General features: G+C 41.3%; 1 protein-coding gene across 1 annotated transcript; it reads right to left on the bottom strand.

Annotated features, from left to right (window-relative positions):
- Positions 1-21,453: 21,453 nt before the first annotated feature.
- Nr4a3 (nuclear receptor subfamily 4 group A member 3) lies at positions 21,454-52,392 on the bottom strand. The gene is made up of 7 exons (XM_026379223.2): positions 52,330-52,392; positions 50,096-51,060; positions 46,312-46,441; positions 45,657-45,829; positions 35,868-36,067; positions 33,554-33,732; positions 21,454-21,932 (listed from the first exon to the last, which is right to left on the bottom strand). Exons 2-7 carry the CDS (start codon positions 51,056-51,058, stop codon positions 21,685-21,687), a joined length of 1,893 nt encoding a protein of 630 aa, XP_026235008.1. The 5' UTR covers positions 51,059-51,060; positions 52,330-52,392; the 3' UTR covers positions 21,454-21,684.
- Positions 52,393-72,089: the final 19,697 nt, after the last annotated feature.

The raw sequence follows: 72,089 nt of genomic DNA, 5'->3' as shown, positions 1-72,089 counted from the left end.
AAGCTTGCAAACAGCAAGTTTGGGTCACCCAGCAAGTACAGGGAAACCCAGAGAAGTTTCCAAGCACTCAGCTTGCTTATATAAAAAAAAGTGGAATGAAGAATTTTGCACAGCTTACATGTTCAACTCTTGGATGCATTTAAGAAAACAACACGAGCCTAGTTCCTTCTCTGTCTCTGGGCCAGCTCAAAACAACCACACACAGGGCCTCACTGACCTGGAAGGGTGAGTCATTATTGTGTTTCTTACCTGTTCTTGCTTTATTTACCTCTCTCCTCTGACCCCTTTGGCTACCTGACTTTGATTCTGCTCCCAGACCTTTGGAATTGGTGTTTGAACTTAGTCTCTATTCCTCTAGATCCTAGGTTTTCCTAACACATTCTGTTTAGGTATTTGCTGCTGGCTGTCTATGACCTGGGCTACCCTTGTTCTTGCTCTTCTGAACCTCACTTCCAGAACCATTCATTTGGCTAGCTGACTTTTCTTTTTGCAAGAGTGTGTGACAGTGTAGGGCAGGGTGGAGGTGAGGTAGGGAAAGGACAAGTGTATACAGGATTTAGAAAATCACTTACTGAGAAAGAGAGAGAGACTGAACATAATAACAACATTTACAAGGGGAGTGAGGAAATCGTGTGTTTGTTCCTCCTTATTGACCATCCTGAAATTTGAAGTAAATTCTTAATTAGGTGTTTACTTCTCTGCCAAGAAATTTATCTCAGCCTTCAGATTTTGCTGCCACCTGGTGCTACAATGTTCCAGGAAGGGATGACTAAATAGTTTGACAAATTCTAGAAAGTCTAATCCTAGATTCAGAAACCACACAAATTAAGATGATGGATGTTCATTGTAATAAATAAATGAACATTTAAAAAATAACTCAAACTAACATAATAAGTAATGAATGTGATATACCTATTATAACAAATTTATGGGATGTGGTGATGATAAATCATGATGCAGTTCAGCAGTACCACCCATCTCACAGTCGTATGGCCCATACTGGCTCCTTTTTGAGGTTTTACTCCCAAATATGTCCGAATACTTGATGTTAATACCACATAAATAATTTCTCTTAGTTAATGACTCCCCTAATTGAAAAAAGTTTGCTGCCTATTGCTCTAAATTCATATTGGTTAATTTTGGCCAAGGTTTACCTAGATTTCACAGACACGTTTATTTTCCTTTGGTGGCCTTGGCTGCTCTGCCATTTCTCCCCATTCTCTGTTCTGTCTGCATTGTTTTCTCAGTTGCTCCTTCAATCAGGACCTGCTTCCATTGCTTCTCATCTTTCCAAAATGATGTTTGGTCCCTATTCTTCCACTCTCTGTGCTGGAAGAAATTCTTCTTTCCAGGTAATTATCTATCATCCAGCCTATTTTATTCAATCTAACTTTTAAAGAAATTCTGGGCTATTGGACTTCCAATTGGGCAATACTTTACTCTTTTAGCTTTGGCTTCTCAACTGCTGAGGAACATAAAAAGAATCCCCAAGGTCCAGGCAAGACAGAAGTTTAGTAGTATCATTCATCTGAGGCAAATTACATTTTCCACAGATGACCAAAAGAATTACTCTCATTCCACATGCTCTTTTTACAATGTGATGTTGGCTGTCTTTCCATAGAAAACTGCAATCTATGTTCTCTTCTCTAGAATCCGGGTGGGCTTGTGATCTTGGAAGAAGTGATCCCTTGTGACTTCTAAGGTTAGGTGATACAAAGTGATAAAGTTTCTGCTTGGCTCTCATGGGGTGTTCTTTTGGAACCCAGCCACCAAGCAGTACGGAAAACCAAACTAGCTCACACAGAGACACCACATGGAGAGGTCATTTGTGCTTTTTCCAGCTGACAGAGAGCCCAACTGTGGCCCAGACTCAACCGGCATTGACCACAAACAGCTCCAGATGGTTTCAACTGCAGCCATCAAGTCACCCCTGGCCCTCAGGCCTTGGCAGCCTGGGACCCAGGCATCAGAGAGCAGAAGCAGACCATCCCTGCTACACTCCAGTTCCTAATCCCAGAGGAACAATGAGTACAATAAAATTGTTCTGTACTAAGTTTTTTTTAAAATATATTTTTAGTTGTAGTTGGACACAATATCTTTTATTTATTGTTATGTGGTGCTAAGGATTGAACCCAGCACCTCGCACGTGCTAGGCGAGTGCTCTACCGATGAGCCACAACCCCAGCCCATCTGGGCCAAGTTTTAAAGAGTGGTTCAATGGGCAGTAATGGCTTTGGGAACCACAGCTGATACAGTGTATTCCTCAGAAACTGAGAGCATGCTCGAGATGCTGCAGATTCCAACTCCCCTCTACTCAAGCAAGCTTCTTACTCTGAAGCATCTTCCTTCATCACAGTTGAACAGCTTTCCTCTCTTTTGGTTTTTGAGGGTCTTATTTCTGGATCCACCATTAATCTCAGAGATGGTTTCTCCATTTCTCTCAGGAGATCTGTGACTTCATTGAAAGTATTTTTGTCTCACTCTTTTCTGGCCTCCTTTTTTTTCACCCTTCCACTATTCATCCTTGGCTTTTCATTCTAACATCTGTTTCTGGAAGGTTCACAACTTGGGATGATTGGCACTGGGAATTTCCATTCTTCCAAAGAGACTCCAACCTATGCACAGGAGTGTGGCCTTACCTTCTGGTTCCAAGAAAATAATTATACCATGGATGACCCAATGTTAATATTTTCTAGATTATTCTGCCTTGATATCAAGATAATAACATATCTAAAATTTATCCGAGATCACTACATGTCAATCATTGTGCTAACCTCTCTCCACACCGTTTTCAATTCTTTCAATAACCTTAGTCTTACCCGTTTTGAAATGAGAAAAGTGAAAAACAGATATGATAGATTATTTACCTAAGGCAACACAGCCTATAAATGGAAGAGGGGAATTTGAATGGCAGTGATCTAACTCTAGAGCCCATGTTCTTAATCACATGACCCATGTATAGAACATTAATTAGCTAGCATGCAGCCAGCCAAGCCCAGTCTTCAAAGACTATTTCAGGGTAAGGAAAAGGTCTTACTTTCTTTCATCTTCCTTTTGCTTTTCTCTTTCTCGTGATTCCCTAATTCTGCACACAAGGGAACATACATATCAACAAGAATAAGCAACCGTTTCAAGGTATAGAATATCCAGTTTAATTCTGTACAGAGAAAATAAACATTTTCCCCAAAGAAGCAACAAAGTTTGCAGGTGCGTAATTCTGGCTGCTAAAACCTCACCAGGACAATTTATATTAAAGCACAGTCACTTAGCTTTTTAGGCTGAAATATTGGCATTTAGGTTACGTCACACATCTTCCCAAGAACAATGAGTGGAAGCTTGTTTTATATTTGTGTAACTAAAACGCCTATTCAGGGCTTTGTCCCCCTGAAACAAAGGACAATCTGTTTCCAAGTGTCTTCTTGCAGGCCTGAAACTGTTCGCTGTGTTTTCATAACACTGCTCCACACTGTTTTATTCCCAGTGCAACTGGGGTGTAGCAGGCTTCTGGGGAGCAGCCATAGCTCCTGCACCAGGCCTGCCCTTGAGGCTGCACTTGACACAGGTTTTCCCAGTGTCAATGCATCTCTTCCAGCATGGAAGAAAAGTCCACCTCAAATTCCAAGGGACTAGCAGAAAATGTTTTTTGTGTGACAAAAATCCTATTTCAAAACTCAATAAAATCCCATTTAAATACCTCTCTTCTTCCCCCACATATCCATTGTGGAGAGCAGCTTTCCTCTTTCTTCAGAGAGCTTCCTCTTCCCTCCAGGATTGTTCTCCAGACTCATACTCCCCTTCAGCTCCATCCACTCATCCTTAGACCCCATCCCATAATCCTCCCTACAGTTTCCATCCTCAGGCTTAGTTCAGCACTCAGGAGTCCCCTTTTCAGAAAAGGGAAGAGTATGTATACTTAAAACATAATTCTTCCCAGTCACCAATAATTTTAAAACAAATATCTCTATTCTAAGAGCTTCTAAATATTAATTTTAAATCTTTTAAAAATTGAGAACTAAATCATACATGAAAAGGGATAAACATGTAAGTGTGTATGTTAAAGAAATAATAATAACACTACAACCCAAAACTCAGTGTACTGGCTCATGCTGGGTCAACTTGGTTAAGCTGGCAATGGTGCTTCCAGTTCTCCATTACCTCTGTGACTCAGGGTCAGAGTAGGCTCCAAAGAGGAACATGCACAATATGGAAGATGGACATGAGCCACCCCATTATGCTGTGAAGGTTGTTATGGTCAGATGTGCAATGGACAAATCCAGAGGTTCTCAATGGGTCTAACCTGCCCTTGATTTTATCCACTCTATCAACATGTCAATAGCACTCCTTTCTTCCTTCCTTCTTGCTTTCCTTCCTTCCTTTAAAAAAAAATTGCTGTGCTAGAGATTAAATTTAGGGCCTCTAGAATGCTATAAAAGTGCTCTATCATTGAGCTACTCCCCCAGGCCTTTTAAATTTTCTTTGAGACAGGATCTTACTAGATTTCCCCCGCTGGCCTCAAACTTGGGATCTGCCATCCTCAGGCACCACACTCTGCCAATAGCACTTCTTTATGACTGCTTATCTTGCCTCAGCTCCAGATATATATTGTTTGCTGAAGCAAAACAACATATCCACTGGCAGCTATTGGTGGGGCAAATACTTTTTTCTCAATCAATGTCCACTAGTAAAGACCACCAAAAGTGGTTGTCTGATCCAGCAGATACAATGGTTCTTGGAGTGTCTGTGACAGAGATTCATTATAGCATATATGACAACTGTATGAACGTATGGGTGAGTCATAGTCCAAACCTTTGGGATTCTGGAACAAAAGTATATCATTTTCTCTCCTAATTATTCTTCTTCCTTTGAGGAATGGCTTCAGGCTTGCTATTAAGCCCTAGTAGAGACTAAACACTTAACTATGGAACACCAAGTTACCATACAACCTAAGCTGCCAATTACAAAGTGGGTGATGTCTGAACTAACAGGCTATAATGTTGGGTGTGCACATCAACCCTTTGCAATCAAGTGGCAGTGATATGCATGAGATCAGCCTCAAGCAGGTCCTGAAGACACAAATTCAATTGCGTCAGCAAGTGGCTCATATTCCCATGAGCCCTACTTCTGTTTTTCTCCTCCCTCAGTCTGTGCAAATTTCCTCTTAGGGTGGATTGAGGAAAGGGGGAAAATGGAGCTTGGTTTATAAATATGTCTTCTAAAAATGCTGGAAGAAGCTGCAATAGTATACTTGCAGCATTGTAGCCCCACCCACTTAGATGTGTCTTATGAAGGAAAGTGTTGAAAGATTCCCAGAGGGCAGTGTGCTTGTTAGTTAATTTGTCTGGAAAGAGTTGGTCAGAATTAAGGATCAATCAAGTCATGACAGTGACTAATGGTTTGGTCTATTGCTCAAGAACTGAGAAAGAAAGATGATAGGAAAACTGGAGACAATGAAGTCTAGAGAAGAGGTATGAAGATATGCACCAAGGAGCAGAAAATGTGACAATATTTGTGTCAGGTGAATGCTCTCATCAAAGGTCAACCTTACCAAAGAAAGAAGTTACTAATCAGGTAGACAAGATGATATGTTTTGTGGATTTCAGTCAGCCTCTTCCCCCTGTTATTCCTGTCCTTGCCAAGTGCAACCATAAATATGATGGACGTGGCTGTAGAGATAGAAGGATAGAGGTTATTCAGCAACATGAACTTTCTCTCACCAAAGCCAATCTGGTTCCCTCCATGGTTGAGTCTCCAACTGTCAACAGCAAAGACCAATACCAACTGGAGATGGGCACCTAGATTAAAGTGATTGTATCAGACTATTTCTACCTCAGAAGGAGAAGTACACTGTTCTTACAGAATGCCTTTTTTGTTATGGCATCAGGGTCTCTCATAGACATTTGCTTCTGGACCCAGGAACTCATTTTACAGAGAGCAAACACAGTAGTGGTCTTCCCATAACCTGAATGCAGCTGAACTGATAAAATTTGGTAATAGCCTTTTGAAGACTCAGCTTAGTGCCAGATGAGTGGTAAAAACTATTAGTTGAATCATGGTCTGGTTACATTTTTTATTTGGAAATTAAATACAATTAAAGAAGTATGTGTGCAGATGCTAAGTTGACAAGGGATGGATTATGCTGGCTTGTTCTATGTCAGCATGGATAAACTGAGAACTACATTTCCCAGAATTCCATTTTCTGTATAATTTTGAGTTTGAGTTGGCCAAGACAGTAATATGTGGTAGATTTGAAAGACATAAAACAATTATGATTATTCTCTAAAGGTTTTTGTGGTCAGATGTAGTGACAGATATGTACAGAGATGCCCAGAAGGTCTCTCTTGTCATTTTTCTCCCATTAGCATTTAACAAGTCTTTCTGTCTTTAAATCTCTCCTTGACCTCTTGTCCCCTTCTACCCTATTTGTCTTTTTTTCATGCTGGGTTGGGTCCATTTTCATCTTTCTCTTCCATCCTGTGCTACTAGCCTTTGCCACCAGTATCCCCCTAAAACTGCCCTCACCACTCTTTTCCTTGTACTTACTTTTAAAAGTTTTATTACTGGTATGTGCTGATGCCTTCCCAAGAAGAATATATATATATATATACCCAGTAGTCGCCTCTGAGTTTCATCTTTGCATTTTCAATGGTCTCCACCTGGATGGTAGTCAGAGAAGTGCAGCGTGGACCATAACTACACTCATCACACTTCCCCTCAAAACCACAGGCCCTTCATATGTCAGTGAAAAACCTCATCATCAGGTGTCAGCGAATAACCTCACCATCCACCAGAAACCAGGTATGAAAGTGTCCCACTTGTTTCCCTCTCACGTCCACTCTCTTTGCTTTGGTTTCCTTTATCTCCTGTCTGGAAGAATGGAATAGGCATTTTCCTAAAGTTGTGAAGTTCTAGTTATATAATACAGAAAGAATTCACCATACAAACACTATGGTTTTTCTTCAGTGTAGACCAATCTTAACCCCTAAAAATGTAGACAATAAATCCATTTTATGGCACAAGTTGCAGCCAATCATGGGCTGAGATGAACAAAGGGAAAACACACTTGCATGACATTTTTGGTGTATTAGACCAGTGGCAATTCCACAAATATTTGTCAATCCTCGCCCCACCCCACCATACACTAAAAAATGTGTCTTCAGGAGAAGCATACAAAGCAATGATTCACTGTGTTCTTTCAAGCCCAGCACTATGTGACATGCAGGGAATACAAAGATAGAAAATTCATGGTCTCCATTCTTAAGGAGCACTCAACGTTCCTCAGTCACTGCTCATGTTGAATGATGTCTCAGATGGTCCCTCTAATGCTGAGCTCCTCCCAGAGACAGTGTTGTAGTGAAGTTCCTCCCAAGGCCTATTATTTTCAGAGAATAAATTGAGAGGGGGAAAAAAATCCCCATTTCAAAGTCAATCTAGAGACACATGTAGACTGTTGTCTAGATGCAAGGATTCTTTTCCGGTGACACATAGGAACCACCTCCTTGAGACCTGAATTAAATTGCAAGCAATCTCAGTAATGAATTCAGCCTTGTGCTCAGCCCATTCCCAGAACCTCTGGCTTAATTATGAGAAGAAAACCTATTTATTCTGGGACATCACTACTTTGGGATAAATTCCTGGAAGCCATCAGAAAAGTAAAGGGAAGATCTTTCTCAGAGTCTCTTCTCTGGATTTCTGAGAAAGAAGTGTTTCCTGTTTGGCCTGTCAAGTTGCTTTTAATTCCAGCCCATGTATTGCCCCTCATTAAATTCTCTTTGAACTTAGATTCTGTGTCTATACAGAGGCCTAAGTTTCCTGTGGGAGACTAAGTTGAGCTTTCTCTTGTCTTCAGATATCATCTTTCTCTGAGTATGTTCTCTTTTTTTAAAAAAATTTTTAGTTGTCAATGCACTTTTATTTATTTATTTTTATTTATTTATATGTGGTGCTGAGAATTGAACCCAGTGCCTCACACATGCTAGGCAAGTGCTCTGCCACTGAGCCACAACCCCAGCCCTGAACATACTCTTTCTGTTAATAGTTGCAAAATAAAATGATAATGTTTATACAGTACTTTACATTTAAAAAAAACTCTTTTCATGTGTTTTAGTTCTCTTACTTCTAACAGCAACCCAGAGAGGCAGAGCTGTGAGGCTCAGAGGAGAGTAATTTGTCCAAGATCACACAACTATTAGAGGACAGACCTCACAAAAGACCCAGGGATTCGAACTCTCTTCTTTTCCACTTCTCTCCCTATATCCATCCAGTGCCCCAAATGACATATAGCCCTGATCCACTTAAAAATTGCTCTAAACTCTGAATAAAACCATGTTGATAGCTCAAGCCAAGGAACACTGGAATCTGGCCAGGTGACTAGCTTGATGTGGGAACCTATGGATATGCTCTGTAAAACAGAACTTCAAGGAGGTGCTTCCAAGAGCTGGGAAACACAGGAGGAGACCTCCCAAAGCAAAGGTTCTCTTGTTGGCTACACATTTAAAACATCCAAGGAGCTCTAAAAAACACTGAATCCCAGATTACTGCCCCAGATTCTGATTAAGCCGATCAAGGGTGCAGCTTGGTCATTAAGATATTTTTAAAACTCCCCGGGTTATACTAATGTGTGTTCAAGCTTGAGGAATGTTGTTGAAGGGCTTCTGCCATTTACTTATCCCTTTTAATTCTTGTGAGCTCATTCTTTCTCTTTTCTAAATACTTATTACACTAATCAAATATAATCATTGAATAAAATCTAGAAAATATAGATTAGTCTTTGGAGATTAAGCCTAAGAGAAAAATAAATACTGTTAACAATTTGGTGGACATCTTTCTAGGGTTTTTCTATATACATATGCACAAATAAACTATATACTTTAATAAAAAATTATATACATACTGCCATATAATATGCCTTCTATTAGTATCATTTTTCCATATCAATACATTCAAATTAATATCATTTTAAAGATTTTATAGAATTCAATGGCTGTAACAAATAGTTTTCTTTCTATATAAACACATCCCCTTCCTTTCAGAGGAAATGCTTGAAATCCTAAAATCTGGTAGGGAAGATCAGATTTTGATGATCCTCTTAGTTTCTCAGCCAATTCCAGTTTATCTGGAAGAATTACATATAATAAAACAGTATACTAACTTGGACAAAGGCCCTTGTGAAGGAAATTTAGAAACTATTATTAATACCCAATTCCCAATAATCTTAGAGAATGAAAGAAACTGTGTTTTATAAACATCAAGTTCCATCAAGTCTTCAGTTATTTGAAATCTCTTTTCACATTTGTTGAAAATTCATCAGCTACCTAGGTCAGCTCATTGAGTGAGTCTCTGACATAATGCTAAGATAATAGTGGTAACAAAAGGTAGGGGTGTAGCTCAGTAGTAGAACACCCTAACACCTGTATAGTATGCAGGAAGCCCTGGATCCCCAACACCAAAAAGGAAATAAAATATTTACATAGAATTTTATAGTGGATAATTCTAACATAAAAATAATAAGAATTGACTACCACTTATTAAGTATCCTTATTAAAAATCAATGTGCCAGGCACTGAATAAGGTATTTAATGTAGTCTTCTATTTGATGTCTCATAAAGTCTATACACAGTGGCATTATCATCCCCATTTTACAGATGAGACAGCTGAGACTCAATGAAAATTCAATTGTAAACATGGATGTGTTAGGGTTTTACTCAGCACTATAGCTCAGAGCCTAGCTCAGTGTCTTGCACTTTACGTAAGCAAAGGGCAGGACTGAATACATGGTTGATAGTTGAAGGATTAATTAGATCACATGCTATTTCGTTTCTTCATATTGTCTCTGGATACTCTCCTCAGAGGAGATTTTCTTCCAGGCTTCATGCTCTAGAAATGGGTATTCAAATAGTAGTGATTTGGTGGTTCACGGAAATGCACTACATTCTTTTTATTCTCTAGGAGAGTGGTTCTCAAGATATGGTTCCTTGCCCAAAAGCATTGATGCCATCTGTAAGCTTATAAGAAATACACATTCATGTGCCCCACTCTAGACTACTGATTCAGAATCTCTGGGCAGGAGTATCAAAAAGTATGTTTTGGTAAGCTTTCTAGAAGAATATTAAAGATGAATATCAAAGTTTGAGAACCATGGGAAATAAATGAATGCCTTTCTGTTATGGAATTTATGGTAATAGTTGAGCTTGGATGGATGGTTGGAGCCATTTACAGGGCTTGGAAAGACAGGAAGAGGAGCAAGTTTGGAGGAATTTAGGCTGACGTCAATTTAGATCTGATATGTTGAGTCTGAAGTACCTTTGGGGTATCTTGATGGAAGCATCTGTCACCCCCAGGTCTGAAGCTCAGAATAAGACTGCGTTGGAGATGCAGATTTGGGAGCAGTAGTAAAAGCCATATATGGGACTGCTCAGGAGAGTGAGAAGTGTTAGCACAGAGAAGAACCACTGATAGACCCAAATAATAGCATTATTTTAGGAGAGCCAGGGAGGGGTGATCAGAGAAAGAAGTTGTTCCTCGTGAGTGACTTGCATTGGAATGTTTGTCTCATCATCCCCTCTGGATTATAAGCTCCTTAAAGGCAGGGACTGTGTAAACTTCAATAAGTCCCTCAAACAAAAGTACATTGCTGCACCGTCTTTGAATAATCAGTGAATTCCTACCAGGATTCTTTTATAGAAATCCGATGTGATCTGAGCCACCAGCATGATGTGTCCCCCGAAATCACTTACATAATTTCCCAGAGGACGTTGTGGCAGATTAAAAATAAGTGAATAAATAAAGGGCATCATGTGTAATCCACTGATATCCATGCTAATCACATTAATCAGAGTGAATTAATTACACCTGAAAACAGATGCAAAGTTAAATTCCTTAGAAAATCAATTCATTAAACTCATATTGGAATGCACAGTCAACAGCCCCCATGTTTAGAAACTATCAGCATGATTTGTGGCAACTTCTGATTTACTAACGAAACTGCTTAAAACATTTTTAAAGGCAATTACAATTACTGTCTGGCATTTGATGGAAAGAAATCTCGGCAGCATTGTCCCTCGTGTGTCAACTGTCACAATTTTCTAAAAATTTTGAGGCGAAAAATAGGCAGGCTCTACTATTTGCTAGCCTCGATTAGGGTTAATTCAATGTGTGTCTGCAAATAATAGTGTTTAATGTAATCTCTCTAATTACAGATAAAACGCATTTTCAGTCATGCTCATCACTGACAGTATTTTGGGATAAGTTAAACTGACAGCTGCTTTCTAAAGGAAAGGAAAAAACAAACCTTCCTTGGGGTTGTGTTGATTTTTTTTCTCTCTCTTTCTGCATTAAAGTTCAGAAAAAGATGAAACTAGACACTGGCTCTGAATAACAACTTTAAAAATCATGACATGGTTTTCCTTTCTTGGGAAGGGGACACATTTTTTTAACCTCCTACCCCCATCAATGAAGTAAATCAGAAGTTGCCACAAATCATGCTGATAGTTTCTAAACATGGGGGCTGTTGACTATGCATTCCAATATGAGTTTAATGAATTGATTTTCTAAGGAATTCACTTGAATTCACTCAACAAGAATTTTCTTGGGGTTTCCAGTGAACTAGGCATTGTGCTAGGCACTAAGGAGATTAAAAAAAAAAAAAAAAATGGTTCTACCAAACTTGCCTCCCCACAGTTGGTCCTATACACCAAGTCAAGATTCCTACTTGATAGGGGTGGTGCCAATGTATTCACAACCCCTGCAGAGTGAAACTACTCAAATCACAGAATTTTCTGAGAGGTCAATACATTTTCTTTCTTGACCAAATCAACTGGACTGGAGACAACCCAAGCGCACCTAATCCATAGATGGCTCCGGCACCCACAACAGGGCCTGGAACAGGAACAGGGATTAGAAAAGCCAAATATAAGATGTTAGGGATAAAGGTGAAGTTAGAAGTGAATAAGACAGAAACACAACACAAAGAACTATAATCTCCAGGGGGCGGGCCTACCTATAAGGTTATGAGGAAGCAAGAACACACGGCCTAATTCAATGTTAAATGAATAAGGAGCAAATAATTGCGATCATAAATATCTTGACTTTTTCAAAAAACATTTATTTATTTATTTTTAGTTTCGGCGGACACAACATCTTTGTTTGTATTTGGTGTTGAGGATCGAACCTGGGCCACACGCATGCCAGGCGAGCGTGCTACTGCTTGAGCCACATCCCCAGCCCTTGACTTTTTTTAAAATATTCTTAAGACACGTGTGGTTCACACTAAGTCATTATTTGCAATACTTTTTTTCACCTGTGCTGTAGATAAGCCGTGTTTATTGCAACCTGTGTGTCGTTGGGATATAGTTCAGCTTTGAGTTAGTACAAAAACTCAAAACAACATTGGATTAATAAGGAGTTAATTTATCTCTCACAAGAACTCTAGTTTTAAGTAAACCAGAGCTGACAGTGTAGCGATACTTCCAAAACCTTCAGGGACACAATTCCTTCCATCTTGTTTTCCTACAATCCCTAGAAGATACCCTTATCTCCATGGTCTAAGGTGATATCCGTGTTCCAGATGGAAGGACAGATAGAGGAATGAAGGAGAAAAGGTAAAAAACACTTAAAATAGATTTCTAGCACTGGAATATATTTCTAGCAGCTGGAAAAGTGTTATTTATTATTTATAGATGGAAATTATGTAAAATATCTGATTCTTATTTCTAGAGTAACACCAGAAACAGAGACAAGGAAATCCATTCACTGATCTAAGCAAACAGAAGTGGGAGCCCAAAGCCAAAGTAGTGTAAAAACTGGCAGAAATTATAGACAACTTGTATGGGTGGGGGTGTCTTTGTCCTTCCCTATATGTGAAACAGTTCAAAATAATCCCCATTTGATCCCAGGAAGAAAAGGCCCTCACTAACTTGTGAGTTACAATACAAATCAGACTTTTTTTTTTAATTTATTTTTTAGTTGCAGTTAGACACAATACCTTTATTTTTATTTATTTATTTTCATGTGGTGCTGAGGATTGAACCCAGGGCCTCGCACATGCTAGGCGAGCGCTCGACCACTGAGCCACAACCCCAGCACAAAATAAGACTTAGTTTACAGCTGTTGTTTATAAACTATCTTAAAATGTCACCTATTGTGACACCTGAGTCTTCTCCAAATTGACATTTCCACTTGTAGAGCCACTCTCTAGGGCAGACAACCATGATGTCTCTAGAAGGCCACTGTCAAGAGCCATCCATAAGAGGGGGCTGCATATAAAACATAGTACCCAGATTTCTAGCCTACAAGATGGCAGGAAAGACTCCATCTCAGAAGTGGGGAAATAGGAAAGAAGAAGAGAGGAGGGGAGAGGAGTTTCTGAATGAAAGGGGAATGGATAATTTTGAACATATTAAGTTTGTTCTCTAAAAAAAAAATAGGTATAATACACAATGAATTGTGTAACCGCTGGATTAGCAATAATAAGAAATTCTGACAAATCTAAGTGTTGGGGAAGGTGTAGAACCATAGGGAATCTCATGCATTGTTGGTGGGAATGAATTGGTACAACCACTTTTGAAGAAAATTGGTATAACTAGTAAAGAATATGGTTCACATACCCAGGAATCTAGTAATTCTACTTCTTAGAAGTCCCAGAGCTGTAGGTCTCACACTTTAGCACGTATCATTATTTCCTGGAGGGCTTATTAAAGCGGATTGCTGGGCTCTCCCCCAGAGTTTCTGACTTAGTAGGTTGGTGGGGAAGCCCAAGAATTTACATTTTTAGGAAGGTGCCAGATGATGCTTATGCTGCTGATCCTGGGACTACACTTTCAAAACCACCATCCTAGAGGAATTCTTGCCTGTGTTTATGAGGAGACGTGTACAAAAATCATCACATCAAACTTGTAATAGCAAGAACCCTAAAACAACTTAAATATCCACTGATAGAAAAGTGATTAGAGAATTACAGCATATTAAGAAAGGTAATATACACCTTTCTTACAACACCATAGATAAATGTCAAATATAATTTTGAGCAAAGAAAAAAATCAAGTTGCTGAAGAATACACACCTTATGTTACCAATGGCATAAAATTAAAAAATAAGTAAATCTAAGCAATAAATTGTTAGGATTGCATATATATATATATACATTCAGTGGCAAACCAACATTCAGAATGGTGGGGGGAACAGGGACATGCATTAAGAAAGGTAATATACAGCATTGGGAATATGCAGAGGTAAGCATGCAGACTCAGATGTTGAGGTGCATGATAAGTGATTTTATGTAATTAAATATTCTTTTGTATGTATAAAATGCTTTAAAATCACTTTCATTTTTTCATATTTTTACATATGACATATTTTCCTTTTTTCGTTGTAGTTAGTTTATGTATTTCCAATTTTATACTATTTTAATTTCCCATAGAATCTTGGCAGTGTGAAAAATAAAAACACAACTATAAGGATGACTATTATTTTAAGGAAAGAAAGCACCTTAAATATATGAATGTGAACAAAGAAAAATAAGATCAGCTGTGTTAGACAGTATACTTGTGTGTTTGTATGTGTGTGCATTTATACAGTCATGTATTGCTTAATGACAGGGGTATGTTTTAAGGTAGGAGGTGACTTGTCAATTATGCAAACACCACAGTGTGCTTACTCAAATCCAGATGGTATAGGCAGGTCACTCTGCGTGGCCTCTGATGCAATCAAGGGATGCAGTAAACATGAGATGTCTGAGGTTTCTGGCCTTAGAGGGCACACTGTTATGTAGTAAACTTTTTTTTTTCCCTAATGATTAGAAAGAGTATATTCCAAAATATTGATAAAAAAGGATAATATAGTAAGTACAGAAGCCAGGAGCTTAGTCATTGGTTGTCTTCAGGTAGTATGTACTGTACATAATTGTATGCACTATATTTTCATATGACTGGCAGTACAGCAGTTTTGTTTCCCCAGCATCACCACAGTGGGTCATGCATCACCCTGAGACAATATGACGACTACAATGTCACTGGGAATGGGAATGTTTTAGCTCTATTATAGTCTTTTCTTTTTTTTTTTTTAAGAAATAATAAGTGACTTTATTGAAGTGGTTTTTTTGGTCTCAACTTATTTTTCATTTTAATGTTTTTATTAGTGCATTATAGTTATACTAATAGTAGGGTTCATTTTACCATAATCATACATGCATGCAATATAATTTGCTGAAATGAAGCAAATTATATTCCATTATAATCTTATGGGACCTCTGTTGTGTATGTGATTTGTCCTTGACAGAGACATCATTATTTAGCACATCATGAGACTTAAAAATCATTTTTGTATAGTTCTGAGCAATTGATTAAAAACCGGCAGGGAAAATTGAGCAAGGATAAAATGGCTGGGGGGCTGGAATGAGGGTTTTAGAAATTAAAGATAGACAGTGTGTTAAGGGACTCATAAATTCACAGGGCAAAATTAAGTCCAGTCTGCTTGAAAGAGAACGACTCCAAGATGTACAGTGATTGCCTGAATCTCTGCACTGTCCCAGCAGCTCTCTGAGGGGATGATGAAAGCAGATCTTGGGGGTGATGGATTTGGTGGTTGTAGGTTTGGTGAAAGTGGCCACAAGGGGATAGAGGTGGTGGCAGAGTTCAAAGGAGGACAACTTTGAAGCTGTTGATGCTAGAGCCTGTGTGAAAGTTTTAAATCACTTGGAAATTGGGAGCTTGGCCCAAAGCAGAGAAGCATGATTGGATGATGGAGACCCACCGTGAGTGTAGAAAGTGTTTGCAGTTAGATGGAGAAGCCCCCGAGGGGACTCCCAGAGCAGAGCAAGCCCTCATTATCACATGGCTCAGTGCGTCTAAGACCAGTGAGGAACAGAGTTTGAGAACTGAGGAGAGTTCATTGGGGGCCTGTGGAGTCCAGGAATCTAAAAAAATAGCAATACAAGTGGTTAAGTTCAAGAGAAAGAGAGAATGAGGTTGAGTCAGCGTTTGGACAGTAGCTTTGGTGCTCAGAGGGTTCTTGCCTTTTGCTGATGAGCAGGGAATTAAGGTTATGTGACTCTGTGTTCTGGGAAGAAGCAGGGGTCTCCAGGAAGGCAGTCAGGGTGGGAGAGCTGCACCTATATGTGTTCCAATGCCACCCACTAGCTGTGGGATCTGGGGCTAGGTGCTTAACTTCTCTCAGCTTCTTTCCCCCTATTCAGACTGATAATCATGCTGTCTTAGAGGTAGAAGGCATCAAATGAGATCACGGATAATTGTGCTTACTAGAATATACTAGAATATCTCATGCACGCTATGGATACTTAATAAACATTAGGTCTCTCTCCTCTTTCCCTCAAATCAAATACCCTTTGAGGCCCAGCTTGGGGGTCAACCAGTATCACCGCAGGTAATCAAAGGGACTGATGATCCCTGGGCTCACTGATGGAGCCAGGAAATGGGTCAAAGACAGAAATAATAAAACTGAAATGACAGTGTGCTTGTGACACAAGCCAAACAAAATATTGCCCATGTCAATGTCACAGAGCAACTCAGACACAATCCTGGGGAAGAATTTTCTGAAGCATTTCTTGAATAATTTTATTCATGGTGAGGGGTAGCAAATAAAAGAAGGTACAGAAATTCCCTTTGACACTTGATGGATTAGTTGGGCCCTTTTCAAAGAAAAATATTTGGACAGGTATTAAGCCTCTTAGGTTTTTAGTTCTTTCAGTTTTATTCTAGCCATAAAACAAAGGTTTATAAACATCCTTGCTTGCAGAGCAATCTCAGACATTTCGTGAAAGAAGGAAATGGGGATCTCCTGAAATCAGTACCTAAAACAAAAACAAAACCAAAACCACATACAATCAAGATTATCCTTAGAAAGCACTTAAATCATACTTAAGCTCAAAAGTCAACAATTAGCCAAAAGAGTAGAAAGCAAAGTATGAAAGAGATATTTATACACTCACGTTCATAGCAGTATTGCTCACAATAGCCAAGAAGTAAAAGTAACCCAAGCATCCATCAATGGATAGCACAAAGTGATATATATGGACAATGGAACAGTTTCAGTGTCAAAGAAGAAGGAAGTTCTGACACATGCTACATAATACAGTAAGTGAAATAAGTTGGTCAGAAAAGGACAGATCCTGTATGATTCAATTTAAATGAGCAGGCAGATTCACAGGAGAAGGTAGAATAGCAGTAGCCAGGATGTTTGGATGGGGGAGTGAGGAATTATTATTTCATGGGTACAGTTTTAGTTTTGCAAGAAGAATAAGTTCTGGAGATTGGATGCATAATGCAAATGTCCATAACACTATTGAATGGTACATTCAAGAATGGTTAGGATGATAAATGTTATATAATGTGTATTTTGCTACAATTGAAGAGTCAATGATGAATTTCTTTACTTTTGTGTATTTAGCTTATAGAAATTCAGCTATGGACAAATGGTCCTTATTTAGCCTTGACTTTCTTGTCCTTCCCATTCCAATGAGGCCTTTCTCCCTATGGTCCCCAAAGAGGGAGCTTAACCCTTTCTTCTTTACTTTTTTATTTTTAGTCAAGTATCTATGCTCCGATTCATATGCAAATGGTGTTCCACTGCATCTCTCCTTCTTACTAATCATATTTTATAGCTGATAAATTCCTGTAAAGCTGCAGCAAGACAGGTTTGGCTCCTAGGCCACATATTGAATGTCACAGAATATACCTAAGCATGAACTGATGAACTAAATTAGGAGAGCCCCCACATTTTTATTTTTGAGCCATCAACATACAAAAAAAATTTGGACTGAGAATATTTGACCGTTTGAGTAGAGTTGAATAAAAGTTGACGAGTATCTCCCACAAAGAAGGGGGTTCTGAGCAACAAAGTAGCAATGGCTTAAACAATAAGGCAGAGCACTGCTCAATCTTTGAGAGCTGTATCCCTGATTCTTGTCAATTTTCATTCACGAAAAATTAATATCCTGTCATCTTAATTTAAAAATAAATCCTCTGTACCTCTAAAGGAATGGCACTGGGCATGGTGGTGCTCACCTATAATCCCAGGGGCTCAGGAGGCTGAAGCTGGAGGATAGCAAGTTCAAAGCCAGCCCCCCAAGTTAGTGAGGCCCTAAACAACTTAGTGAGACCCTGTCTCAAAATTTAAAAAATAAGAATAAAGAGGACTGGCGATGTGGCTCACTGGTTAAGCGCTCCTAGGTTCAATTCCCAGTACCAAAAAAGAAAGGAAGAAAGAAAGAAATACTGTTAGGCAACAAATTGTTAGCTCTATTTAAATTATGTACAGTTGGAAGAGAAATGGAGTTTCACACATTGTGTGTTTGTGTTCCTCAGAGCACCCAGGAGAGCTTTGCCCCCAGGAAGTAGTCAATAAATGGTTATTGAATTTAGAGTGTCCTTCTTTCCAATCAGTGAGGTTTAATCTATTTCCAATTCAGAATGCCTATTAATTTTTCAGCATTACTAAGCCTTTTAAAAAATCCATTTTGGGATGTGCTTAAGAGTTCACAGCAAATACTATTATATAAATGATTAAGAGAAAACTGTTAAATGAAGCATGCTTATTCAACACACCAGCAGCCATTGGTAAAATGTAATTTAATTTAATCGTTTAAATTTACATTGTTAATGTACAAGAGCATTTCTTTCAAACCACAGGTTAACACACACTAAAGAGCAATGCTGTTGGAGGAGCAGAGGAACTTGGGAAAACTCTGCTATCTGAAATAAAAGCAAGGCACTCTCCATTAACAGCTGGTGGATTCCTGATTTCCGCCCACGGAAGGCATGTTCACACTGAGAGAGCTCTCCCACAAGGGGAAGAATCACCTGCTTCAATGCTTCTTGTCCTCTTCTGAGCTAGTGTGGTCATCCACTCTATACACTGGTGTGTCAACATTAAGACAGAGAGAGAGAGAGAGAGAGAGAGAGAGAGAGAGAGGAGGGAGAGGGAGAGAAAGTTGAATTGATCGCTGACTTGGGAGGCTCTCATAGTTGTAGTAACTATGGAAGACAGAAGAACACTGGCTATCATCTTTATTTTCAGCACTGGTGTCTGGACCTATAACTAGAAAAGCTTCTTCATGCCTTCCAATCAATAGATAGGAGGGCTAAAAAAAAGTCCTTTTCCTTAGATCTGAAGGATGTTAAAAAAAAAAAAAAAGTAACAGCATTTCTCTAGGGCTCTGTGTTTTTGTTTTGCTTTGCTTTTCCTTCACAGACATGACAAAACAAGGATTAACTTTCCAAATACTCATGGTGCACAAGAAGGTTATGTATGCACAGTACTTCTAATTTATTCAAATTCAATTTGAATTTGGTCTGAAGCTATCTTGTATGAAATGTTAGCTTTCCTGATATTTAATAATGTTTATTATGTTTGCATATAGGCTCAAAAAAATTAAAGCAAAAGTACTACCTTATTCACGGTTATCTTCAGGTAAAATGTTAATATTAATGGTTATGTGTAAAAGCCTGTTTTTCTATAGATGCAGTAAGTTGAGAAAGAAAGACTATGGAAGGTGAATTAAGTCTTAGTCTTGATTCTGTTACTAGCTGTTTGTCCTTGGGTAACTCTGTATCCCTCAACGGGCCCCAGTTTTCTCCTCTATGAATTTCAGGAAGTTGGACTGTTTTACAAGTTAGGCCCTTTGCAAATCTAACACTTCAAAATCCTAACATTCCAGGCCCTATCATCTTGATATAAAAATAATAATCTTTCATAAAAGCTTACACAAACATAATACATGATCAAATATCAGAATGACTCTTGGAAAAGAAAGTATATGATTTGCTATCTGGGTTATACTTTGCAGCAATTAGGCAATTCATTTGGCATTTGATTGTATAATTTAATGACAATATAAACAGCATAGTTTTGTTATTTTTCCTTTAAAAAGACTAAAACAAAAATGATTTAAAGCTAACAAAAACTACTGTGACATCAGTTTGACATTCAAAGTTTGTTTCTTAGCAAAATGGCCAAAGATATTTTGACTTGATACAGAGTATATAATATAAAGACTTTTAGACCTAAAAATCTTCAAACATTATTTGAATTTAGCAAAACATAAGCAAAATTTTAATATCAAAGTGCTAAACAGTACTGCCTTAAAAGTCACTGCAAATGAACCATAAAATAACGGCATGGGAAGTGACATTTATTGTACAAATGGTTAATAAAAAGACACATTATAAATATATATATGTAACCTGCTATATTTATATATATATATATATATTTGTTTATTTAATTTCTAATTGGTGTATCCAAGTCACTGTGAACACCCCATTTAATTATTCTGTAACTCAGCTTCCACGAGCTGGTGGTCTTGCAATAAATACAGGCAAAGCTATTACAATATAACGTGCATACAAATGTTTATACAAATAAGGACACTGCAACAAATTATCTCATAATCATATGGCATTAACAGTAGAAACATACAAAAGGGAGTACGAACACGGAATGTTGAAACGCAGCCCACTAATTTCTTCTAGTACTCACATTAATACTATTTTTTTAAAAAGAAGACTTGCTTACTCTCCAAAATTGTCTCTTTAACCAATAACAAAAATTAAATTTTATATATAAAAATCCTTATTGTCCCTGGTGCTTACCCTGTATGACCCAGTTTCTACTCATTCGCATGTTTTCGTCTGGGGATCAAATACTTGACTGATTCATCAAATGCTCCTCTCTGGCTTTTGAATGAATGTATCAGTAAGCTGCTACAACTGAAGCAAGTTTAGAACACTCTGGTGGGGTCCATGGAACACAACCAGAACAGGTGTATATAATCCATTTTATAATCTGATCCCCTTTTGGGACAGCTGAACAGTCAGCAGGGATCTAGTTCTATCAAAAATGCCCAAAAAGTCTTGGATGGGCCCGATCTTAGAAGGGTTCTACAGGGCGGGTGGATAGAGCCTTTTGCTAGGAAAATTAGCATGTCACTTGCTAACATGACTGCCTCCTTTTTATTTCCATAGAAAATAAAGGAGAGTTCATGAACAAGACTTAATAAGACAGCACTTTAAAAAATTGCACTTGTATATGGAAGCGAACGGCCATTATCATTTTGCTATGTTTGATTTGTAGGTAATCCTTCATTCTTTCATCATTAGTTAAAATAATTGAAAGAAATTAAGAAAAGGGAATTTCTGCCTTGTTTGCACCACATACGTACAGGAAGTATGATCTAAAGGGATCAGTCTTAAGACACATCCTACCCTGGTGAACAACCCTTGGCTGTTCTTGTTTTTAAATACAAAGCAACCATAATTGTATTCCCCAGGAAGTTTTAAACAGTTATATTATCCTTTTCTCTTCTTCTTCTTCTTCTTCTTTTTTTTTTTCCTGCTGGGATAGCATCATCCAAAAGTGCTTTTTTAGCAATTTCTTAGAAAACCCTCATGAACTATACCCCTCCAGCCCCACCCTCCAAAGCCTAATTATAAAACACAACCCCAACACAATTCTCTGCAAGTTTTCTGGCTTTAGGTTGTAAGGAAAGTTGCCAGAAAAAAAAAAAAAAGAAAAAAGAAAAAAAAAACCACAAAGAAGAAGAAGTCTTTTGCCTTTTACAGGAGCTGCTTTTTCTCTGAAGGAAGGACAGAAAGTGATAGTGTCCAGACCATCCCTTTGCTGCTTGGCAAGCAGGTGCCAGCAGAAGAAGCTGCTCCCTGCTCAGGCTGCTCCGGCTTAGAAAGGTAGGGTATCCAGGAAGAGCTTGTCGATGATGGAAGGCGGAGCCACCAAGTCTTCCAGCTTCAGGTAGAAGATTCGCTGGAGGCCCAGGGTGCAGATCTTCCTCAGTTCTACCAGGGCACTCAGCACCTTGGGCTCGGTGGGCTCCAGAGCCTGTCCCTTACTCTGGTGGTCTTTTAAGCTGCTTGTGATCTTGTTGCATAGCTCCTCCACTCTCTTTGGTTCTTTTAACCCATGTCTTTCTGCAGAGGGATAGAACAGAGCAAGTTTAGGAGGTGGCTGTATCTCATGACCCTTTAAATCCCTAATCAAGGTCTGAGCCCCTTCCTGCCAGTTGAAATGGTGTTTTACGATCAAAATACCTTTCCTCTGAGAGCTTGTTCCTGGCCTCTGTATCAAACAACACTAGGGGTTGAATCCCAGTCCTGACACTTAACTTGCTGCCTGTCATTGAGGAAGTTTCTTTACCTCCATTTCTTTATGAGATGAACAGAATGATCAACTCTGGGAGGGCCAACTTAGGTGAATAACATGAGTGAAGCACACAATTTCTGGCACACAGCCACGCTGAGTGCATGATAGGACTGTTACTATTTTGTATACATTACCCTGCTAAGGTCTCACAAAAGCCCTATCAGTAGTAGACAAGTCTCTTTCAGAGTGAACTGGAAACACAACTAGGCAAATGAATTTACTTGAGGGAGGTGGAGAGGCTGTAATGTTCTATTTGCTAATGCAAGAGCTGCCCTGTAAGACCCAATCCAAAGTGCATTCTGTTTTCAGGCTAACCAGATTGAGAAGATTCCAGCTTTTCTCTTTCTCTTTCTCCCCCCTCCCTTCCAAACACCCACTGAACTACACCTGATGCTCTGTACAAAATACATGTGTCATCTTGCCATTGAGGCTGAAAAGTCAAAGAGAAGTGGAAGAGTTCTGGAAGGGTGTAGGCAAGCATTTAATAACATGCTAACACACGAAAACCACTATCTGATATTGTTTAAAACAATATATAAAATGATCCCCATGCTAAATATTATGGTCTACTTTTTGAATAAAGTTGAGACATTTTCCCAAAGCCACCCAGCTGCTAAAAGCTGGAATTTGAACCACATCTTCAAAGCAGATTCTATACTCTTTGCAGCCACCGCTGCATCTCCCTAGAATGAGAAAGGAGCCTGACACCCAATACAAGTCTTCCAGCTCTCCCTCAGCCTTTAAATAGCAATGCCTCTTTCCAAAGATCCAAACTTGGTCTCTGTTATCTCAAAAGTTTTCTTCTTTTATTATATTTACATGTAAAAAATCATAATTCTTCAGAGATGGAAGACATCCCTCTAAAGGGAAATCAAACATTAGTTTCTAATTTCCCCTAGATTTAGTTATTTTAGTTGGAGATATTTTGTTTGAAAAGTTATTTCCCCAAAGCAAGAGCCAATCAGAAAACGAAGCATCTAGCCACACATTTTTCTCTTTTCTTGTCTCAAATAAGAGAGGCCTGGGAACCAGGAAATCTGCAATCTCCCCCAAGGGCTAGTTGTATGTGACTTGGGAGAGTTGCTATCTCTCTAGGACCTTGTCAAGGGAGGAGGTTGGATTTAACGACCTCTAAAATCCCTTCCAGCTCTGATCTATTTATTACATTAAAGCGCTACCATGATAATTGCCAGCAATGGACGGTACCTCTGTGGATTTTGATTTGCAGGTGTCCCTTCTCAAAGCAACACGGTATAGAGAAAGGAGTACTGGGCTTGGAGTTAGAGCTGAATTCCAGGGCTGATTTTATCACTTACTGGCACACTTACACACTTAAGTGTGACCTAATCTCTCTAAGGATTAGTGTCTTTATAGGAAAATGGGAATGATGGGGTGGTGACTATAACAAAACCCCACCTCTGTGGGCAGTTGTGGGGCTCAACTAAGATGGCGTTACATGAAAGCATTCTGTCCACTGTAGAATGCCATGCACGTGGGAGAGTCAGCACCTTAAGACAATGACCACAACTGCAAGATGGAGCAATGAAGTCCCCTAATTCCCAAGCTCTGCAATGCATGCCTTTACTTTCCCCAGGGAATTATTAGCTAATCAGCCCAGGTGCAAACCTTTCCCCTTGGCTTATCTGTACTAAATACATAGACCCTGGGTTTCAGTCTCAAAAGGACCTAATCATGAACTTCAAAAGAAATCCTGCCTGCTGTGATGTTCTGCCCTCCCCCCCCCCCCAAAAAAAAAGAAAGCATAAAAAGCAGGCTGCAAATTTTATAATAAATTTCAAGAGCTACAAAATGTTCATAGTCTCTGACCAAGTAATCCCACTCTTGGGATTTATCCAAAGGAAAAATTCAACAGAAAAAAAAAACTGTATGTATATAGAAGTTTGGTGCATATTATCTTTTAAACCCCCCCCAAACTCCAGTAACAAAAACAAACAAGCAAAACACTAGAAAAAGCTAAGGCGTTAAAGAATCAGTGGATTGTTGCATAAAAAATGGTATGTCCACTTAATGAAAGATTCTGTAGGTGTTAAAAAGGACAGACATGAAGAGTTTGAAGTAACATGGAAAAACACCTATATCGTCAAATAAAGGGTAAAATATTAAAGAGTATCCGGCTTTGATCACATCTATGCAAAAATTATTTCTGCATGTAGAGGAGGAAAGGAAACAAAAAAATGTGAAAATATTTATGAGAGAGTTGGATAACTTTTCTACCTTTCTTTTAAAATCTCCAGGTTAGTGCTGTTTGTATAATAATGTTAAAATAGAACACGTTGGGAGCCGGTGCTTTGTGAAAGCCTCTAGTAGCTATAATGTGGTGAAGCACCATCTTGCTGATACTAAATTCTATTAGCACTGAGATATATCAAATTAGATTCACAAGCCAGGGAGAGATGCGTTTCTCAGAATTAAATACCAGTGTCCTGAATTGTGAGCTTTCCTTTCCTTTTGGTGCCTCGTGTCGTACAGAATATTGGAGATCCTATATTCATTATGGAGATGAAGAAACTGAGCAATTTGCTGGCTGGATTTCTGGAGGGGGCTGACTGTAGAACCCTGTAGCCAGACTTTCTCATGGCCAAACTCACAGAAGGGGCCTCGGAGTTTTCCCTGCTCTCCAGCCAGTTGCGCCTGCTCAATAACTATGGCAACCATTATTTATTCAGTGAATTCAAGTGGAGATCGATACCTCCTGCCAGCTGGATCAACCCTAGGCCTGGAATTCCTTGAGGAATTCAGAGACACTCCTGTTGGAAGCCAAAGGCACCTCAACCCTCCTTTGTTGTTTTGAACAGCCACTGGATTTGTGGCTTCTTTACTTTTCCAAAAGGGCTAAGATAAAATCAGTCTCCATGCAAACTACTGCCAGCAGCTAGGAGGATTTTTACATCACTAGGGAGTCACTAAGTGTCTGGTACCTTCCCAGCCATTTGAAATTCCTTAAAACCCCAATCACTGACATTTAGATGAAGGGACCCCTTTCTTCTTACAGCTTGGTAAACATAGCTGCACAGCTGATGTATGGAGAGTTCATACATTCTGGGGGCAATCAGACATTTGGATTTTCTCCTTTATAGAGATTTTTACAAAGACCATTTTGGTTTAAGATCTGTGTCTGCCATTACAAAACAAGTTTCTTGGAATTTTTTTTTTTTTTTTGCATTTTGATCTACATAATATTTATCCCATACTTTAGTATTTTAACTCAGGCAGTATGTATTCAAAACTTCAAAGTACAAAAGGACCTAATAATAGATTTATGTAGCTCAATCATTATGTATGTAACTTAGAAAGGATTTGAATCACTAAGTTCAAATTTCCACCTAAGAGAGGAATCTCTACTATGAGATAGTGCAAGGAGACATAGGTACCAGCTGAACTGTGAGGGTCACTATCTCAGCCTGATAAGAAAAATATATTTACTAGCACTTTCATTAGACTCTTTTATTTTGATTATTTTATCTCACCCTCACAACAACCTGGTGAATTAGGCAGGCTAAAGATTATTTTTAATGAATAGTTAAGGCTAAGACTCAAAGAGTTAAGTGACTTGCCCTGGGTCAAAATGATCAAGTGGCTAATTTCTTTCATTAAAGAAGATACTTCTTTAATGCCAAGTGCAGAGATACTTCTTTTATACCTGCCTAGTTTCTTTCTTTGAATACCTCTAATTGTTAAGAAGCATCTTCTGTCCCAGTCTCCCTAACATACCCTCTGACTTTCTGTATACCTACCTCTTTCAAAAAATATTTTTTGAGTACCCATTCCATTGTAATGTTATAGCTGCTGGGGTTGGAGCAGTGAAGACAGCAGATCTTAACCTGTGTGTGCAGTTAACACCTAAGGACACAGCTGGATGTCTGTGCATTTTGTTCACCTGTGCCAGATGTCTTTGCTGAGCAGGAGAGGACAGGAGGGGGGGCAGAGACGGGGGAGAGGGGGGAGAGGGAAGATCTTGATTGGGTTCATGCTCATGTTTTTTCATCTTCATCTGGTTAAGACCTATTCCTTTTTTAGATCTTGGTCCAAGTATTTCTTCAGGGAGGCTTTCCTTTTTGTTCCTAGTCTAGATCACATTCTCCCATGGCATTCTTCTCATGCCCTTTGCAGGATATAATACTTTGAAATCAGATATAAAGGTGACAATTGCCTGCCTCTTTCATCAAACTCAAGGTCCACGGGGAAGTGGACTGTATTTGTTCTCCACTGTGTTTCCAGCATCAAGCCTAGAACTACGTGACTTCCAATAAATAGCTGTTAAATGAATATATAAGCAGAGGATCAAGGACATGTTAAAAATAGTTAACGAAATACTAAAGTTGTAAGGTGTTCTGATTAAATACACAGATTGGCAATTATTATAACAGTAATAGCAAAGAGCTTTAGAAACCTCCCACATCAGAAGCTTTGGAACCAGATTTCCTGGCTATACCTCCTAGCTTGGTAACTTCAGGTCTGTTTCCACATTTTAAAAAATAGGGATAATATTGGTAGTTGTTTCATGGGCTGTTGTGAGAATTAAAGGAGTTATTACATGTAAAGTATTTGGAATAATGCCTAGCATTTAGAGAGCACTTAATAAATATTTGCAAATATCCTCTACATTTAAAACTCAACTCATTATGTTTCCTTTCAAATCAGCCAGGTTTCTAATTCGTTTATTAATGATATCACAATCTTCCCCACCCCTCTCATAATAATCTGACAATTCCTTCCCTGAGTGGCCCATTGATTGAATTTGTCCCAAGAAATTCAGTTAGGGGCTGGGGATGTGGCTCAAGCGGTAGCACGCTCGCCTGGCATGCGTGTGGCCTGGGTTCAATCCTCAGCACCACATAAAAAACAAACAAACAAACAAACAAACAAAAAGACCAAAGATGTTGTGTCTGCCGAAAACTAAAAAAAAAAAATTAATAAATAAATATTAAAAAAATTCTCTCTCCCTCTCTCTAAAAAAAAGAAAAGAAATTCAGTTATTATCTCTGCAATGTTCTTTGCATCTATCTCCTCTTCAGTACCAACTTCCTCTCAACTAGGTGTTCAATACCCGCTACCTAAAATGTTTTAATAGCTCCTGACTAGTATTCCTGCTTCCTGTCTCTGCTGTAACCCATCTCAGGTAATTCCAAATTCATTTATTAAACAACATCAAACAAATCAACATGTGTATAGCCTAGCACTGAGTATTTAAAAATGGTAGCTATTATTTTCAGAGAATCCCCACAGCCAATAGGGAATGGTCTCCAGATCAGTAGCATCAAGTAGCATCTGGTTAGGAACGCAGAATCTCAAGCCCTGCCCCAGACCCACCTCATCAGAATCTGTACCTTAACAAGATGGTGTGTGTGTGCATGTGAGAGCTGGAGCTCTGCTCTAGTCAGTCCTTGTCCCTAGAACTTGCTTAATTCATCTGTCCCTAGGATTCATCCAGCCTCCCTCTGTCAACCCCCAGGCAGTGAACTCACTCCCCAAAGCAGCTCATTCCATTTTAGATAATTCTGTCTATGAGAATTCACTCCCTAGGGGAGCTTATTCTAGTTTCAAATAATTCTGTGGTAGTTTCTTATATTGAGCTAAATTTTGCTATCTTATATTTTCAGTTCTGCCTGAAGTCCATACAAGGAACATCAAATTCTCTTCTTCCTGGCAGAAAGCAGGGGATGAGGAAAGGGATGGGTGGTAGCTGTCAGGAGCGCCCTCAAGGAAAAATGAACTCTCTTTTTGAGTAGGCTGGCTCAGAGACAGCCAACAATTCCAGCCAAAGGGGAAGGAGAGGCAGGAGAAATGTATTTGTAACCAAAAGCACCAAGAAATAGGACTTCCTGTTCTGAGCTCCACCTCTTTCTCTAGGAAGCCATGTCACTGCTACTTCTCATGTCACATATGACATCCTTTACCTACAGCCAGCTCCAGAGACACTGAGCCCACGCTGGTCAGGAAGCCACAAGTCAGTCGGCAGTCTGTGTTGAGGTGTGGTAGTACTTTTCAGTCTGACTGTCTTTGAGTAGGTGGGTGTCTGTCTCTCCAACAAGACCACAGACTCTTTCAGGGTAAAGGATTGTGTACCTGGCACGTAGCTGATACTCCATAAATATTATCTGCCTTGTACACTTCCAAGAAGAGCTAGCTATTCTCCTGAGAATCCATAAAAAATGTAAGATAGCTAACATTTAGGATATTAACACTGCAGGTTTGTCTTAATTTTTTTCTCTGCAAAGTACACATTAACTCATTCAATTTTGACAAGAAACCTACACATAGTCAGCATTATCTGCCATGGTCTGAATGCTTGTTTCCCACCCTGTCCCACTGATGTGTTGAAACCTAATCCCCAATGTGATGGTATTAAGAGGTGGGGCCTTAAGATCATGAGGAAAGAGCCCTCATGAACGTGGTTAGTGGCCTAATGGAAGAGGCTCAAAGGAACTTGATTGTCCTTTCTCCCATATGAGGAACAGTAAGAAGGCACCACCACCTGTGAAATAGACCAGACACCAAACCTGTGGCTGCCTTGATCTCAGACTCGCTGGCCTCCAGAAGTGCAAACAATAAATTTCTGTTTTTTTTATCTTACCTTAGGCATGTCCCTTTAAGAAATGAGAAAGCTGATATTCAGAGAAGGTAAGAAATTTCCCAAGATTGTTTATCTAGGAAGTGGGCTGGTAAAAACTTGAACTCAGATCTCCAATCTCCAAAGCCTGGAGCCACTCTTTTTCAAACTATATTACTTGACAGTTTTACACCTAGTTTTCCTAGTAATGTTGCCGATGGCCATAGCTGATGCAAAAAACAGGGTAACCAGGTAACCATTTAGAGTGAGCAGGGGAGCTCTGGAAAGACAGGTGGTGGAAGGTGTGGCAGGATCAGCCACCCGTCTGTCCCTGCCACGTCACCGTTTCACCACTTTCTGCTCTTGATTCTGCCGTCCTTCCTCCTTTTCCGTCTTAGAGGTCATGTTCCATTAAGACCAAGAAAAATACAGATAGAAGAGAAAGGAGTCATTGTCTTGCCTGACAGAAGACCTGAGTGTGGAAAAGAAAGCCATGGGGAATTTTTTTTTTTTTTTTTTTTTGCAAAGTGGCATTTGGGGACATTCGAGATTCCCTCCACCATCTGGTCCAAAACAATCCTTTCCATCTATTTTCCCCTATTACTATGTGGAAAACACATTTTTCTCCGAGGTTAAGTCATAATATCAGGTCATAAGGTCAACCTCTCCCAGATGCAGTTGTTGCCCTGAAAATCTTTTCAATTTCCCCTAAGTGCAGGACATGCTCTCACCACAAGGCCTGGGAACCATAACCCACAGTGGTTTCCTATCTGCTCTCTCAGGCTCACTCCAGAACATATGGTCATCGCACTCTGTTCCTTGCCCTCTACTTTCTACTGAGATCGTAGATATGATTTAATACATGCATAATGCACATGTTTTCCCCCAAATGTGCTTAAGTGTTCCACTACCATGCCCTTGGCATCTGGTTTCCTTGATCTGGAATGTTCTTTATATCTTCCCATGTCCTGATTGATGCTACTTCTTTAGGAAGTCATTCATGACCAACACCTCCACTGTCTGCATCCACTAACAGCTGGCAATTTATCTGGACTTCTCCTGCACCGAATTAGTCCTTTTTCAGGATATGAGCAGTCATCACCATACATAGAGTTCATTATATCATAATCATATGTGACTTCCTGGTAGACTATACACTTCCCAACACCAGAGTCCATGTCTGCTCATCTTCACATCCCAAGGGACTATCACAGTTCCTGGCCCATACTTATTTAATAAATGGATAGTTATAAACACTAACTTCTGTTTGGAGGGCTTCTTATTTATTAAACACAATCAACTGCACCAGATATCAACACACTGGCATCCCATCAGAAGTAAAGTATTTCCATTACTCCAGGAATGTAGCACTGGCCAAAGGTAAAGGTTAGGGTACATAAACCAGGGACCTAAAAACATTTAAAATCACAACTGTGGGGAACTCCCTATTACTGTAGGAAGGGAGAGTGATCTTAAAAGAAACCATTTCCTGCCCCGCCTCAGCACCTAGTTTTTCATGAGGGGGCCTAGAGAGAATAGGAGGAAGAAGGAAAAAGAATTGGGGTGGAGGGGAAGCCATGTTTATCTAAGTCACCAATATTTTCCAGGTTCTTAATGCTTATCTGGAAGCAAGACTTGCTAAACTCCTAAGACCCTATTTCACTTTTATGAATTCTTCTCTGGTTTACCAACAGATGATTCTGGGACGATTTTTCTAATACCCATAGCCCAGTTGACTTTCCACAATTCCTCTTTATGATAATGGAACTTATTCAGAAGATTCATGTGAGCCCACAATCAAATGAAAGTTATTGTCCACAACAATATGTTCTTCTTCCCAGGCAGCCCCTCTTCTGCTATTTCCTGACGCTTTTACAGACTTCACACCCAGCCATCAATCACAAGAGAGTGCTGACTTATTTTCCTTGTGGGTTATAACCACGGCCCCTGTAAGAGCCGTAAGAGCCGGCTCTGCACAGGCTGGCTGGGCTGAGGACTGGAACTAGAGCTGGCTTGTAGGGGAGGACAAAAGACACAGCCCTAAAGCCCCAGGGCCCTTGGAAAGTGCAGCTTACTTACTTTAATACTGTGTCCTCCCTCAAGCCTCTCTCAAGGGTCCAAGGAAACAATCCCCAAACCTACTGCCTTCTAAAGCCATCACCTGTTTCCTTCCAATGCTAGGTTTGATTTCAGACCAGACAGGGCTTCCAAGGAGAAAGAGCAGGTGTATGCTTAATTGGGGCTTGGGGAGGAGGGAGAGAGCCTCTGCCACTCTCATCCCAAGCAGGAAGGCAGGTGGATTGTATGTCTATCCTGAGTTCAGCTTCACTACATCACAAATTCAGTTTTCTGTAATCCACACAGTTACCCCATGGAATAGATATTGTTATTCACATTTTACAAAAAAGGGAAACTGAAGTTCAGATAGAAGAAATCCATTACTCAATAGTTTGATTCCAAAATCCATGCTATTTCTGCCATGCCAAATTACCGCCTCCTCCAGGAAGTCTCCATATGAATGGGCAGGAGGCTGAACAGCTATAACCATAGCACACAGCAAATGGGACAAAGACTGTCCCCACCCTTCTGACTCTGTACTCCACACTGAACTGCCAATCTCCCCTGGTAGGGACTGCCTAGCATCCACATATCCTGGTCTCTAAGTTACCCATCAATTTCCACCTGAAGAGGAAAACAACAATCACCAAAGAGATGTAGGCTTCTGGGGCGAGACTTTCTCTTAAGCCACAGCTCTCACTGTAGAACCGGCCACTGTTTCACTTTTAGTCTCCTTCCTGCCCTAATTTGTGCTCAAAACCATAAGTCAGGTTAGATCTTTCTAAAGTGTGAGCCTGGGCATCATGCTCCTCTGGACAAAACTTCTGTGGCACCCACTGCTCTCAAGATAAACTCCCCCTGCCTACTTAGAGGTGGAATGTTCTTCATACCCTGCCCCACCTGGCCTGTGGCCCAGTAGCATCTCCCATCACTCTATTATTCAGTCATTTCAATATTTTTTATTCATGCCTGGAATTCTCTTTCCTTCTCTCCTAGCCTGGAGACAGCCTCTGCTCTCATGAAGGACCAACTCCTGACTGTGGTCTCTTCTGAGAAGACCACCCTCACCAATCATCCCTCAGCACTTTGTACTCACACCCTCATCTCCACTGAGCACTCAACACCCTCCCTCACATGCATGAGTCTGTGTGTTCTGTCTCTTCCAGGGATGTGTACTATCAACTTGAAAAGTAATGGCAGGTGTCACAGCACCTAGGTAAGTGGACATACATCGATTAACTAGACCTAAGACCCATCTCCATGGAGATGTGGCAATGGTCTGGTTTTGCTGGCAGAAATCTGAGGCTGGATCTAATTTTTGTTTTTTTGTCTTCTTAAAATGAACTAAATTCCATAGTTTGTGGTATTGAATGTCTAACTTTCCTAGGAAGAGCTGAATGGTTCTAAAATCGAGTTGAAGAGCTTTGAGGCAAAGGAAGCCTTTGAACCAGTTTCATTAACAATCTTGCTGGAATAAAACACTTGGGCCTTAAATGTGCTTGTTTTCTTTAGGTGCTGTGGCATGCTATTGGAAAGTCCTCTAGATGGAATCCATACTCTCTTGAGACTGCCTTTGTTTTTGTTTCATATGTAGAAGTCAGTAGCAGCCCCATCAAAAGAAGTGAGTGTCTCATCCAGAACCAAAAATCAAGAGGAAATTGAGCTCCCTTTGAAATGAACATGCTAGTGCCTCATTTCTAACTGCAGCATGTGCCATTTACTTTACTTTGCCTTTAAGATTGGGTCAAACGATGCACCAGCCCAGCCTCCGAAGGCATACAACGCATCTCACTTTAGCTCAAAGGAGAGACCCCAATATGGTGTGTGTGACCAATGCCTGGGTAAACCAATGCACATCTCTGATGCATCTAAAACAGGATGTGCTCAGGCCTTTGGAAACTCACCACCTGCCTGAAAAACATTTCCTCCAGCCAAGAGCATATCAGGTTTGATCTTCACCCTTAGTTCACAGACTAGCCTGTGTTGAGTCTGACCAAAAAGACAGAGATGAGACCTGGACCTGGCTAGTCCTTTCCGGACCACATTGTCCGTGGCTATCACTGCCTCACCAGGCCCCAGTCTGACTGAAAATGATGAGAGCTAACGGAAAACTCTGTTAGTGTGGAGGGGAAGGGGTGTTGGGGCTGGGCCATGTAACCACAGGCAGATGGTTGGTATCTCCTCTCCCATCCAAAATCCCCACTTCTTTGTCTTCCTAAAGATAGAAAGGGAGACAGAAATCTAGAAGGAGAGTAGCATTTATTTATGCTTCTAGTTTTAAAAACTGTTGAGCTATTTTTGCTTTTGACAAATATCCATTTTCCTCAGTCCTCTCCCAACAAAGTTAATAAGTCAAGTTGTCATTTATATATCTGCAGTTCTTTGATTTTACTTTGGCTTACTGGAGAGGGAAGACTTGCAACCTCTGCCCCACAGGGATGGGCTAGTTAAGCTAATCTTTCTTGGAAACCTTTGTAAAAACAACTCTGAAGCAGCTAGTCCAACGGTCAACAGAGCTCTGCTAGAAAGGCTGATTTTCATACAGTGGGTTTGTTGACAGTGGTAACCACCAATAAGCTAGAAATCCCCTTTACTAGAAGCACATGACAGCAAGCTGAAGACACATTTCCTTGTTTAAACTAGACTAACCATCACAGGTTTCACTGAAGTGGGTCATTTTCACAATGTTCTTATGTGTGTGCCATGGCCAAGGCCAGAATCCACCTGGATCACTTTGGGATTCAGCAAGGTCAGGCTTACCTGTGATCATGCTCAGTGCTGACAGGCAGGCTAAGGCTTGGATATCAAGGTTCAGGCTCTGCAAATTTAAGGAAAAGTCTTTAATGGAGTCGAGCCACTCCCCAAATCCACGAAGGCACTGAAGTCGGTGCAGGACAAGTCCATTGCAGAACACAAACTTATCTTCAGCAGTGTTTGACCTGGGGGGGCGGATGAGAGGAGACACATGAAACAGGTCTGTTGGGTCTGGCCAATATGATAACATGATAACAGGCAGACAGCCAAGGGGCAGTGTTCAGAATCTCAAGGGTACTGTAAAGTATGCTGAGGCACCTCCACGGAACAAGACTATGTACCCAGGGGGTAAACAACTGGTACTGCCTGTCTGCAATAACTTATGGGGGAGCATCAGCCCCAGGCAAGATAGTTTCATGACACCTGTCTTATTCCTCCATTCAGTTGCTGGCTTGCCCTTGGACAGGATATGGAGTAGCAGACAATCATGGACTACAGAGGTGAAGCCCAGTGACTGGTCCCATGGAGCTCCTGAATTGGGCTTGTCCCTTATTTTCTTAAATGCCAAAACAGATAAGACCTGAGGCTAGACACTGTAATTCCATTGTGCAGATTGTAAAAGCATCAAGTCCTACCAAGCACCAGAAGTCAATCACAAACTAAAAACTGAACTAACTGAAAATTTGTATTTCCTTCTCTCTTTGAACAGTGGGGCTGCAGAGGGCTATTTATGTGGCTTGGTAGTAAAGTGCTTGTCTATCATGCATGAAGCACGGGGTTTGATCCCCAGCACCTGCCCCCCAAATTAGAAAATGATTATTTCCATAATCATCATAATCATTCCATTCATCTCTTAAGAAAGGTGCTCTGGAACCTCTAGTTGGACATGATAGCTTAGCAGTGTGACCTTGGACATTCCTTAAATCTCTCTGGGACTTCCTTTCCCTTATCCATAAAACAGGAATTCAAATTGTTAACTCCTAAGGTATTCAAGGGAATTACATAAAATAAAGGATTGGACAGCCCATGCACTGTGCCTTTAGTACACAGGAGGATGCAAAAATATTAGTGGTAACTAATTCTGAATTCCACGTGGTCCTTAATTTAATCTTAGTTTAACTTTATAATATCTTACTACACATTTATCTATGTTGGCCTGTCACATTCACAAGTCAACATGCTTTTTGGATGAATAGCTTTATTCATTCCTTCACTCAGCAAGTATTTACTGTGCACCAAGTATGCACCATTACTAGAGCCAGGCACTGGAGAAAACTTGGTGAATGAATAGGACAGATATGGTGCCTGCCTGAGTGGAGCTTACTGTCTACTCTGCTGTGCACATATTAGATGACAGTCACAGTGCTGCTGGGCTCTGGCATGCACTGAATTGGCTGCATTGAGCTAATTACTGACACTATAATTGTAACTTCACCTTTCCTCTTCCCCTGATCCTGCCACACAAGGCACATAGGACAGAACGATTCAATCTTAGAGTTTAAACATGGGCCTATGACTGTGGGAATCCAAATGAACAGAGCACAGGTTAAACACGCAGGTGCTGGATTTCTTCCTATATGATTTAGTGAAGTGTTGGTATCATCTCCTAAGAATAGGAAGATGGAAATAAGCATGCATGAATAAAAACAGTAATAAAGTTTAAAAAAAAAAAGAGCTAACTGTGGGATATATGAGAGGAGCTTGGAGAGATCTGAAGCCTTTTGAAAAATCACTTCCTCTTGTGTTTGGTGTTACTGAGCATGAGAGGCTGGACCAAATCTTTTGATGGTGTGTGTGTGTGGTGGTGGTGGGGGGTGCTGTTCTTTTGGAGTAAAAGCTGGGGGTTGTGAAGCTGTGGAACTCTTTAGAGCCCCATCAAATATATAGAACAATAACTTGCAATAGAAACTTAAGAGGTAAACACAGTGTTCCCAAGCAAATACTTACTCCCAGGAAATACCGTATCCACCATGAGAATCTTCCTAGAACCATAGAATATCAAGGCTGTTAGGGACTTCAGACATCAGCACATTCATCCTCCTTATTTTACAAAGGAGGAAGCTGGATTTCCAGTAAGGCAATAACCTGCTCAGGCTCTCACAGCAAACGCATGTTAGAATTGGGACTAGAACCCAGAAGTCCTAGTTGCCTCCTCAGTGTTCCTTCTGCTACCTACTGCTAGTGTTTCTAATACCTGATCATATTTCCTATTTGCTCCTTGAGCAAACTTTTCGCCAATTATTTGGTTGCAAACAAAGAATTTTGAAATCTTTTTCAAAGGAAGAAATAGACTGAAGGAAAATGAAATCATAGTAATTACCTGATGGAAAGTCTGAGAACAAACAGCTCCAAAAAGGCTGATTCTATAAGTAATGTCTGATCTTCTTTGGGGAGATCAGTAAATCCTGGAATCTTTTCTGCCCAGCTTCTGGATACATCAATGGAGGCTGTCAGAAGGTTGTAGAACTGTTGCACGTGCTCAGCATCTGTGCCTGCAGTGGCCTGGTCAGTGGGACAGTACTAAAATGCAAATCACAGAGAGCAGCGTCATCCCGATTCCTTGGTAATAATACCACCATTTACAAACTGGCTCTTCCCAGTCTATCAATGCCTCAATCTTTACATTTATTTTAAGGTTCCAAGGTTTATAAAATCCTTTTGCATTCACAGTCTCATCTGATTCTCACAATGGCCCCGTGACATCAAAAAGTGAATTCATTATTATTACTCAATAGACAAGGAAAATGGTATATGTCCCTTTAGTTTCCAGTCTTAACTTGTCCTGCAAACATCTGGGGAGCTTAAAAGAGAAAAAAGAAACACTGGATCCCCAGAGATTCTAATTTAATTGGTCTGGGGTGAGGTCTGGCCATCAAGAATTTTAAAAGCTCTCCAGATGATTCCAAAGAGCAGCCCACATTGAGAACCACCGCCCTAAGGGTGTGGGTCTGCATGGACCTCCAGGGTCTAGTGATTCTGGGATAGTACAGTGGTTTCCCAACAAGAGGCCATGTTAACCCAGCAGCTCTGGATGATGTTCTGGACTAACAGCATTAGCAACACCTGGGAATTTGCTAGAAATAAATCTCTGGCCCCAACCCAGACCTACCTAACCAGAAACTCTGGGGGCAGGCCCAGCAGACTGGTTTCTTCAAGACCTTCAGGCAATTCTCATGTACACTGAAGTTTGAGAATCATGGATTTAACCAATAGGAGAAAGAAACAATTTTTTTGCTTCCTTCAATGGATTTCTGTGAGACAAAAGAAACTAAGAAGTATGTGTGCGTGCGCGTGTGCGTGCGTGCGTGTGTGTGTGTGTGTGTGTGTGTGTGATTAGGGGGTGAAGTATGACCTTGGCAGAGCTTAGGCAACTGTGTGCCTTCAGACACAGGACTTGTGGCTACTTAATGAAATGAAACAAAATTTAAAATTCTGTTCTTCCTCATCATACTAGCCACATTTCAAGGGCTAAATAGCCAAATAAGGAACAGAATGTTTCTATCACTACAGAAAATCTACTGGGCAGTACTGATCTAGAAAGCTTCAAAAGGGAAGAAGAAAGGTATAGCAGGAATGAAGTCTCTACCTAGCTCTTGAATTTTCTGGTAAAAGGACCAGTTTGCTTGAATCATGGAGGAAAAATTTTTCTGCTTTGGGCAGGAAGATTGATATAGCAAGATAATACTCAACGAACAGCAAACAACACAGATTCAAGAGATATGCAGAAGCACACATGTAAATATGGGTGCCTTCACATTAACATGGCTCAGTAAGATTTTGCATCCCTTCTCTCCATTGATCCTCAGGGGCAAGGATTTTAATCCTTATTTTACAGAGGAGCAAACTGAGACTCAGAAACTTTCCCAAGTCACATAAGTGGCAAGCCAGGACTTAAACTGGCTCTGGGACTTCAAGTCCTTCACTTCCTGCCTGATGTTACTAGTTGGTAGTTACTGAGATCTTTAAAAAGCTTCTAGCTTTACAATAATTAGAGCTCTTCAGGTAGGTATTTATTGGCCCCATACTTCTGTCAGCAGCACAGTGGCTGGCACATAACCACCCCTCAATAAATAGTTGTCAAATATTCGTTTTTTTCAATGAAAGAATAGTCAGGGGAGTGCCTAGATTAGCTGCAATACCCAAGCTGATTGGAAGAGAAACAGTCACTAAGCAGGAAGGTATTGACTTTAGAGCTACCTAGGTATGAGGACTTACTAGGACCTACTTACTTTGGTCTTTTTATTTTAATTTTTTTTTTATTTTTTAGTTGTTGATAGACCTTTATTTTATTTACATATACATGGTGCTGAAAATCAAACCAAGTGCCTCATACATGCCAGGCAAGTGCACTATGGCTGAGCTCCAGTCCCAGCCCTGACTTGGTCTTTTTAAATTTGCTTTTTTCCAAGAAGCATCAAGACATAACTGGAGAAACATCAGACTCAGAGCCTAGGAACTTTATATCAGTTTTGTCCTGGCCCCTAGTTTGTAAAAAAAAAAAAAAAAAAAAAAAAAAATGTAGCTCTATTTCACTTTTCTGAGCCCCAGTTTTCTGTTCTGTAGAATAGGGATAATAATACCATTTTAAAAATTTTGTTGTGATGATTAAATGTGATAATATATGGAAAGGGGCTGACATGTAGAACAAGTGTAAAGAACCATGGTGGTGATGGTATGGGTATAGGTTGTGATAGCTGAAACTGTCACCATTCCTCAGCTTCCTTATTTATTGAATGGGAGGATAGGCTAAAGTGTGAATTTTCTCATTTTCACTCTATTTTTCTAAGATCCTATAATCAGGTCCAGTTTAAAGCTCTGGCTCCTTTGTTTCAACAATCTCACAAAGTGTCTGGGATTCTATGAAATCATGAATATTGTGTGATGCTCTGGACCATGGGACTAAAGTCCAGGAAGAAGTATGACCTTCCCAAGGGCATTCGAGGATGTTGCATGGCCCCTTATCACAGGCATTTCCTACCACTGCCTTTCAGCACACACACCCTAACTAGGGGAGAAAAGAGGGATTTTTCTTTACTTTCTCCTGTGAATCTAATACTGTATACTTTCCAAAGGCAGGATAAAATTCAGGGGAGGTCCCCCTTTGAAAAGTTGATAGCACTCCATGAGAAACCTCCTAGTGAGTGGTAGTACGAAGAAGAGGATAGTACGTTGGACCCAGTAGCTGGTCCTCTGGGCTATGGCACTGACCTGCTGTGTAACTCTAAACAAATCCCTTAACTTCTCGGGCTCTATTTCTGTCTCTGAAATAGGAATCAACTGGATTAGCTAATCACTAAGATTTCTTCTGAGTCTTGCATTCAGAGATTATAAATATTGCTAAAAATCACAACAGATACAATGTTATTGCCTAGAATTTGACACCAATTCAGCATTATTTGTTTTTAACTAGTGGGTTAAATGGAGAGAAGAAGACTAAAGGATGTAAACTCTCCCCTGGAGATGGGATCTAACAGCCCCCTCTTGCATTGACTTCCCTGAACCGTGGCTCCTGACTCAACAGTCACTCAGCTTCCAATATTTGTTCAGAACCCACCAGAGCGCGTAGCTTTCACCTGGGGTCCTCTGCAGGCCCCTGCCCCTGCTGAGCTCACATTTCACGCCTCCTGCACTCAGGGAAGAGCAGTCTCTGCCTGCCCTGTGTGTGTGCTTTTCTCTGATGGAGCCCAGCAAGGAGGAAAACCAGCAGGTCTGGCCTGTCAGTCTCTAGCCAGGCCCTCTGGGCTTCACCTGCAGTGATTCTGGTCCAAGTCCCAGAATTCTGGAGCCAAACTGGATTCAGCCTGAGCCACCAGTATCTTGGGGGTGACTGGAGGGTCAGTATCCAATGCTGGGGGAAAAGAAAAATCATCTCCTCTACTGAACATAAGATTTAAAAAAAAACAGAACAAAACATGCCAGATTCTTTGCCTGCCTTAGCAGTTTAGACTTGGAGTTGGAAGAACCAGATTCCCCAGTCCTGCTTCTGAGCTCTCTTACAGAGCTTTGACTCTGGGCAAGGTAAGTTTAGGTTCACTGAAGAAAATCTAGGAATGGATGTTTACTGATCTTGCCAATCAAATCCAGGCCAGATATAGAAGAATTTCTTAAATAAAATTTTCTTGTTTATGCTAATTTTTAATTCCAGCGTATGAGAATAGTTGAGCCATCATAATCTGTCTTTACCACTAGTCAAAGATGTAGCATTATGTCTAATGACAGCCAGTGCCAAATGGAGATTTCTCTGAAGCAACTAGAATGAGAATCCAGAGCCACAAACAATAGCATGGGTATTATTTAAATGAAAATGCATCTGTACATTTCATGCAATAATAACCCAATTGTATAAGTTAGATTTCAGCAACAGCCTAGGCCAAAAAATAAGTTATTTGAAAGGAGAACATCAACCAACCATAAAAAAAAAGTGATGAGATGCTTTAATAGTTTAGTAGGATCAAATATTTATCTCATTTTCAGTTTTAGCTAGATATATAAAATATCCTAAGGATGCATTTCTCTCTCCTTAGTATGTTATTTTTCTCTGGGTCTTTATATCTCTAAAAATTTTAGACATGATCATTCTATGAGTCAAGCAATGTATTCTTAGGTTCTTACACTTTAAACAGTGATGTTTTAAAATTGGCAATGAATGTATTTCCCCACAAATTTCTTCTTTTCTTATCTAACTGCCTGCCCTCCTCCCCTGCAAAAAGCCAAAGCCCATAAAACTCCCCTCCCCCGATGAATGACTCCACTGTAGTTCCAAATTTACCTTCTTTCTCTTTCTCAGGCATGAGAGCTTTCTGAGGGCAGGAGCTTTGTCTTGTCCAACAATCAATGTGTTCACTACCCTAGCACAGTGCCTGACATCTGACAGCCATTCAATAAATGTGTTAAAAAAATTAATGTCTTTCTGGAAAATCTGTATCTGTATTGTTCAATCTTTCTGAACCTGAGGAAAAACTGGGAAAGTCCAGGTCAAATTGATGGTCATTATTAAGACATTGGTGGCTCTCAAACCTTAATGTGCCAAACAACCAGTTGAGGCTCTTGTTAAAATATAAATTCCTGCCTGCATCCCTCTTCCCTCAATTCGGATTCAGAGGGTCTGGGTGTGGCTTGGGATTCTGCATTTTAATGCAAACACTGGAGTTTTTCTGGGTATCACTGCTCAGGGAAATCCTGAGCTGTACTCAAGAACAGAACTGTAGAACTGTAGCAGGTGTGTTGGTTAGAGGGTCAGGGAGAGAAGGCTGGAAGGGATCACAGGAGTGCAGTTAGCCTAATCTCTCCACCATTCAGATGAGGAAACTGAGGCCCTTGGAGGGATAGGAACTGGCCTGAAATCATCTAGTGAATTAATCGTTGGCAGTTTGAGAGTGTCTTCTGTGAAGATTCATGAAACCACTCTTTTTCGGTCTTCTTCATGCTGCCTTCTCCATAGGTTTAACATGTGCTAGCTGCGCTGCCTCTTACAGACTATTCTGTGAACACTTAAATGCCATTTGCTGATGCCTCGTTTTGTCTGGGCAGCACCTCTTGTATTTGCAGTCTGTTACTGCACTAAATGGCATTGATTACCAGAAAACATCCTAGTGTGCTGAAAATACTTGGAATGACCAACTAATGAGGACATTAAGTATATTTTCTCATTAGTAATTATGCAGGCACTGAAGCCAAGCCCAGTGTCTATATATACTTGTATTGCTAAATTAAAAGCAACTGTGGGGCAGAGAATAGCAGCAGTTCGAGAAGAAACAAATCAAACGTGACATGTTTTGACTGCACTGATGTACAATGATCTGAGCTCATTTTTGAGGGAGAGAAGTTTGGCCCAAAGGAGAAGTGAAGGTCCCAGAGCCAGGAATGCGTCACAGGGCTCAGGAGCTCTTGTTCTGGCCTCTTGAAGCATTCATTCCCTCTGTGACTTGGAACAAAACCCTTCCCTTTCCCACAAATGGAGAAAACTGCTCAATTTCTACCTTCCAGGCACATATGCTGTTACATGGAGATTAAAACATACCACGGCTGGCAAGCAGCCCCTTTCTCTACTGACCTGATTCACTGCGGGAAGATAGCACCTTTAATAAATTGTATCGGTCAAATCAGCTCTCAGACTTGAAGCTGACAGGGCAAATTCTTATTTAAAATGTAATAATTTATAGTAACTGTTAAAATCAGTTACTGCTGAGGAGTGGGACCAGGCAGGTATAAATGAAGAGAAAACAATGTTCTTTTTTTTTCATTGTATCCACTTCTAAATGGCTTGTTTTTTAAAAAATGAATGGGTATCTATTACTATTATTGTAAATTTATGAATATCTAATAAATTGTCTATCTTTAAAACTCTAGTAAGTTGCCATTAAATAGAAGTGGCAATGTAATGACATGGAAATACCTTGAGTGATGTGATTTGGGTCTTAGCCTAGTTCTGCCCTGACCCTAGGCAAGTGAGTTCACCCCTTTAAGTCTTAACTTCTCTGAAAATATGGGGGCTGGATTAGATGATCTCAAGGTCACCTCCAGGTCTGTGAATTTGCAAATATAAAACTTTAAGGGAAAGGTTATGAAAGTTGAATTTCATTGAATGACAGACTTAAACTACTGAAACCATACATTTTGCCACAGAGGGTTTTAAGTAGAAATTATATAAGAATATATGCTATGGTGCCTGGTTCAAAGTAGGCAGTCAACAAATTCATTTTGTTTCATTCATTTCATGTACTAAGGTTTTGATAGAGAAAAAAAAGCAAGTTTAATTTTAATTAATATCAAGTTATTTAGCCATATGTATTCTTGTATGTATATGCATATGTAACCACTTGTATTTAGGGATGCTAAAGGAAATCTCAGAATCTTAAAAAAATATTAAAGAGTTGGAAAGGACTTAATATGTCATCTAAAATAACCATACTTCTGATGCTGCTGATCTCACACTTTGAGAGCAACTGCTTTGACCTCAGAGTGAGCTGGAAGAGGTCCCCTTCCTTCTCTATCCAGCTCTTCCTGTGGGAGCTGTAGTCCTTTTCGCCACAGAGCAAAAGAGTGGCCTCATTCCACGAAATCTTCCTTTCTCTCTCTCTAGTTCCATTTCCTACAACCATCTCTTACAAGTTCCCAGAAACAGCATCCACATTCTTCTTAAAACCCAGCCTGGAACAATCTCAGTTTTTGAAGAGTGGTCTGACAGGACAGAGTCCGTGAGACCATACTGAATTTGGTTCTGGTCCAGTACTTCTAGCACTGCAGGAGGTAATTCAGCATCCCTCTCTTTCACCACACACATACTTTGTGAGTTCATATTGAGTGTCTATGGAATAAACTCCCGAGATTCTTCTTAACATGAACCACTGACAAGCCAAGGCTCTCCCACTTTTTTTCTTAATTCTAAATGCTGAGCTTCACATTTATTTTTGTTAACTTTCTTCATGATGGCTTCAGCCCTTCCTGTTCCAACCTGTCGAGATCACTCTGAATGTTGATACTGACATCCATCATATTAGCGATCCCTCCCAGCTTTCTGTCATCTGCAAATGTGATCAGCATGCTCCTATGTCTTCATCCAAGTTTTTGACGAAAACTCACTGTATTTTTTAAAAAGTCTTTTAATTTACTTGATTTTGGTCCAATTTTTGATAATTCTGTAAAGCTATCTAAAAAGTAGGAGAACCTAAGCTATAAAGTTCAACCTGAACTCCAAAACAATGCAATTAAAATAAATATGCTTTGCAAAATTGAGCCAGGCCCCAAAGGTAGTCTCAGTGTGACCCAGACTCTGGCATGGTCAATCTGCTATTTTGGACAAAGCTAACAATTAAATTGGATAAATGTTTGTTGATGAGGATGATGACTCTAGACTAACAGACTGAATGGTGCAGAGGCAAGCAAACACACTGGATTGATTTTTCAGTGTGGAGACAGTTCCCAGCTGGGACAACTCAAAGTGCTAGGGAAGGTTTGCCACTGAATGAGTTATTAGGCCACATAGGCTGATAATTGGATAATCCGGGGCCAAAATATCACTTCTGGGGCCTAACTTCCTGGGATTGACCATCAGGAGTGATGTCAAATGCCCTGGAACAATGTCAGATTGTGCGTTGTAGCCTTGGCCAAGGCAGTGCCTAGATGCTTCATTCACAAAGATGGACCACATGGGGAGGGGGAAGGGGTACTTTAGGGAGAAGTCTTCATTCCCAATACTTTTTCCAGCATCCACTGACTGAAATCAGAGAGGCAGTGAAGCTTGGTGTTAAGGAGCACAGAATTTGGGTTCACTATACTTGGCTTCTAAATTCAATCTCATATGCATATTAGCTATGTCCTTGGGCAAATTAGTCCTTTAGCCTGTCCTAGTTTTAATTTCCTCATCTGTGCAATGGAGCTCATAATACTTACCTTAATGGTGTTACTGCACGGTACCTGACATATGTAGTGTTCTTACTAATTAATATATTCAACTAATGGCAGAGTAAAAAAGTTTGGTCAAGGAAATAACATATAAAGCTCTGTGCTAAAACTTTGACAAGTATTATCCATATTTAATTTTCATGAACAACCCCAGGAAGTAGATGTTATTGCCCTATAACACAGATGAGAAAACTGAGATATTAAAAGATTTAATCAGTTGCTCAAGGTGACCCAACTAGGAAATGATGGTGTTGGGATTTTCATCTAGGCATGCATGCTTCCAAAGCCTAGGCCCTTAACTACTGCATTATTCTGTTATACTATTATCTGAGACTTGACTTTAGTTAAGAGCTGCTACTTGTAATCAGAAGAAGAGTCCTCAGCCTTTGGTCCTAATGATCAACTGTGATTCTCCTAAGGAGTCTTGTGATCAGGTATAGAGAGGAGGCTTCACAGTCTAGTGAGGGTGGGGATGTGGGAGAGAGGATCACAGCAGGTACACCAATCATTTCTGTCAACACTACAACTGCAAAGGGGGGCACACAGCAAAGACACACTTCCACACTTTGCCAGACAGTTAACTGGATGACTGAAATACTGACTAGACCTGAGGAAAGCAATCTGGTAGTAGCTACCTATCAGATAATCCAAATGGAGACCCCTGTACTGGTCTGGCTTTTTCTGTATTTCTAAGTTTTCTTTTCATCAAGTGGAGATAATGATCCCTACAGTCCATGACTGGTTAAGGATTAAATAAGACAATATAGCACAATGTCTTACATGTAGAAATTATTCAGTAATTGTGATCTTTTTCTCTTCCCTTTCCTCTTCAGCCAGACCCTGTCTTATTAGAAGTTTGCTTTTCTAAATCCTTAAAAACAAACAACAACAACAAAAAACTGCCTTTCAGTAATGTTTGTACACTTTTTTTTTCAGAAAATCCTTTCTCATGGCTCTAAATTTGCAGAAATCCAACTGATGAGATTTTATTATATCTTATATGAAATAAAAATGGAGATATGTTGTGGCTGATTTAAATCACAACACCGGTAACCATTTAAGGTTTTTAAAGTGTTTCCATGATTCTTGAAACATCCCTCTGGGGTTAAATATCATCTCCACTACAGGGATGAGAGAGCTGAGAGCAGGAGCCAGGTAACACAGGCAGGAAGCAGCAGAGGCGGCATTCCATCCCAGTCCTCCTGACACTATCTGATGTCAAGGCCAGAGCTCACTCCTCTCCATCAATGATCTAATTCCTCTGAATAAGCAGCAGGTCAATCAATTCCAATGCAGTTGGGGAAACTGCTTAAGAATAATTTGAGACTTACCTAGAAGGTTTGACCATAATATGGAAACAAAAAGCAGAAAACAGTAGTCACTTTGTGGAGACCATGAAAAGAAATCTACAAATTGCAGTTCACCTGTGCAGATTTTCATTGGCACAACCACTAGGAACCCCACCACAATGGGTATGACAGGTGCAGCACTGTCAGGGTCATTTGTTAAGGCATTTAGAGACCTAATAACACATATTGTTTGATGCAATAGATGCACTAAATTGCAAAATAAAAGGAGAAATATAGAAAAGGTATGAAAACTGACTAGCATGGTGCCAGCACAGTCATTCAATCAACTCATACTACTAGCATCATTAATAGAGATGCTGATCATTCACTCCAAAGCAGGACATCATAAAACTTACTCTGGAATAATCAAGATCTCTGGGTGTTGAGTCTGTTAAAGCTCGGACAAGGGCATTCATCATACAGATCGGAGGAGAAGGTGGGGAGGGCTGAGAAGGTTCCTGCTGTAGTGGGCTCTTTGGTTTGGAAGGCAGCCGACCTCTCCTCCCTTTCAGACTATCTGTACGAACAACTGATGCAGAGAGAGAGACATAAAACAATCCTTAGGATTATGTTATAAAAAATATTATATTATGATTATGTATAAATCACAATAAAAGGAATCAAAATACACCATAGTTGGACAATTATTACTAGGAACAACCATTAAAAAGTGGTAAGAAGTTTGCAATAATATTCAACAATGATTTAATGTGAGTTGAAACAGGCAAGCAAAAAAAGACAGCCCATACTTACGTTTGGTAATGAATTAGCCCTGAAAGTCTCCTTCTTAAATAGAACAAAGATGCATGTACACAAGCTGTCTATTGATTTTGAGAAATTAGAATTAGTAGTCTGTGGCTATTTTTAAACATAAAATACATCATACAAATAAAATGTTGGAAGGAAAGAGATCCTAGGAAAATTTACCATCCCATCATAATTATTAACATTTTTTTTGTGATGACTGAAAATGCATATAAGCAAAGTGGATGAAAAGCATGACATTCGTACCTTCTTTAACCATTCCGACACTGAGACACTTCTGAAATCGACAGTACTGACATCGGTTTCGACGTCTCTTGTCTACTGGGCAGTTTTTATTTGCCAGGCAAACATATTTTGCATTTTTCTGCACCGTTCTCTGAGAAAATACAATACAGAGATAGTCAACTAATAGTTTCTGGAAAGAGGTAGGACCTGACAAGATGTATTTTAATTACAATGTGAAAAGCGACAGCGCAATTCGTATAATTAGATAAATTTAATTTCCTAACACGCTAGCCTGCAGGAAAAACAATTTTATTAGTGTTAGCTGCTGACAATGAAAATCATCTCGGATTGTTCTGAAGCAAGTCTCAGGAGACACCCAACTCTGAATGATAAAATCATATCTGAAATTACCAGGTCAACATATCATACCTTGGAGGATTGGATTATCTCCACTTTTAATATCCCTTTGGGAACAATTTTCCACTTTGTTCCACTCCCCTGATTATTGCTGACCTTATTAAAATAAAATCAAAATTATCTGGGATGTACTTTGTATGCTATCACTATTGTAAGTCAAATATCTCAGTAACTGGCTTTGTTATTCAATAGAGATGAAATTGTAAAAAAGCAAAATAAGGGTTTGTCTTGTTAGAACGTATAGGAAATAAGGTTTTAACTCAAAAAGAAATTAGCTTATTTGGCTTAGTTTATCATTAAAGGATATATATGGTAAACTGGCCATTTTTCATTTTTTAAAGCAAAATCTTAATACTGAATACTAAAAGTGACTGACCATAAAGAAGAAAGAAAAGAAGAAAGAAAGGAAGGGAGGAAGGAAAGAAGAACAAACAAACCCCAGGAGACAAATAAGAGCAAGAGAAAGATAGAAATATGAAAGTTACATATTTTCAGTGAAAATTCTCATTAACTGGTTATTTCATAAGTGACTATTGATGCAGACACCAAAACAGCTATATTATAAAAGACACATCATAAAACTTGGGCTTTGATATAAAAACAACATATTTTTTCAGAATCTGTAGAATTTTGAAATGACACATGTAGAAATAATTAAATATACTTTATGCTCCAAAGTAAAAAAAGAAATGCTTGTTTTTTAAATTGAAAACATTCGTGCAAATGGATACATTTCATCACTTAGGGTAAAACTGCTCAGAAATTACCTGGATCTATACAATCCCAAATACAGTAGAAAGTTGGAAATCTATTTGGGAAGTCTGGCTGCATTAAAAAAAAAGAAAAACTCAGATAACTTTGGCTTTGTGACCTATTTTGCGTTCAAAATTCTAGGTTTCCTTTCAACCTTTCCTTTATTTTCAGTGATCCTCATCCCCATGTTTCAGTTTTCATCTTGTCACCTTTTAATTTTATCTTAGAATATGGTTTCTAAATTGCTTATATAAGACTTAAAAAATATAACAAAGCCAACCTCTCTCAAGTTTAAGACATATTTGCTGAGTTTAAAATGCGAAATTCTGAGACACAAACACACTTTTTGAGTTTCCAGCATTTAAATTTTCAGCAGTCTGTAAGGATAGGAAACTTGTGCTTTCTGAATGAAGCTCTCTTTCATTGAACATGCAGTAATTTCTAACACTCTGTTTCTTGCCATTATCCTCAAGGCGATATGCCAATTTAAGTGCCAGTGGCATTTTGCTTCAGGTATACATTTTCCCAATAACCTGAAGCCTTCCCCACATTTATGTGTGCCTGCACAGTTTAAGGACAGAGAGAGATCGTTACGGTTCAATCACTGGATTCCCATCATTAACTGCACTTCATGTCACATTTTTAAAGAATTCAATTTAATGGTAGAAAGCCACTGGGTAAAACCTGCTCCCGTTCCCTTAATTAACAGATCCGTGGGGTTGTTCTCCCCCATCCTACCCCCACCATTTCAAGTATAGATTTGTTTTCAAGGGATTGTGGAGAAAAGAGAGGCTGTTGGAAAGCACTTAATGGACATTTCTAGATTCAGAATGTATGACCACTCCCATATTTTGGTCAACTCTAAATTATTTAGGAGTGATTCTATTTGCAGACTACTCATAATTCTCTTAATTGTTTTCCATTCTTTTCTTCCATATCCTGCTTTTCCCCACTACTCTTAATGATGTACAAATTAAACCTGCTAAGGGAATGCAGTTACTTCAGAGTTACCCTGGTTAAGAGGAGGAAAAACATGGCTAAGGTTCTGCATTTAAGACATCATAATCCTGCATACCTGTAGGGCACTTTACACATTGCAAAGTCTTTCCATAAGCATTTTCTCATGTATCTGCAGAATTCAATTAATGACACGATTACCATCTCCACATCAAAAATAACTGATGCTTGATGCTAAGTATTCCCATCCACAAACATGTGCATTTTTACAAATACTTTGTAGTTTTCATTTAATAATGAACTATTGTTTATGGCCTTTTAAGAATTCTAAAGTGCTTTTGCATATATTTTTATCTCCTTGAATACTCACAGCCTTTCTCTGAGTTTTATTCATAGATAGGGAACTAAATCCTAGAAAGAAGTGTCATGCACAATGTCATACAACTGGTAGGTGACAATTTAGAGGTCCTATTTGAGTCTTCTCACTCAGTTCCTGAACATTCCCAGATATATCCTATTGGCCTCCAAATCCAAGTTACCCAATCAGGATTCTGTTTCCCTTCTCTCTCTACCCTGCCCAGCAATGGAGGCTAGGGAGTAACTTGTGTGGGTTTACAAATGCCTGAAGTAATGGTCAATGGCATGGGGAGGAAGAAGAGTGGCACAGAAGTAAATGTCTGAAGCAGTCTGGGAATGGCAAGCGGTAGAGCAGCAAGAGAATGAGTTCCCTTCACCAACCTGGGTGAAAATAGCATTGAACTCAGAAGTCAAGAGAAGCCAGCTGGACCCATCCTGTGTGGAGTTAAATCACTGTGTACAGGTAGCTCAAGGGTTCACCTCTTTTGGGATTAGCTTCCTCAGGGGAAGATGGATGACCCTCTCACTGTCAAATTCTCCTTTGGGTTTATAAAAGAATGAACAATATTGAAACCTGGCACTGTGGGTGGTATATAGAGCAGGAAGAGCTCCTAGATGAGTGGATTAGTGAGGTCCCCAACTTCTATCTCCAGTGAAGGGAGTCACCCAAACTCCATCTAGACAGTTACACTATCTATTCTGCCAATGCAGAGCTATGAAAAGGGTAGGTGCTTTGGGGACACAAAAACATGAGTCAGCATCCTGCTTCTATCCCACTCTGAGTATGTGTCCTGTCCCAGTTCAATGACCTCTCTCACCCTCCCTGACCCATCTCTGAAACAAGGATAATCATCAAGACACTGTTGACCAAAATAGCTTTTGAGTGGTCAGAATTCAGTCTCAGGTCTGGTTAATTCTAGAGTCTCAGCTCATTCTGTGAGGATTAAGCAAGATACAAATGTCCAGGGCCTGCCATGCAGATCCTATCCCCTCAGACTCTCTGGACGGACAGAAAAGGAATGCATTTTTTTTTTTTTCATTATAGAGGTTACAGATCCTTCTGACAATCTGCTGAAAGCTCTCTCCAGAAAAGTGCTCATAAGGCAATGTCAGATCAAGAACCCTCACGTCCATCTCTGGGTGGCCTCCTGACCATGGGCCTCAAGTTTAAAACCCCCAGAAAAATGGGTCTAAAGTGTAAAGGCGACACCTCTCAAACCGTGAAGGACAAGAATTACGTCTACACCCACTAAGATGATAGCTTCAGTTAAGGGGCTGGCTGCAGAGGGGAGGGGGGCGCCAGGAAGAGGTGTGTGCTCACCTTGAAGAAGCCCTTGCAGCCCTCACAGGTGCGCACCCCATAGTGCTGGCAGGCGGCGTTGTCCCCGCACACAGCGCAGGTGCCCTCTCCGGAAGACGAGCTCCTGTTGGGGGGCGATGGCAGGCTGGGACTCTCGCCCAGCAGGCTGGTCGCGGTAGGGGAGGCAGTGAGGCCCAGCGGCGGGAAGGCCAGCGCGGCCGCTCTCTTGGCCAGCGGCAGCCCGTATGGGTGGCCCTCGAGCGCGGCGGCCTGGCTGCCAGCGGCGGCCGCGGCTCCCAGGGGCAGGCTGAGCGCTGCAGCGGCCGTCGGGTCATAACCGAGGTGGTGGCCGCCGGCAGGGCTGGGCGCTGGAGGGTGTGGCGGCGAGGGCTTGAAGTGGAAGAGCGGGAAGCGGGCGCCCGCCACGGTGGACACTGCTTTCATCGGCGGGTCCAGCAGCGGGCCAGGCGCAATGCAGCCAGGAGCCGAAGGCAGCGCATCTTCCCACAGCGCCCCCGCTTGCGGGGGAAAGCCCGGCGTGGTAGGGGTGGACGGCGGGGACTGCTTGAAGTACATGGAGGTGCTGGGTAGTACCTCGTCTTCCGGGCCAGAGGGAGGAGGAATGGACGGCTGCTGCTGCTGCTGCTGGTGATGGTGATGGTGATGGTGGTGGTGATGGTGATGATGATGGTAGCCTTGCGCGCGGCCCTCTTCCATCTTGATCAAAGGCCGCGGCCCAGAAGGAGGCATTTGGTACAGGCAGGAGGGCTTGAGTTCGTAGCTGCTGGAGTAGCCCTCCATGAAGGTACTGAAACTGGGCAGGGACGTCGTGGCAGTGGCCGTGATCTCTGTACTGCCGAGGTCCATGGTCAGCTTGGCATAGTCGGGGTTCATGATTTCCGTGGAGTATTCAGAGCCATACGTCTGTGCTGCATAACTGGACCCTGGAGGCGAAGGGCTATACTGGGCTTGCACGCAGGGCATATCTGCAGGGGCAGAGAAAAGGATCTTTCAGAAATAAGGCAGCACTGGACTCACTGCTTTCTACTCTGGGAAGCACAGGAAGTGGCATCTTTCTGTTAGCACAGACTTTCCTCCTCCCTGGGAAGTTAGCTGAATCCTGAAAAGGGGCCACAAGACCCAGAATCTGGCCTCCTGGGAACCTCAGTATCCATCTTCTCTCTTGCCCTGTTTTCCACCAGACCTGGGAACTTGATATCTTTCCTCATAAGCCCAGAGATGTATTTTATTTTATTTTTTTCCAGAGATGTATTTTAAAAAGTGGCTTTGAGTGCTATAAACTAATTGGTGTGACTCCTCAGTCACAAGCTGGGAGGACAAAGGAAAAGCCACTGAATGACCTGTTGGTTAATTTTGGGAGAAAGAAAGTCTATTGGTCTCCCAAGCCACACATATTGATTTGTAAATTTATGAGTTAGTCAAAAAAGATGTCCTGTGTGGGACTTACTGGCCAAGGGAGACAGTGACATTTTAACATTTTATGAGTGCCAACTGAGGCTGCCCACACACGTTGTGGTTGCTTTTCCCCACCCCCTCCACACTCCTCTAGCAGCCAGTACAAACTGGACCCTTGTGATGACTTCAGCCAGCTAGGTGGTGAGGTAGGAACATAGGCCCAGGAAATGGACTGGGGGAGTTTGTGCCATCTGCAAAGAAAAAGACCAGCAGCTGCAACAAAACACCCACCAAACCTGCTCTCTGCTACACTGTATTTGTGTGTATGTGTGTCTGTGAGCTGCACGCACATGCTTGCGCATGTGTATCCCAATTCTGACTAATAAGATGTATCAGTGGCTGTTTAATCAAAACAGTTAATAGTTATAGCTATCATAATACGCAAGTTAGTCTAAGTTTTTTTTTTTTTTTTTTTTTTAGGGCAGAAGAATGAATTTCCTAGAAAAGAAGAAAGCAATTTATGAATAGACTTGGTTTCTCTGCCAGTTTGACTATGTTAAATCCCCAAAGCAAATGGTATCCAAGGTGCTTATTATTGTTCAGAGAGGTTGAATTGGGTGAGAAGATCCTGAAAGCTAATGGCTCTAGTGGATGATTTATCTGATTATGTTCCTTCTTTATAGCTAAACAGTATTGATAAAATAGGCAGTTTCTGGTGGTTGGTTTTTCTGAGCCAAAGGAAAACCTGGTACTTAATGTCTGTTTGTAGTGTATGGAGTAAAAGGTGTGACTAATAGAAAAGTGAGTACTTCACATTTCCTTTGACATCTTTCTCTTACCCACATTTCCAAATCTGATTGAGTCATGCGTGTATGGGATGAAATCTTGACTTGAAAAAAGGTGATGAGGGCCTGTTGGAAGAAGCAGTGATGAGGAGGGGCCAGTTCAAGCCTGTCTTTTTTTCAAGCAGGGCCTTAAAAACACACTAGTTGAAATTAAAGGATTAATTGTCTTGGTGTCCATTTGTTGGGATGAAATGAAAGGCGAATCATTTAAAAGAAAGAACACTGCCTGCCCAGTCTTTCTTCTTGTATCCCTTCAGCACCTCTAGGATTTCTCCCTTAGTCTTTTCTCTCATTCTTCAGTACCATTCCCTACCTACTGCTTTTCTTTGTGTTTTTCTGAAGTTTCCAGCTGGAAGATGAGCTTGCTGGGACTGTGTTCTATTTATCTTCATATCTCTGGTGCCTACACAGGCCTGGCATCTAGTATCCCTTTAACAAATTTGTAAAGAGGTGGTGCAAACCAAACCTGCCGTCCTTTCTTTTGCCAAATTTACATCTACTCCTTGGCTTTCAGCTCCTATGTTTTTCACTTTCCCTCTGAGCTTCAATCATTCAAACTTCTGCACCCAGATAATTTTGGTTTCATACAAGCAAAATCATTTCAGAACATCCCTCACGCTCTAAAGTGATCCCACAACTCTTAAACGCATACACTTGATATAAAATGAAGGCAAAAATTAAGACACTGAAATGTAAAAAGGACTCTCATCCATTGGGGTATTCACATTTTCTTAGGAAATATAATTTTGAGGAATGGAACACTTAATTTAATTTGGCTGCTCCAACTCGATAGCAACAGGGTGTGGTATACCGAGGAGTTTTGTGCAAGCAAGCCACCTGTGCTGTGAAATATGGGGCTAGCAGTCACTGTGCTGGCACTGGGCAGGTTGACCAGCCTGCCTGCTAGGTGTGTGGTTCCATGCACCCATTTCTCTCGAGCCTTCAGACCTACCTGGAGGATATCTTGCGCGCTGAATGGTGGGGCTGGGGGTCTCTCCAGCGGAGGCTGAGAGTGTAGGAGGCGGGGACGTCCGGTGAGGCGAAGCAGCGGCGTTGCTGCCCGGCTCCGCTGAGGGTCCAGGCTCCGGGCCCGGGCTTGCCGGGCTGCGTTCTCCCGCAGTGGGCTCTGCAGGCACCGAGAAGGAGGACAGAGATCGCTGTGAGACCAGGCTAGGTCACCGAGCTCTGGGTTGGGCGAATGGGGGGGGGGCACGGGGAGTGGCGGTGTTCTCTAGAAATTCTAGTTAATTACAAAGAATTATCATAAGGTTAAGTAAAGGTGCTTCAGGGTCCGCAGGTCCGGGAGAAAGAAGCATTACAATGCCTTAGGGGAAGCTAAGGAAATGTCCGCAACCACTGCGCACACCGTGGTTTTGTGGCGCGCCAATTGAGGCTAAAAGCCCCGCAGTCTGTGGTCGTCCAGGAATTTCTCTCTATGCCCTCACAATTGGTTCGGAGCTCTCTAAATCAGGAAAACCGAAGAAAGGAGAACACTTGAGGAATGAGTTCCACCCGAATTTGGGGGTCAGTGAGTGTGCACGAGCGGAAAATAGTCGTTTTCTAACTCCTCTCGCCCCCCACCCTTCAAAGACAAATTTTACACGATGCACAGGAAATGCACAAGGTCCGGAACGAATGCATGAATGCCCCGAGGAATTAAGAAAGTCTACGCTTTTCATTCTAAATGCTAATGGGGCTTCGCTTCTATTAGACGCGAGTTTCGGGGACCAGGGGTCAAGCAAACAAAAGGGCACAGTGGAAAAAGGCCCAAGCTGGAAACCAGGCGATGGGGCGGACAGGGTTTGCTGCTGGTGGAGAGGGCGGAGGGAGGTCCTCTGCACTCAGCGGGCGGGTTCCCTGAGGGTGGGCGGCTTGTAGGCTCCGGGCCATCCCCTGGCCTGGAGGGGGCACATTCCGGAGGGCGCCAAGCACAGCTCCCAGGCGAATGTCTGAGCGTACAGAGTAGCGAAACTTTGTAGCTGAAAGGCGCTTGGTTGCCCTCAGGGAAGGATCAGGCTGCCCCAAACTCCGGCCAATAGCGCCCCCTTTGCTAGGGGAGGGCACAGCTTGAAGGGTAGCAATGTGAACGGCGGGGGGGGGGGGGGGGGAGGCGGGGGAAACCAAACAAAAAACCTCCCGGGTATGCAGGTCTCAAGGGTCCTGTAAATTTCGTCTCCCCTCACTCGCGCGTCGGGAGCTTGCTTGCAAGGAGAAAGGGGCTCGGAGACCCCAGGTCCGGGAAACCCTCGATAGTCAGGAAATGGGGATTCCCTTGCTAACCCCAGCCGGAGTTGCTCTGATGGAAAGCTTGCGCTCGCTGTAGCGCTGGCACAAGCGGATCTTTCCACGGCTGTAGCATGTGCTTTTCATCCCCCAGCATCTTCCGTGGGGGTTTCCAGCAGCCCCCATCTCCTCCTCTAGTGGGTGCCCACATTCCTGCCCCTCCCCGGGAGCCTTTCAAGAAGAGACTTTCTCTAAGGGGCGACCTCTGAACTCGCGTGGGCAGGGGTCGTGTCTCCCCAAGGAAGGGGTTCCTCTCAAGCACCCAGCGTTCGCGGCGGAAAGCGGTACAGCCCTTCCTACAGCCTAGTCGAGCGCCCCACCGCTCTCTCCGCCCCCCAAACGGCCGGTTACCTAGGCAAAGCCTCGGCGCCTGGAAACGCGTTCTGCCGCTCTTGCTTGCGGCCGCCGGGGCCGGGGAGCACAGAACCTCGGGGTTGTAAATTAGGAAGAAATAACTACCCCTGTCAAAGCCTCTTTCTTTCTCGTGGGTAGACGAAAGGAACACCCCCGTGTTCCCCTCCCCGTGGTGAAGTGTGTGGAGGAAACCGTGAAACGCACCATTGTGACTGGGGCTCCTCCGCGGAGTTTCCAACCCTGGGGAGCGGGGGCGGAGGTTGGGCGGGGGCAGGAGCAGTGAAGGAGAGACCGACAGAAAGGGAAAGACAGAGATTCTCAGAAAGAGCGAGGGAGACCAGACAAAACCGCGGGGGAGAATTTCTGCGAGCGCAAGGTCCCAGGAAAGGGGATGAGAAGGTGGGGAGGTTGCCGTGGCATGGAGAGTCTTTGATATTCACATTGCACGCATCTTGTTCAGCGAAAACAACTCGAATAGAGTAATTTCATTCATTGTGCCCAGTACCCGCGCTGGGCAGCTTTTCTTTTCCCAACTCAGTTCTATAAAACACTTCCCTGTCGTGGGAAAAGAAGACTCAGGATTGGATTCGGGACGGAATGGCTGAAGGGCGCCTTGTACCCCTCTCCCTGCACCCCATGGCCCTGGGATAACAGTCCGAGATTTCTGATTACTAAACTCTTTGCAGCTCTTTCCTCTGGAGAATCCGAGCGCATAGATGAAAGATAATTTCCAAGAACGTTCGGAAATAAAGGGACAAATGCTTTCCCTCTCATGACTGCCTGAAGCTACCAACAGGTTCCAGAGGTGCCTTTGGAAGTCAGTATCCGCAGGCTACGCTAGCATCGCCGCTCTCTTCTCACCCCCGAGAACTTTCATTTCTACTAAGAGTAAAACACTCGAAACAACTTCTCCAAAAGCATGAGTTCTGTCAGTGAAAAGTAAAGCATTCCTTTCCTACACCAAACCAAATTCAGGAGGAGAGGGACGCTGTCCCCACGCGTGTAGGAGCGCGGAAGTCAGCAATTACACTCTATTACCTCCGAAGGGAAAAGTGTAAACCGGTAAGACGCGATGCCAGGCAGACGTGCCTAGCGGAGCCCCAGGCTCATTTCAATACAATAAACCACATTCCTACAATTACACCCTCTTTCCTGAGATCTCCGAGCGCCTCAGCAAACTCCGGCCACTGCTGCCCAGGCCTCTTCCCTCCTAAGCTTTCTCCCAGACAATCAGCTCCATTCCACCATTAGATACATTAACTTGGACCCACCAGAGCCCCTATTTTCAATCCTACTTAAAAGGCAGGAAAATTACTGCCGTTCATCACCGGGGCTGCAACTCCCTGCCGCTGCCGCTGCCGCTGCCGCCGCCGCCGCCGCCGCCGAGAGCATCATTACCATGACAACTAGAGCCGAAATACCCTGAATTACATCGCTAGAGCTCTTACTGCACAAATCCCGGTCCTCCTCTTTGTTAGAGGCTTTTCGCCTGTTGGGGTGGGGAGAGGAATCCCACAAGCTCCAGAGTCCTCGAGGGCCCGCTAAAGGGAAAAAGTTTCAGATCAGAACCCACGGGCCGCTTGGCAAGCAAAACCGGAGCGGGGAGGCGTGTGTGTGTGTGTGTGGGGGGGGGGGTACACCACACTCAAAGTTGTCATTTTCAGGAGCGACGCTTCCCATAGCGCCAACTTTTTAACAAGTCCCCTTATTAACTGGGCCAATCTCATACGTACTTGAGTGCTGTGGCGGTTCCGTCTTTAGAGCGAGTTTCTAGAGAGCTGTTCCGAAATCTTCACTGGGGGGGAGTCACAGCTGCTGTCCCGGAAGGGCTGCGGTGTATAAGCCCAGCGGCTCCCAGAGGCGGTGAGCGGCTGGTGGGGGATGCTGCGATCGCGACTCATGGGAGAGCGCCGCCGAGAGGTTCCGCCGGCGTCCTGGCTCCGGCCGCGACTAGGGGATAGGATGCCGCAGCTGTTCCCACCTCCACTGCCACCGCAGGCGCTGTCAACGTTGCAAAGTGAGCTCAGGAGGGGCGTCCGGCTGCGGCACGGTGCTGCACCAGCGAGGGCGCAGGGTTAGAGGGGTGTGAGCGCGCGGGAGAGAGTAGAGTGTGTGTGCGGAGCGTGTGTGCGGAGCTTGTGTGCGCGCGTGTGTCTGTGTGTGCGAATGAGGGAGCGGGTGTGAGCGTGTCTGTGTATTGGGAGCGGAGGAGGAGCAGGAGCTGGAGGGGTGGGGGGCGGGAGGCTGGAGACTCCGCTCTCCCGGCTGCGCGTTCGCTCGCTCTCTCGGCACGTCATTTATGCCACAGGAGCCCTAGCGGCCTCTCCATAGAGTGCCTGGAATGCGAGACGTCAATGTGACGCCATGGGACGCTACGTCACCCTCCTCCTCCCTCCCCTGGCCCAGCCGGTTCCGCGTGTGCGAGGGAGGGTGTGTGAGTGAGTGAGTGTGTGTGTGTGTGTGTGAGTGTGTATGTGCGTGCTTGTGTGTGCGCGCGCATTCCCCAGCCTTTTGCACCGCTGCACAATGAGAACTGCTCCGAGCTGCCGGCACCAGCTCCGGGACTTCTCGGACCCGCGCTGCCAACCCCTCTGCCGCAATGTTGCTTCCCTGGGCGCGCGTCTTCGGGAGGGTGCTGTGGCCCGCCGGCGGGTCAGGCGGGACCGCCCAGCTGTCAGGCTCGGGTGGAGTAGAGTTGGAGGAGTTCTGCTGGCGCGCCTCCGAGGCTGCCCCGAGGCAAGAAGCCAGGACGAGGGGGTAAGGGAGAGGACAGCTCTTCCGAAAGGGAAGGCTCCGCCAGCCAGCTTCTCCGAGTGACCTGGCAGCGGGTGTTGAAGGAGTCTGGCACTACTTAGAAGACTCCCCGAGGTGCAGCTGTGCTTTCCTCATGCAATGGTCCCAAAACTGTTTACGTCTCTCTGGCCTCTGAGCCTAGGCTAATTCCTTTCCTCCTGCCATTAATTTCTGGGTGGGTGTTTCACAAGGGGATGCAGATGGCTCTGGGGATACGATTTTATTTCTTTACACTTATGGTGTGAGTTTCCTAACTGGACGCATTATAACCCAGCAAAGTGCACATCCATCAACCACGTGCACGCTGCAGCAGAAACTTACTGTATAAAACAAACACACACGTGTTGAACAGCCGAGCAAGTCTCACTTTTGCAAATCATCCCTCCTCTCCAGCACCCTGTCTGAAAGGAACTCTCAACTCGTACTTTCACTTTTTTGATGGTTGTAGATGCCCTCCCCCTCCATCTCCCAAATGAAACATTTCAAAATCAATCAACAGGATTTATTGGTCAATCGCTTGCTAGGGGATTTGCTCTGGTCTCCTGAGACACATTTGTCTTGAAATAGTGTGCCGACAGCCTAGGGAGAGCATTTTCTTCCTGGAAATGATAAATTAAGTGTAAGTTTACTGCTGAAAGCAAAAACAAAAATGTATCAGAGGTAAAGACTCCTAGTTCCAAAGGTTTCAGCTTAAAGCAACCTCTTTCATAAAAGAATTTTTTGAGGAGAAAATATTTGAGTGAAACAATGCAGACAGACATGGTCCCCCACGTGGTCTCCTTGAATCAGATGTAACAGTTTTATTTCTTTGACTTGTCCCAATCTCTGAGTGTATATGTGTGGGGGTGGGGATGTTGGTGGTGTCAGATTGAGGGGGGGGGATTCCATGTCCACAAGCCCATGTTTCAGAATCGAAGAAGCTTCGATCTTAAGACCAGAAACTTGAAAGCAAAACTACATATAAATACATGGCATATCTTTCTTCGCCTCCACTTCCACTTCAAGCAGCCTAGTGTGGAGAAGACCGTGGGAGGATGCTCTGAAAGTTGACCCAGCGGGGAGGAACCTAGCCTCTGCACCGCCGCGGGTTCCAATCCAGTCTCAGAAGGAAGGAGGGCGCTGCTACATTGTATCCATTCAAAGGCTGAAGGGGGGGGGGAGCAAGACCTGGAGCCGCGCTGCGCTGACGCACGCGAGGCGCGTGATTGACGCAGGCGATGTTACTAAATTCGGCGGTTGGCCCGGCCCTGCCGCCGGCGCGCGCCGCAGATAGCGGAGTAGGTTCCCCTCGGTCACCCCCGCCCCTTCTCCATTCAGCGCCGCGCGGGGCGGGGCGGGGCGGGGCGGGGCCGGGCAGGGCGCGCGGGGCGGGGCGCGCGCGGCCGCGCCGGGATCCGGCCGAACCAAATATAGTCGGGCCCAGCTATTTTTAGTTAGGCCTCGGGCGCGAGCGCGCCGCGCTAGGGGCGCCCTGACCCCGCCTGGAGTGCGGAGGGGGAGGGGGCGGCGGTGTCGCCATCTTGGACTCGGCTCGACCCGCACTGGCGACCCGTTACGCTGGGCCGGGCTGAGCGCCGGGGGTCGGGGTGAGTGGGAGTGAGTTGCGGGAGAGAGCGTGCGCGGGCTGAGAGGAGCGAGCCGGGCGCGGGGTCCACCTCGAGCGGCGGCGCGAGCGGTAGTGGAGTGAGCTCTGCGCGCGCGCGCGCGCGCGCTTGGTGTCAGGGACGGTGATCCCCGCCCGTCCTCCGTAGGCCTGGCGGTCGTGCCACCCTGCAGCCCGGCCAGCCCCGAGTCGCGTGGGGGCGGAGCTGCCCGCGGCCACCACTTCCTGAGAGTCGGGGATACCCCTCCCGGACGTCACGGAGGAGCCGAGGCGGCGGTGGCGGCCCAGGGCTCATCCTGCACTTGCATCACGGGTGCAGCAGCAGCTGCTCTGCTCCTTTGTGGCTTTTTCCCCTGTTGAGTAACTGCTTTGTTAACTGAAAATACCATGACGGGCCAGTGTGATCACCAGCTCCAGACCTCAAAGAAAGTGAAGCTGTCAGGCAAGAAGAGGGAGACTCCCCCAGCCGGCTGCGATGGTATCTGGTGGGTGGGTGTGTAGAGAAGCACTTGACAGTTTCCACGTATTACTTCTTGCCTAACTCTTCACCCTCAAGAAGGTTTAAAAATACTTTTATTTCCATGCTGTAAAAACTTCATCTGTGTTCTGCACCCCATCCATTCCCCGCTTCGATTTAAAATTTCTTGTAGAGCTGGGATCAGTGTAAGCAGGAACCCTAAAATTAGGTACGATTTTAGGAAACATGACATCTTTCAATGAATTTATTCAATAAACTACACTTTCTAATTGTTAATATATAAAAGGCCCTTGCCCACTCAAGGTGGTTATAAAGCTACTAACCAAGTTTACTCACAGGAATTTCAAACCAATATCCTTGTTTATCTTTTTGTAGAAAAATCATCTCTGACTGAGAATCTCCAGATAAAGCGTTTCTCTCTGAGTGGGTGTGCCTTCAGGACCTCTGTCATGGCGAATCCTGAGCCTCCCTCTTCTCCCAACTTTCTGCCTCCTTTTATGTCCTTTCTTTCCCAAGTATCTGGGCTTTAATCTAGATTACGTTTCTTGACTGCTTTGCTGGGCTGAGGGCTGTTTGATGCACTCAACGGATTCAGGATTCCTGGCTGGAGTTCTCTGGGCAGGTGGCTGGACCAACCATGGGAGGTTTCAGTGGTCACTGATAAGTGGCAACTCTTTTACACTCAAATGGGAAGTCATGGAAGCAGAGACAAGGCTTTCTTACAAACTGGGACACTGTCCTTTGCTTAATACTTGGTCCCCAAACATGTGATTCAGTGACCCGAAAGGAATTAATTTTTTGCTATTTTTAAAAAATTAATATCTATTCCTCTATGTCTTTTAAAAAATCTGAGTTATTCAAAATCAGGCATAGTATTGTGTAAGGCATATGTAATATAACTGTTTCAGTTGTCTAAATTACTTTTTGATGATGACTTTTTATTTTATTTTTTACCATATTTTTTACTAAGTGAAATTTAGTCTTTATAGGTAAGTCTTTAATTTTGGGAAAACAGGATAAAACTACTTAATCTGTGACATGTTGAAAACATAACTTGTAATGTATTGAAAAAGACTACCTCACTCTGTGACATGTCCTTTTTCTAGAAGAGGGACATTCAATATGTGGCCTAGTTTACACACAAAGTAGAGAAAGCAATTTCTACTCTCATGTTCTTTATCGCAGTCAATCTGTTAAAAAAAAAACTCTTTCCATAAAGTAACTCTTAAAGATTCACTTTTGTGGGCCTAATTTGCTTGTAAGAAAGAAAGTACTTTTTCTCTTGGGAAGTAAAATATAGGGGAAATTTACTGTGCGTGATATAAAACAATTGTTTTAACAATGTGGGATTTAAAAATTGCTTTAGATGCTGTTCTGATGAAACAGTGACTTATAATCCATGATTTTGCTTACTATAAAGTTCTTACTTATGTACAGATTGAATGAGGAAAGTCAAAGTAAAATTTCCAACCCAGAAGTTGTTATCTGAGGTGAAAATAAGGCAAAGTCAATGAATTTTAGTCCACATTTTCTTGAATCAGTACAGAACTTCTATATTTATGGTACCTATATCAAATATTAAAATTTCAGCCAACGTTGATATATACACTTATAAAATGTCTCTGGTTTAATAATCCAGCACTGTTGTGGTAATTTTCTATCTGGCCTCCAGCATATCCTCTTATCAATTGTATCACTGCCAAATTAGTCTTCTTAAAATACAGCTTTTGTTATATCATTCTCAGCCTCACAATTTTAGCAGTTGGATATTGTCTCCAAAGTAAAACCAAAGGCCTCTTTTATTTGCGCAGAATTTCCCTGTCCTCATCAAAACTCGTATCCTCACTGTTCTTCAAACATCCTTTTAACCTCCCACATTTGTTCATAGTTTTCCTTTTTATGGCATTCTCTCTCTCCCTTCTTCTCCACTTATTGAACTCTTACCCTTCCTCTAAAACAAGCTCAAGAAGTGAACTCATACTGTGCTTTAGTCTTTAATAATTTTTACTTTTACTGCCTTCTTTGTGTGCTCTTCATTTAGATAGCCTGTAACCCCATCAAACAATAACTTTGAAAGCATGCCTCATGTACCTCAGGAATATCTGTGGCACCTAAGAATGTCTAGTATAGATAGTAAATCCCCATAAAATGTTGCTTTATCTAATTTGAATATGAATAGACAGCAGCCATAATATAGGTCACATTATAGGGACTAGGTTATTCTTGGCACAAATGGGCATTTATGAGGTCATACATTGTTTTCTTTACCTGAACTTTTGATATTCCTAACTGAACTACCTTGTCAAGGTGCCTGCCAGAAGCACAGGCAGCTGCATGGTGATACAAGGAAATGGCAGTTTGGCTTGTTGCGTAGGAAGATTTGCTATGATCTCTTTTTTTTCCTGGTACACTTTTGATTTGACTCTAATTCTAACCTCTTTCCCCCTCTCTTGGCACGTTCTCTTATGCTGCTTTCTCTCAGTGATGAACTGGATGCTGTAGACTAGGAAATGTTAACCTCTTTTACAAAAATGTTTTGATGTTTAGAAAGTGGTGGACTCTGACATCTATGCATAAACAGTTAAAGGTAAAGAATTCCTTATCTTTTCCAAAAAATATTATATGTGTGTGTATATGTGTTATTTATTTATTTATTTAAGGATACCAGGAATTGAACTCAGGGGCACTCAACTACTGAGCGACATCCTCAGCCTTTTTTTATTTTTTATTTTGAGACAAGTTCTCACTAAGTTGCTTAGAGTGTTGGTAAGTTGCTGAAGCTGGTTTTGAACTTGTGATCCTCCTGCCTCAGCCTCCTGAGCCCCTGGGATTACAGGTGTGCGCCACCACACTTGGCCTCCAAAATATATTTAAATAGATTTGTATGATACCACATATATGCAGAGGTAAACTGGGAAAAGAGATTTGGAGATTGTGATTTGTTAGATGCCCATGTGACTTAGAATATTAAAATTTATCCTATCAAGGAAAAAGTACTGTAATAGATCAGTAAGGACTTTCTGTGTTATAGAAAAGAAAGAGTAGAAACCTGAGTCAGAAAGATTTCTTAATGGTCTAAGTGGTAATTCTCATGCATCAGATAGGCTGCCAATCTGTTTAAACACAGTTTATTTCTTAGTCATGTTTTCCCCATTCACTGGTAAACTCTGAAAGACCATAATAATTTGGGAGAGAAAAGTTATTACTCATGTGTGATAAATCAATTTAGAATATTATTTATGCCTATGAAATAAGACCTACATTTTAGCTAGAGTTGATGAAGTAAATAACTCTTTCCAAATATAGCTGCACAACTCTTTCCCATCACCCAGCTCTGGAAAAAAACCTGCCTCACGTGCTTACATGTAGAAATTCAGTTCCTTCAGCATATTCTCTAAGAGTGAGATGCTGTGTGTCACAAAGAGCACTCACTGTTTCTTGGAGATCTCTGCCTGGCATTGCTGCTGTGAAGGTGCCCAAACTTGGGTAAATTAATCTTTATCACTGTAAAATTATAGTGTTGGTTTCACCTTATGATCTTTAAGGATTTTTCAGGTCCTAAAGTCAGATGCTTTCTTAGGTCAGTTAAATGATTGTGAACCATCAGTTAAGTCCTAAGTCACTATCTGATTGCTGTGCTCAGGAGGCTCATTAACTCTAGCAACACATGTGCTTTCAGTAGCAATGTTATATTAGCAGAAATATTAAACTTCTTTGGCCCACATAGTAATTAACTATGGCCATTGAGTGGGATTTTGGTGGCCCAAGAGAGTTAATGTACTACTAGCATCACAGCCCTTTCCTGTCCGTTAAGTAGAAATGAGCAGAAACCTGGATAGTCCAAAAGTCATTTTATATTTAGCTTTGGAACTTGTCTTTGTACATTCATTTGAATATGGATGAGCCACAAATTGACTTCATACAAATTAGCAAACTTTCTTGGAATGAGTTCTGCTGTTTGCTCCTCTTCAGTTCCTTTCTGATCCTCACTGCTTGCTAGGCATAAGCCATTTCTTAAGTGCAGCAGCCAGGGCAAAACTGTCCTCTTTCTGCTTTGTCCAAGCAAAGGCCTGGTGATTGTGGAGTTGCAAGTCTTTACATTGTATCCTTTCTGAGCATGAGGAGATAAAGTGAAATGTTAAGGCAGGTCATAAGGAAGTATCAAGAAGGTGTTGAGAAAATGTTGGCAAAGCAGTCAGGAAGAATACAGTAAATTCTGTTTACAAACTTGTTAGTTTTGTAGTTGGATACATCCCTTGGATTAATAAGAGCTGACTTTATAGGCACTGAAAAGTATCTGAATTTTAGCAGATTGTGGGTTTATGTATTATCAAAGTGAGGTTTAGATGGTAAAAACAGGGTTTGTCCATTATTTTTTTTAAATGCCTGTTCTATATATTTAGGTATCTGGTTTCCTATTTTAGATCATGTAATTAGTAACTGATTCTGATTTTTTACCCATAATACATTTTCCAGTATTTGTTCCTCATGTTTATAGTTCACTACTGGAAAAATTCTTCCCTGACATCTGTTCTGGATTAGTTCTCCTTTCCAGTTATGTTTTCCTGTTTTATCAGTTGTGTTGAGGAGAATAGAAAGCCATATTTTAAAGATTTCTGCTATTTAAATTTAGTAAAATTAAAATAAACCAACTCACATTTCTAATTTCTGAAAACAAATTCTTATTTTAAAATCACATGCTAAATTGCCATTTTTAAAAACAATACAATAAACTGTACAAAATTTGAAATCCATTTACTCTCATTTCATAGCATTTTATAGTTGTGAAATTGACTTTTCAGTGACCTTTCCACATTTCAATTTTTTTTTAAAAGGATCTTATATTATCTCAAAATCTTTTAAAATGTCTTTTTGAGCTGGGTGTGGTGGTACATACCTGTAAGCCTACCTATTTGGGAAGCTGAAGCAAGAAGATGGCAAATTTGGGGCCAACTTCTGCAACTTAGAGAGACTCTGTTTCAAGATAAAAATTCAAAAAGGGTTGGGGATATTGCTGAGTGATAGAGCAGCGCTAGGTTCAATACCCAGTTAACCCCCCCCCCCACTGCCCCCACCACCCGCCACACACACACCTTTTTGTTTCAGCCCTTTGGACCTGTATATTTTTGGGGATGAGTTTTTTGAGCAGTTGCAGCAGTTCTTGATATGGAGTAGATACTCAGTAAATATTTTGATGAATGAATGAAGATAGGAAATCTTATTCAAAATATGCTGTTTTCCTTATCCTTGCCAGTCTTGCAGTGTTACTGGCTTTTTTCTGAGATAGTTTTATTCGTGGGTAGGCATGAGAGGAACAGAGAAGACCTGCTGTATGTCATTGTCTGCTTTAACTGTGCTACCCTGTCCCATCACTGCAGCTAGTTTACAGAGACTTCTGGTTGCACCCCTGAGTTACACACTGTGACATCTGTGTTAAATCAGAAGGAAGTCAGGCATCCAAAGGAATTGTTGTAAGTGTACCAGACATCCTGATTAGTTTATTTCTGCCTTATCTCTTTATTTTGAGATATCATTTTTGCTATAAGACTTTTACAAGATGGTGTCCTCTCTTTTCTTTATCATCTCTGCCTTGGCCCTGTGTCTACCTATTTGACAATGACTTCATCTCTAGGCATAAGACTAGAACCCCTGCCATGCTCTCTAGTTCTGGATGCTACTTTTCAAGATCTCCAAGTATTCAACTTGTCTAAGGTATCACCTCTAGATTGAGAGACCGTAGACTGGATATTAACTAGGGACTCAAATTATAGCTACCATACATATTTAAACATTGTTCAATTTAACTTTTTAAAAAAAATATTTATTTTTTGGGGCTGTGGCTATGGCTCAGTGGTAGAGTACATGTGTGAGTGAGGCACTGGGTTCCACCCACAGTACCACATAAAAATAAATAAAATAAAGGCATTCTGTCCAACTACAAAAAAAAAATTTTTTTTTAGAAGTAGTTGGACACAATACCTTTATTTTATTTACTTATTTTATGTGGTGCTGAGGATCGAACCCAGGGCCTCACACGTGCTAGACAATGCTGAGCCACAACCCAGCCCTCAATTTAATTTTTTTTCGATATTTACTTCTTAGTTTTAGGTGGACACAATATCTTTATTTTATATTTATGTGATGCTGAGGATCAAACCCAGTGCTTCATGCATGCTAGATGAATACCACTGAGCCACAGCCACAGCCCCAAGATTTTAGGAATGAGCCCACACTCTGAGCCCAGAAGTTACAATGCTATATTCTTTTGTTTGTTTTGTGCTGGGGATTGAACCCAGGGCCTTGTGCATGCAAGACAAGCACTCTACCAACTGAGCTGTATCCCCAGCCCCTAATTTTTGAAATTCACATGATTTAAACAACAAAACTTTTAGAAAGCCCAAATTTCCCTTTCACCCCTGTCCCACATCTATTAAATTACCATCCTTACAGAGTTTTAAAATACATTTTCAAGAACAGTACAAATATAAATTGTTATCCTTTCCTATTTTTATACAAATGGAAGATTATACACATTGTTCTGCCTTTTTTACCTAACAGTATATCGGAGTTCTTTCTATAACAGTGGAAAAAAATCCAAGAGATCTTTCACTTAATCTTGGAGATCTCTCCACATCATTGTGCAAATATATCATCATTTATTCAACCTCAGTCCCATAGTGATAGACATTTGGGAAATTTCTAATCTTTGTTGTTACCAACAGTGCTACAATAAATACTTTTGTTATATAGATTATTTCACACTTGTGCAAGTATATTTGTAAATTCCTAAAAGTGGGATTGCTGAACCAAAGGGTAAATATCATAGGTAAATTGCCCTTCATAAGGGTTGCACAGTCTACACCCCATCAGGAATATAGGCTAGTACCTGATTATTTATATTCTTCCCAAGAAAATGTATTATTTAACCTTTGGATTGTTTCTAGTCTGATAGGTAACAAAATGTTACTTTCTATTTTTCTTATGAGTAAGTTTGAACATCTTTTCATATATTTAAGAGCCATTTATATTTCCTTCTTATGAAGTATCTGTTATATCCTTTGCCTATTTTGGGAGGTGGAGGTGTTTTAAAAACCACTTTTAGTCACTGTTTGTAATATGAAGATTTACTCTTTGTAACATGAGTTGCAGCATTTTTTCTCTCATTTATCATTTGTCTTTCAACTTTCCTTATGATGTTTTTGCTTTGTAGAGTTGAATTTGTCAGTCTTTTTATGACTCCTGAATTTTGTCATCATTAGAAAAGCTTGCTCCACTCCAAGGTTATGAAAGAATTCTTGGCTTTACTATTTTTATGGTTCCTGCTTTAGATTTTGATTTTTGATCCATTTTTTCTTGTATATGATGTGAAGGAGAGGTCCAACTTTATTTTTTTCTAAGTGATTACTCAATTGCCTCAACATCATTTGTGAATAATCTGCCTCTATACTGTTTGCTTCTACCAAAAACAAGACTGATTCATCTATTTCTTTTTCACACTTTCTTTGCTGTGACTAAATATGAACACAATCCTGTTTTCCTTCCTATAGAACACTTTCTGAAGTGGTGAAGATGTCTTTCACCACGCTTCCTTTGTCTTCCTCAGCAACACTGGGAGCCTGGCAGTTAGCAATTGAATGAATACAAGGCTGCTCAGAAGGCTGGCCAGGAGTTTTCATGGAGCAATAACTGGTTAAAAAGGAAACCTGAGTATAATCAAGTTCCTTTAAAGACTGCTCAAACCAGAGGCATCCTCTGGCAGTCTCTGGTCACCACTAACCAGCTATTATTCTAGAAGCCGAAGGTGTGCTGCCTGTATCCTGCACTCCAGAGGCAGTTCAGTTCAGTTGCTTTACTTTATACCCATCTCCTCATCTACCGCCTCTTCCTTGTTTGATAGTATGGAATATCGCCTCCTGTATATTCGAATGGAAATCATAATGTGCCAAGATGTAGTGCTGGAGGCCCCACCCTGCAGGGGCCAGCTCCAGGATCTTGCTGGAAATATAATTATAAATGAACTATTTTGGAAATGACTCCTAATTTGAACTGTGAGCAGATGAAGTTTTTTCAAACCCCAACTTTGTCCTATAAGGAGAGCCTGTCCAAGCAGGCAGATGGAGCTGAATTCCCTCTATCCCTTACTAGTGCTTTCTGAGCTGCTTGGTTTTTTTTCAGAGCTCCTTGATAAATACTTCCTTCCACTCTGAGCCATCTCCTCAAGCATCTTTCCCTTCTAAATTCCCTCAGGCCACCTTGCCTGTTCTTCACCAGCACTTTGTTGCCTGTGATACCAAATAGTTACAGCAACCTCGCTGCCCAATGGTAGGAGAATAGGCCAACAAGAGTGGTCTTAACTAAAAGGCAGCAAGAAGTTACTTGGAACAATCAAAACATCTAGTGGTAAGATAAAAACATTTGCTTTGTTGTTTTTCTTTTTCCTTCATTAAAAAGGGCATGCTTGTACAGTACAGGACACTCAGAAAAATGTAGATAAGGAATAGAAGGAAAAAGGAAAAAAAATCCATAAATCAAGCCACCACGGAATAATCATTATCATCCTCCATCTTCTTAAATGCATTTCATTTATCCATATAAACTCTGCTTACTGTTTATATTTGCCATAATTTATTTAAGCATTTTCCAATTACTGGTTAGTTACCTTTGGCCAAGATTAGGCTTTTGTTCCTTCATGTCTTTTGTTTTGAAACTGTGGGTCAGTTCATCTTTAATTGGGAATAGCTTGCCATTCTCTTTTTCCTTTAGTCCCTCTATTCTGCTTAGGCTTGCATCCAGCCTGGGCCCCCAAGACGCCCTTGTTTGTTTTAAGTGAGACAGTATGTAAATGAAGCCATTCTGCCAAGCTTTTCTGTGGAGTTACTTATGGGGCCCAATTCCAGAATTCCTGTGGAACTCTGGTTATATATAAAACATTTTTTGGAGTTCATGCTTGATGTATGTTTTGTGTATATGTATATAAATTAGATGGGGAATATGAGGAGAGAGGAGGGACCTCTATCAAAATAAAGAGGGATTGTTGCAGAGAAACCCACCTTCATTGGAGGGCAATTAAAGAGATTTTCTGTTAAACAAGGTTGGCAAATATGTGCTGTGTGTTGTGCCTAAACCTAAGCAACGGTATACTCACTAATCAGTCATGGTACTTATTTCTTACTAGATCCACACTTAACTTTGAATTGTTCTGAAAATGGGGTTCTAGGTCACTGTATTTATTGGAGTTGATATGGGAGACAAACATACTCATCATTCTTACTCTAAAGTGTTACATTCAGTTTTTTTTTTAAATAGTGGATTGACCAAGAATATCATAATTAATGTTTTATATTTGATGAATAAGTTTATAAAAATATGGGATGTGAGGAAAGAATAATTATCTGAATCTCAGGCAAAGTACAAGCCTCCTAGCTAAGACCATAGAAGCAGCATAATCAAATTTTAGGTTTGTTATGGAGTGAAAACAGCGTTGCAGTAGTGCCCTTCATTATATATTGCCCACCATATTGTCATGGTGATTGACTCCTCAACAGCTCTTCTACCCTTTTGGGTAGTCTCAGCAAGCTTGGGTAATCAGCATGGGAAATCCTATTTCCCCTGCCAGGGAAGGGTGAGAAGGCTTGGAACCTGTTTTGGCCATTGAGATGTGAAGGAAGGCCTGGAAAGGGGCCACGTGCTTCCAGGAAAGGTTTTTTTGACCATAAAAGAGAGAAAAGAAAGAGATGACATCTCCTCTTCCTCTGATAATGTCTGAGTATGGTGGCAGCAGCTGCTGTAACTGTCTTGGGGCAGTTTAGAGAAACTTGTTTTGGATTGAAGCTTATCTAGAAGATGGCAGAACAGAAGGGAAGAAGAAACCTGAGCTGTTTGTAACCTCAATGAATTGCTGATTATTTTGTACTTCTGAACTTCCAGTTCTGTGAGATAATACAGTTCCTCACTGTGTAAGCCAGCATGATCTGAGACCTTGTCACTTGCAGCCAAAGCATCCTGAGTATATATCCATTTTGTCCCACCAGATTTACAGCACGTGGGTTTTATTTTATTCTGATGGGTATCATTTCATCAGGGTGCTTCCTTCCTCCTGTCTTCTGGCTTTGTAAAATGGGGTATGGATTCTAATTGGCCATTTCTCATCTCTGTCTTTTCTAAGGGCTCTGTTGTAGACCAGGGTTCTTAACAGAAAGTAGCAAGAAACCGAACAGTACTCACTATCTTTCCTGGAGCATTTTGGGTTGTTTGAGTATTTGGTGGTGGGACTGCTCCCATTTGTCGTTCATTCCTGATTTTGATTTCTTGATTTGGTCTTGGGCCCTGCTCTTCCATATTTTGTATCTTATGCCTAAGCTCGAGATTGTTTGGTAGGTTTCTTTTCCTTTCTTCCTTCTTCCTCAACACCTCTTTCTCATTGTCTCCAACTTGGCTTTCTGGTTAGTGGGGACTGTTCTAAACAGATATTGTACATAATGATTTCCAGGAATAATAATGAGTTAAATAAAGTAAGTAGTGGTCCATTTCTCACCGAGCACTTTTTACTCATGTATAGAGTAAGTACCCAGAAATGGTCTGTGAGTCAGGACAGTTGAGTTTTCACTATGGCTTCACTATTTGCTACCTGAAATCTTGGGCAAGTCCCTTAAAGACATTGAGTTTCTTTTTAAAAATTTGTTACTAATAATGGTCTATTTTTTTGTAGTTACTGTTGTGATTTAAAAGAGATTTTTATGAACCTGGCAAATGATAAAAAAAAAATTAAAAATACTCAAGTTTAGTTGGATTTTCTGATTATTTTCCAGTGAACTAATGCCAGGGTCTCTAGAATAAGCTGTGTAGCCTGTTAGTTTGTTTGTAGAAAGGGATGCCAACACACAATAAGGGGAGGAGAGGGGAAGAATATAAGTTTTTGGATTAGACAAAAGGGGAATGAAGGGAAAAGGGGGGATGGGAATAGGAAACATAGTAGAATGAATCTGACCTAACTTTCCTAAAGTTCTTATATGAATACATGACCAGTGAAACTCAACATCTATACAACCACAAAATGGTATCCTAATTAGAGTAAGTTATACTCCATGCATGTATGATATGTTAAAATATACTCTACTGTCATGTGTATCTAAAAAGAACAACAACAAAAAAGAAAAGCAATAGAGTATGATGTGGGACAAATAATAGGAGTTGAATTTTGTATTTTATTGATAACTTTAGGCCTGAAAAAATAGACAGGACCACACGATATTAAGGGGGAAATAAAGGTCAGGCTGTGAACTCTTTGAAGGTTATTTCTAGTTCAACCAGAAATTCTGGTCAGCCCCATTAGGAGAAAATGAAACCAATAGAAGAAATACCCCCCTCTAGTGGCGAGGAGCCAGGTTCTACACTTGGTTGCTACTTTGGGTGACAGGAATGGGTGATTTTTAGGATTATTAAATTTCTTAAGAGGAATCCTGAGGACCTAGAGGTAGAGTACCTAAGGAAGATCTTTAGCTCAGGCTTTCCTTATCAAGAGAGTTGGCACATTTCTCAGGTTCTATTATATGGAATCGATTATCTGAAAATATATAGAGGCTACAGTTATTTGAAGAAGTTTACAGTCTCTTATGAAAGCTACATAGAGATCATAAGAATGAGTTCATTGCTGCTAAACTTCTTATTGGAGTGAAAGAATGTTGTAGGTACCTTTGTAAACCCATTGGCAGGGGGATACGTACTATATTAAAGTTATGGGTAATGCCATAGAGTAGTATTCACTTAGCTTCATGCAGAATAGTGGCTATAGTTTTAATTTGAAGTTTTTAGTGATGATTCTGAGAACCAGATGTTTAATTTATGTCTTGGAAGTAATATAATTGCTTCCTATGAAAAGGCAATGAAATTAAGTATGTTAAAAATAACATTACCCATGATTCAGTGGCTCAGGAGGAACACCTAATGCATTTTTGAAAGATCACATTTTATAAGAGTATGTTGTTAAAAGTAATAGTTATGGTTATTATATTTATAAGTCTCTCCCATAGTTCTTTGAAGTTTTTGTTGTTTCAACTTCTGTTTGGACATACTTTATTGAAGTTTACTTAATGATTTCTGAAGAGGCAAAATTTCAGAGAATAACATTTTAGTGATACTCTGTTATATATAAGGAAGATTTCAATGCCATATATCTCTAATAAAAATGCTTAAGATACTAGAAAAATAAATTCTGGTACATGATTGCATTTTTAGTATGCCATT

Source organism: Urocitellus parryii, chromosome 4, assembly GCF_045843805.1.
Source record: "Urocitellus parryii isolate mUroPar1 chromosome 4, mUroPar1.hap1, whole genome shotgun sequence".
Taxonomy (NCBI): domain Eukaryota; kingdom Metazoa; phylum Chordata; class Mammalia; order Rodentia; family Sciuridae; genus Urocitellus; species Urocitellus parryii.
The sequence above is the reverse complement of the archived record's forward strand: the minus strand, read 5'-3'. Positions and strand labels throughout refer to the sequence as shown.

Bases quoted from the DNA above. Each gene is read 5' to 3' on its own strand.
- Nr4a3 (XM_026379223.2), bottom strand. From the start codon at position 51,058: ATGCCCTGCGTGCAAGCCCAGTATAGCCCTTCGCCTCCAGGGTCCAGT. The intron at 45,830-46,311 runs GTACGAATGTCA...TCTCTGCATCAG, and splicing joins TGTCGGAATGGTTAAAGAAG to TTGTTCGTACAGATAGTCTG. The intron at 33,733-35,867 runs GTAATTACTATG...CCGCCCCCCCAG, and splicing joins GTTCTCAGACTTTCCATCAG to GTCAAACACTGCTGAAGATA.